At 36.6% G+C, this 72089-nt stretch overlaps 2 protein-coding genes across 2 annotated transcripts; one reads left to right on the top strand and one right to left on the bottom strand.

The window, feature by feature from the left end:
• Positions 1-10374: 10374 nt before the first annotated feature.
• LOC140163577 (uncharacterized) lies at positions 10375-13931 on the bottom strand. Its single transcript, XM_072186891.1, has 3 exons — positions 12939-13931; positions 12164-12404; positions 10375-11174 (listed from the first exon to the last, which is right to left on the bottom strand). The coding sequence occupies exons 1-3, from the start codon at positions 13929-13931 to the stop codon at positions 10375-10377; spliced, it is 2034 nt and encodes a 677-aa protein (XP_072042992.1).
• A 5901-nt stretch (positions 13932-19832) lies between these two features.
• Positions 19833-58165, top strand: LOC140163576 (synaptic vesicle 2-related protein-like). Its single transcript, XM_072186890.1, has 15 exons — positions 19833-20322; positions 25627-25712; positions 33187-33357; positions 34674-34798; positions 37982-38045; positions 40967-41092; positions 43425-43556; positions 45094-45161; positions 45596-45672; positions 46909-47010; positions 50785-50896; positions 53939-54023; positions 54499-54588; positions 55115-55228; positions 57966-58165. Exons 1-15 carry the CDS (start codon positions 19950-19952, stop codon positions 58023-58025), a joined length of 1785 nt encoding a protein of 594 aa, XP_072042991.1. The 5' UTR covers positions 19833-19949; the 3' UTR covers positions 58026-58165.
• The last annotated feature ends 13924 nt before the right edge of the window (positions 58166-72089 follow it).

Raw genomic sequence — 72089 nt, 5'->3', positions numbered from 1 at the left:
GAATTCGTACGGCTGTTCGAATTCGTACGGCTGTTCGAATTCGTACGGCTGTTCGAATTCGTACGGCTGTTCGAATTCGTACGGCTGTTCGAATTCGTACGGCTGTTCATTTAAATATGCATATCATTAAAATATGCATATCATTAAAATATGCATATCATTAAAATATGCATATCATTAAAATATGCATATCATTAAAATATGCATATCATTAAAATATGCATATCATTAAAATATGCATATCATTTAAATATGCATATCATTTAAATATGCATATCATTTAAATATGCATATCATTTAAATATGCATATCATTTAAATATGCATATCATTTAAATATGCATATCATTTAAATATGCATATCATTTAAATATGCATATCATTTAAATATGCATATCATTTAAATATGCATATCATTTAAATATGCATATCATTTAAATATGCATATCATTTAAATATGCATATCATTTAAATATGCATATCATTTAAATATGCATATCATTTAAATATGCATATCATTTAAATATGCATATCATTTAAATATGCATATCATTTAAATATGCATATCATTTAAATATGCATATCATTTAAATATGCATATCATTTAAATATGCATATCATTTAAATATGCATATCATTTAAATATGCATATCATTTAAATATGCATATCATTTAAATATGCATATCATTTAAATATGCATATCATTTAAATATGCATATCATTTAAATATGCATATCATTTAAATATGCATATCATTTAAATATGCATATCATTTAAATATGCATATCATTTAAATATGCATATCATTTAAATATGCATATCATTTAAATATGCATATCATTTAAATATGCATATCATTTAAATATGCATATCATTTAAATATGCATATCATTTAAATATGCATATCATTTAAATATGCATATCATTTAAATATGCATATCATTTAAATATGCATATCATTTAAATATGCATATCATTTAAATATGCATATCATTTAAATATGCATATCATTTAAATATGCATATCATTTAAATATGCATATCATTTAAATATGCATATCATTTAAATATGCATATCATTTAAATATGCATATCATTTAAATATGCATATCATTTAAATATGCATATCATTTAAATATGCATATCATTTAAATATGCATATCATTTAAATATGCATATCATTTAAATATGCATATCATTTAAATATGCATATCATTTAAATATGCATATCATTTAAATATGCATATCATTTAAATATGCATATCATTTAAATATGCATATCATTTAAATATGCATATCATTTAAATATGCATATCATTTAAATATGCATATCATTTAAATATGCATATCATTTAAATATGCATATCATTTAAATATGCATATCATTTAAATATGCATATCATTTAAATATGCATATCATTTAAATATGCATATCATTTAAATATGCATATCATTTAAATATGCATATCATTTAAATATGCATATCATTTAAATATGCATATCATTTAAATATGCATATCATTTAAATATGCATATCATTTAAATATGCATATCATTTAAATATGCATATCATTTAAATATGCATATCATTTAAATATGCATATCATTTAAATATATATCATTTAAATATGCATATCATTTAAATATGCATATCATTTAAATATGCATATCATTTAAATATGCATATCATTTAAATATGCATATCATTTAAATATGCATATCATTTAAATATGCATATCATTTAAATATGCATATCATTTAAATTAAAAATATGCATATCATTAAAATTAAAAATATGCATATCATTAAAATTAAAAATATGCATGTCATTAAAATTAAAAATATGCATATCATTAAAATTAAAAATATGCATATCATTAAAATATGCATATCATTAAAATTAGAAATATGCATATCATTAAAATATGCATATCATTAAAATTAAAAATATGCATGTCATTAAAATTAAAAATATGCATATCATTAAAATTAAAAATATGCATATCATTAAAATATGCATATCATTAAAATATGCATATCATTAAAATTAACAATATTCATATCATTAAAATATGCATATCATTAAAATTAAAAATATTCATATCATTAAAATATGCATATCATTAAAATTAAAAATATGCATATCATTAAAATTAAAAATATGCATATCATTAAAATATGCATATCATTAAAATTAAAAATATTCATATCATTAAAATATGCATATCATTAAAATATGCATATCATTAAAATTAGAAATATGCATATCATTAAAATTAAAAAAAAAGGGAAATTAAAAAAAGGGGAAATTAAAAAAGGGAAATTGGCGGAGATGGTACACCGTACATTAGCCATGTATTGCTATCATTTCCGTGAGATATCCGTTAGAATGAGACTCATTATGATTATAATTATAAACAGAAATAGATGATATCAACATGATCAAAAGCTGACGATGATGAACCCTCGCATAAAATTTGTCACACTAAAGGTGACACACATTCCATTAGTCGTTATTGCTAGTATATCCCACTGATATCCAATGCACTAATCTTGTTGTAATCGTGGTATCTCATTTTTCGCTATATTTCAAAACAAATGGAATAATATTACACCACGGGCCGACCTTTGGTCCTGAGTGCAAAGTAACACTCAAATACGGAATCACTAGTGATATGTACTTTTTAGGTAGTAATAAAAAGAATATCCTTCAAAAAGAAATAAAAGTAAAATTTGGCAACAATTTTAGCATATCGTCAATATGTGACGCCCAATGTCAAAAGCAGACACTTTTGGGCAGGATCATAAATGGAGAAATAACCAAAATTCTGCCCGGGGTGATTTTTTTTACAATTTGGGTTTGTTGCGAATTTGTGATGTTATTAATGTTTAAAATATTGTCTGATAGTTTCAGATCGGAATATAACTGGCATCTTGTATTTTTTGAGACATTTTTCAAGGTAACTCAACATTGTCAATAATATTTTTAAAGGCCGATATCTCAATTTTCAATTTTATAATACCATAACCTGCGCTGCTGATGAGGGTATTGATGAAGTAACTACCTGCGCTGCTGATGAGGGTATTAATGAAACAGCTACCTACTGCCGATAAGGGTATTGATGAAGTAGCTATCTGCTGCTGATACGGGTATTGATGAAGTAGCTATCTGCTGCTGATACGGGTATTGATGAAGTAGCTATCTACTGCTGATAAGGGTATCGATGAAGTAGCTACCTGCTGCTGATAAGGGTATTGATGAAGTAGTTATCTGCTGTTGATAAGGTATGATGAAGTAGCTATCTGCTGCTGATACGGGTGTTGATGAAGTAGCTATCTACTGCTGATAAGGGTATCGATGAAGTAGCTACCTGCTGCTGATAAGGGTATTGATGAAGTAGTTATCTATTGCTGATAAGGGTATCGATGAAGTAGCTATCTGCTGCTGATACGGGTGTTGATGAAGTAGCTATCTACTGCTGATAAGGGTATCGATGAAGTAGCTACCTGCTGCTGATAAGGGTATTGATGAAGTAGTTATCTGCTGTTGATAAGGTATGATGAAGTAGCTACCTGCTGCTAATGAGGGTATTGATGAAATAGCTACCTACTGCTGATAAGGGTATTGATGAAGTAGCTACCTACCGCTGATAAGGGTATTGATGAAGTAGCTACCTGCTGCTGATAAGGGTATTGATGACGTAGCTACCTGCGCGGCTGATGAGGGTATTAATGAAATAGCTACCTACTGCCGATAAGGGTAGTGATGAAGTAGCTACCTACCGCTGATAAGGGTATTGATGAAGTAGTTATCTGCTGCTGATAAGGGTATTGATTAAGTAGCTGCCTACTGCTAATAAGGGTATTGATGAAGTAGCCATCTGCTGCTGATAAGGGTATTGATGAAGTATATAGTTATCTGCTGCTGATAAGGGTATTGATGAAGTAGCTACATACTGCTGATAAGGGTATTGATTTAGTAGTTACCTACCGCTAATGAGGGTATTGATGAAGTAGTTATCTGCTGCTGATAAGGGTATGATGAAGTAGCTACCTGCTGCTGATAAGGGTATTGATGAAGCAACTATCTACTGCTGATAAGGGAATTGACGAAGTAGCTACCTGCTGCTGATAAGGGTATGCTGAAGTAGCTACCTACCGCTAATGAGGGTATTGATGAAGTAGTTATCTGCTGCTGATAAGGGTATGATGAAGTAGCTACCTCCTGTTGATGAGGGTATTGATGAAATAGCTACCTACTGCTGATAAGGGTATTGATTAAGTAGCTGCCTACTGCTAATAACGGTATTGATGAAGTAGCTATCTGCTGATGATAAGGGTATTGATGAAGTAGCCATCTGCTGCTGATAAGGGTATTGATGAAGTAGCTGCCTACTGCTAATAACGGTATTGATGAAGTAGCTATCTGCTGATGATAAGGGTATTGATGAAGTAGCCATCTGCTGCTGATAAGGGTATTGATGAAGTAGCCATCTGCTGCTGATAAGGGTATTGATGAAGTAGCCATCTGCTGCTGATCCTTTTCTTTCCTTTCCTTTCTTATACTTCCTATAGCAGCTCATTTGAGCTAAACTGGAAGTCCTCTGGAACTTAGAGGAAGTGATTATACAGATATCAGAACCGGGATGGTCCCCTTCTCTTTTCGAATAGAAGTAGCTATCTACTGATACTGCTGATAAAGATATTGATGAAGTGGATGTAATGCTACTGCCGATATCAGTATTGATGAAGTAGCTATCTACTGCTGATATCAGTATTGCAGGTCTAGCTTACCAAGATCTTCAAAAAGCTGATCATGTCTCACCTTGTCAAAGGCTTTTGAGTAGTCAATGAAACACATGAAAACATCCTTCTGCATCTCTACCGCTCTCTCTGTTATCATTCTCAAGACATAAATCGCATTCCTGGTACCAGCATCTTCTACAAAGCCGAACTGCTCTTTACCAATCTCAGGTTTTATTCTACTTCTTGCACGGAGTAACAGGATTCTTAGAATTATCTTTGTAACATGGCTCATAAGGCTAATTGTACGGTGTTGCTCACAATCCACAGCGCCAGGTTTCTTGGGAAGAGCAATAAAGATTGATTTGCTCAGGTCTTCCGGAAATATCCCATCATCATACATTCTGTTGATGACTCCTGCGCTGCCAGTTTCTCAATTCCATAATCCTCTAATGCTTCAATCATTTCAACAACTATTCCATCTGGCCCAGCAGCCTTATTTCTGCTCATCATTTTGATAGCTGATCGAACCTCTGACAGCAATATCTTTGGACCCGGTACCCTCAATAGAATCTGACATCGTGAAATAACTCCCCAACATATTCAATCCATCTTTTCATTACATCCTCTTTCCCTACCAGCATATTACCATTCTTTGCCTTGATGCACCCAGAGCTTGAACAGCCCGATTTCCTGCCTGAGATCTCATTTATCCTCTGGTACACATTCCGATTCTCTCCAAATTGACTCTCAATTTTGGCACATTCACTATTCAGCCAGGTCTCTTTGGCCTCCTTACAACGTTTCTTTATTTGCCTGTCCAACTCTCTATATTCTTTCGAATCCCTGTCCATGATCTTTGCCTGTCTCTCATCATTGATAGAATTTCTTCTGTCATCCACTTGCTTTTACTTTCTCTCTTCTTCTTTGGCAGGCATTCCTCTGCTGTTTCAACCAAGATATCCCTCATTGATTCCCATGTCATCTCTTCTCCTTCGTCTGTAAGTTGCTCAAACCTGTTCTCCACTTTGATGGAATACTCCATTCGGATCTCTGGTTTCTTCAGCTGTTCAAAATCTACCTTCTTCGTGATCTTCGCTCTCTTCAACTTTCTCAGCTTACAACGAAGTGTGCATACTACTGGAATATGATCACTTCCGCAGTCTGCCCCTGGATGTGTCTTCGCATGTTTCACTGACTGCTCTTCTAAATCTGTCATTAATGGTTATGAAATCTATCTGGTTCCTTGTGCGATCCCCAGGGCTCTTCCATGTATATATTCTTCTGGGGTGCTCCTTAAACCAAGTGTTTGTGATTACCATGTTGTTTGCTTCACACCACTGCACCCATCTATCACCACGCTCATTTCTTTCTCCAAGTCCAAACTCGCCTACTGTTTTGCCATCTTGTCCTTGCCCCACCCCCGGTCCCCGCACTCCGTGCATCCGCGGGTACTCATGCTCGTCGAAAAATTCGCGAAACACACAAAAGGGGTGTTTTTTCATACCACGTGTTCGCGAAATTAAAAAAAGGGTATTTTCATCCAGCAGCCTACGCGTTTCTGCCAGAAAAGGGTATATTAGAAATATCGTTCGCGTTTTAGCGAAAATAGGGGTATTGTCGAAGGGCAAATAATTCGCGAAATCGCTAAAAAAGGGTGTTTTTCCCTAAAAACTTCGCGAAATGAGATGCAAAAGGGGGTGTTTTTAAAGTTCACCGACAAGCATGAATACCCGCGGATGCACGGAGCGGGGACCGGGGCCCCACCTTCGCATTCAAATCTCCCATGATCAGTTGTATTTCATCTGATTTGCACTGAGACTTTGCTTCCTCCAGTTTATCATAAAAAGCATCAATCTCCTCTTCTGTGCTCTCTGCTGTGGGAGCATATACTACAATAACAGAGATATTGAAAGGTTGTCCTTGTAGTTTGACCAGCAAAACTCTCTCACTTACAGTCCAATAGCCCAGCACACATTTAGCCATATCTGCATCTAGCATTAGCCCAACTCCTTTCTCATGCTTGTCACCACCTGCATAAATCATCTTGAAGTCATCGATTTTGAAGTCTCCATTATTTGTCCACCTGGTTTACATATCCTTCCTAAAACACAAAAGTGCGACTATTTCCAAACACCTAAATTAGCTAAAAATTTAGGACATGTTACAAAACTATATTTTCTAGAATTTCATAGAATAGTTTAAATGTAGCTTGTACCGTTTTTGTGTGGCATCCTTCAGAACGGAGCGGTCCGTTACCAATATAGCTCAATATTTTCGGTCAAATCTCCATTTAATTAACACGGGGAGTTGGCTAGCTATGAGCTATATACTATGCTTTGCCCTCACTCATATTCTACGAAAGTGCGACTATTTCTGAACATCTAACCTATAGCTGTAATTTTAGGTCATGTTAGAGAAATATATTTGCTAGAAGTTTGGAGAATATTTTAAATATTGGCCGGTTATTTTTCACACAGTGATGTTAACTAGGCAAATGCAATATACTTCTAACATACACTATTTGTAAAGGTCGCGCGTCAATGGGGAGAGCACTGTGTATTGTGTATAGGAAAACGGACAGTAGGCCTAACTGCAGTAGGCCTACCTATGAGCTTCATAGTATCGTTTAAGGGTAGACGAGGTATTGTTGGTCGAAGCAAACCTAAAAATCGATTTTCATTATCTGGGTCAATATATTATTGAAAATTAACACCTTGATATTTTGCAAAAGGGCATTCTACAATCATAATACTCTGCAAACTTGCTTAATTTATTGTTGTTAATTAGTTATGTATGTTTTACAAAAGTGTTGTTGTTTCAGCCCTCTTCACAACGTAACTCAAGAACCGCAGCACCTATAAAAGTATATATGTGATATTTTAATTCTTCTACACGCTCGCTATGAATTGAACAATGCAGTTTTTGCCAAAGCTCACTACCATTCGTAAGATGCTGTGAACTACCAAATCACAACAGTTTAAAATAATTAATAACCTTAAGACGCCCCATCCCGCCACGCCCCCTGCTTATCAATGCCCCCCCTTTTTTTTTGGGGGGGGCTAAACATTCTTGCTCCTGCCCAAATTTTACCCCCCACCAGGACTCATAAATTATTGCACAGCCCCCCGGTATTCCCTCAAGTTTATAGTTAGGGGTGGTGCAATAATTATGTGTACCTGGGGTGAATTATAGGGGGGGGCAAAGATTTTTGGCAGGCCAAAGGGGGGGCAAGCGATTTTGGCAGGTCGAAAGGGGGGGCAAGCAATTTTTGGCACAGATATTTTGGGCACCGTTTCTATATTACGCTCTAAAAAGGCGTAGGAAAATGTTACGAACACGTTCAAATATGCAAAATTTCCTGCTCGCTGCGCTCGCATTATATGTTAAGACAATTTAAGGTTTTAAATTCGGGTTCCCCAAAATCTTGCATGTGTAAGGGGGGCAAAGATTTTTTGGCACGTCAAAAGGGGGGGGGCAAAGGATTTTTGGCACGTCGAAAGGGGGGAAAAGGTTTTTGGCACGGCCAAAAGGGGGCAAGCGATTTTGGCAGACCATTTTGAGAATTCACCCCGGGGTACACATAATTATTGCACCACCCCGGGGGCCACTCAAATATGAGAGTGTACGCATGCGTGACCAAATTTTTTTCGAACACCCCTAAACAAGTTTTCCTCTGTGAGCAAAATGACCCCTAAGCAAGTTTTTAGCGCTTTCCCAAATAATTTGACCCCTAAACAAATTGTTGTCTAATTTTGACCCTAAACAAGTTTTTGTCCAATTTTGACCCCCTAAACAAGTTTTTGTCTATATTTGACCCACTTTACAAGTTTTGATGGATTTTAACAAATTGAACAATTTTTGTAGGCCTACTATTTGCCATTGAACACTAGAAGTCTACCGGATATACCCCCCCCCCATCTCCGGTATACCATACCACTTTAAAATATAAATAATGACACAATGAATTCAGAGTGTAGGCCTACCATGAGGTCTTTCAGATTCGTAGCTTGTTACATGAATCTGACTCGTAAAGTTTTGTGAGAATATAAAATACCAATGCACAGCGTTATCCAGAGGCAACGTTACTGGTATTCACATCGTAGCTAGTTGGTTCCGAATTCGGCACCTAAAGTTAATTATCGTGTCCCGGTATTGTATGCCCTTTTCATGCTTTCTACTGCAAATATAATTTCCTAATGTAATCCAGAGAAGGGGAACTCACAAATCTACCAGCAGGAGTAGTAAATAATGTGAGGAATCTATAAAGGTCCTGAAAATCTTTTTGAAATACATGATATTTTCCCGGGGATATTTTCGTTTGTCTCCCCGTTTGTCCACTGAACTATATACCCATCACAATTTTATATGACGTCATTAATTATAATTAATATGCACGTTTTTTTAAAATCTAAATTGTATTTTACATAGAAGTACGAGGCCATGGTTAAATCACATGTAATACGTCATGAAATATATTTGCATAACATAGTGACACTTTAGGTTTGGATACGAACGGGCAATTCCGGCACTGATGGAATAAACTTTTTTCGGAATCGGAGTCTCAGCAGATTTGAAAAGCGGATTAAAATTGTACCCTAAATGCGTTACAAACGATTTTAAAACTACCCCTTTTCATGAAAATCACCGTTTTTTACCCCCTTAACGCGTCACGCGCGTAACGTGCCTAACCAAGAAAAAACACCCCTTTTCACGCGTTTTTTTGGTCACGCATGCTTACATCATTATATTTGAGTGGCCCCCCCGGGGCACCACCCCTTTACCGGTACCAGTCAGCAAATATCTTTTTAAAGACAATTCTTGTTGAACTTTGACACAGGTGCATGTACATGTACATTTTACAATGTAAACAATAAAAACGAGATACGTGGAATCTGAATTGCACTGAAGTTGTAGCTCGTACTTGCACTACTTGTTTGAGGTTCACTGTATTAGCGTTGAACTTGAATTGTTACTTTTAATGAACATCGAGCATTGACAAAACTGTACCTGCCTGTCACCTGTGCCTGTGACGTTGTTCTCGACAGCGCAAATCAGGTGAAAATCAGGTAAGCTTAAAAATTCAATTATACTGCAGTCAATGGTCAACTTACATGTAGTCCTGCCAGCAAGACTTCAGTCTTTATCATAAACATAATGACATATACGGACCTGATCTAGGATCTAGGTACGACGAGTTACAGTTACTGGAACTAACTTACATGTACTGTACTTTTTATAGTCCTGCCAGCAAGACTTCAGTCTTTATCATAATGACTATGGACCTGAATTAGGGTTAAATTAAATGAAGTAAACCATTGATGTGCGCGTATTTAAAGTAAACATCGCGTATTTACTGCGTTGGTCGCACTTGTTTCTGATTGGCTGCTGAGCATGAGGCAATCTGCTGTTGCCGAGTGGAAATTTATACACGTTATTGAATAATTTTTCACTATGGACCCATCAACAACTTCTACTTCTTCTACTTCTATGCTGCTACTCATCAAAGCCTGTTCAGCATCTGGATGAGGACTTTGGTGCGGTGCCTACAACAGTGGACTCTGTCAGGTGCAAAAGTGCTCTCCAAATTTACAGGTGCTGGTTTGGTGCAAGTAAAAACTCTCTGTCATGTCTACTCTCTGCTGATGGCTCCCTTGAACTGCTCTATGGTGGGCAGTTCGATGATGGCTTGGGGGAGCGCATCCCATTCTCTTACGGTCCTAGTGAAGAAACTGTGTTTATATGTGTCGGAGTTGGAGTTGGAGCCGAGTCGCATGAAGCGTTGATGTTGACTGCTTCGTGGTGATCTGGTTCTGGTCTGTATGTAATTTGGTATGGGTATGGCGATTTGTTGGTTAACAACCTTGTAGAACATAGTGAGCCGGGCTTGTCTGCATCTTTCTTCCAGAGTGGGTATGCCGAGGTCTTGTCTCATGGCAGTGACGCTGGCTTCTCTGCTGTAATTTCCACAGATGAAGCGGACGGCCCTCCTCTGGATCATCTCAAGTTGGTCAATCTGATTTTGTTTGTGAGGATCCCAGACGACAGATGCATACTCTAACTGTGATCGTACAAGTGAAGTGTAAGCCTGAGTCTTGATGATTGATGAGTATTTGCCAAGATTCCGTCTTATAAAACCAAGGGTCTTTCCAGCTTTGGATGCCACAGCTTCGATGTGAGGTTTCCAGCTAAGTTGTTCATGAATTTCTACTCCAAGGTAGGCCTGGCTGGAGACTGCACTGAGCTCTTCCTTTCCCATGATGTATTGGTGGGTAATTGGCTTCTTTTTCCTGTGGATTCTCATGGTATAACACTTCTTGGCGTTGAATCTCATCTGCCACTGATGGGACCAATCATCCAGGCTGTTCAGGTCTTCTTGCAGCTGGTTAGCATCTGCAGGTGTTTTGATGGTGCGAAATAATAGGCAGTCATCTGCAAACAGTTTAGGGAACGTTCATAAATACTTTGGTAGGGGGGGCTGGAAAATTTTGATTTCGGTATGTCAAAACTTTTTGACCCCCCCTCTGTCTGTATGTTAAACTTTTAGAACCCCCCCTCTTTATGGACTGAAAACTTTTTGACCCCCCTTTGTATACACCCAAACTTTTTACCCCCCCCCCCCCACACACACACACATCCATCCGCACACATAATGAAGGTATACTTAAAATACTCCGCGCTTGTTTCCACTATAGGTAATGCTTTATTTTACTAGTATAGTGGATTAAACTTACGCAGTTTCAACCTTGTTACAAATTCAAACAAACAGATCTGCAATACACTTATCATTTATCAGTGTCACTCTTAAGGCCTTATGTCTATAATAGGCCTAATTTGTCCATAAGTTCAGGACATCATTAAATAAATTGCTTTCAAATAAGGTCTCAAAAGTTATTGCACGGATGTATCAGGGGCGTAGCCAGCTTTCTTGAGGGGGGGGGCAAATAAATTTTTTTGACACAGACGAAAAACAATTGCAGTTGCTTTACATACATATATACCGGAGCTTCCAAGAAATGTGGGAATGGATATGTGCGCGTAGCGCGAAAAATTTTGTATTTTACACTATTTACGCCCATGATCGGGATGAAAAGGGCTTGATCGTGAAAATGTGCACGCGTAGCGCGCAAAAATTTTGTATTTTACTTTTTTGACCCCCCCTTTATGGGTGTCAAAACTTTCTTGACCCCCTTTTGCCATGTCAAAAACTTTCTTGACCCCCCCTTTTGGAAGGTCAAAACTTTTTGACCCCCCTACAAATTTTCCAGCCCCCCCCCCCACCAAGGTATTTATGAACGTTCCCTTAATGGATGAATTGATGTTGTTTCCAATGTCATTGATGAATAACAAGAACATCAGTGGCCCAAGGACCGTGCCCTGAGGCACTCCAGAATCAACATGCACTGTGGATGAGGCTTCACCTTCGACTACAACTCTCTGGGTTCTGTTGGTCAACCATGTCTTTATCCAACCGTTGGTCTTATCACGTATTCCATAGTAGTCTATCTTCTTGATGAGTCGTTGGTGCGCCACCGTGTCGAATGCTTTGGAGAAGTCGAGTATAAGCACATCTGTTTGTGTGTTGCTGTCAAGTGATCTGGCGATCTCCTCCAGGGTGACGATAAGTTGTGATTCTGTTGAATGTCCTTGTCTAAATCCATGCTGGTACCAGGCAAGTATTTGCTTCTCTTCAAGGTGTTCCATTATTGAGTGGAATATGATGTGTTCCATGAGTTTGGTTGTCACTAGGCCTGGCATTTTCGGGTAATTTTGTACCTGGGTACCCGATGCAATTTTCAGGCTGGTAATCGGGTAGCCGAAATAAAAAAAAAAAAAAAATTTCCAAAGTTTTTTTCGGTTTTGTAGTGTCTCTGGACCTAGACCTAAATGCCAGGATCATTCATGGTTGACCTAAAAAAAAAAAAAAAAAATTTCAAGATATTTTGTTATTTTTATATGAAAATTGATAATTTGTATTCATGTCATAGTCTATTAATGATTTCAAAATGTATTTTTTTTTTTTTGAATTTGGTACCGGGAGGTATTTCCTACCGGGTAATGTAATCTCGGCGGGTACCCGTTTACCCGACCGAAAATGCCAGCCTTAGTTGTCACACAGGTAAGTGATATCGGGCAGTAGTTTGAGGGCATATTTTTGTTTCCTTTCTTAAACACGGCAACGATATTCGCAGATACCCAATCAACCGGGAAAGATCCAGTGTTGTAGGACTGGGTAAAGATGACTTGTAAAATAGGAGCAATTTGTTCAGCTGTCTCTTTAAGGATGCGAATTGGAACAAGATCTGGTCCACATGCTTTCCTTGGGTTGAGCTTACTAAGAAGTTTCTCAATTCCATTGGTGGTGAAATTGATGTCTGGCATAGCAGTGTATGGGCTTGGTCCCATGTCAGGAAATGATGATGTGTCTTCCTGGGTATAAACCGATTGGTACTGTTTGTTTAAAGCTTCAGCTTTAGCTGCACTGTCTGTAGCCAGTCCACGATCAGTTTTCAACGGTGGAATGCCAGTACTGTCCTTTTTCTGGTTGTTGATAAACTGCCAGAACTTCTTATGTGAGTCTTGCATGGTATCTTCCAATATGTTGCCAACATAGTCTTCATAAGCCTTTTTCATGCTGCTCTTTACCTTTTTCCTCATTTCTTTGAATTCATCCCAGTTCTTTTCAGTGTTATTTCTCTTCGCTTTCTTCCATAGTCGCTTCTTCTTTCTGATCTCTCTCTTAATTGTGTTGTTCATCCATGATGATAACTGTTTCTGTGGTATATGTTTATCCATGAGGCTGAATAGTTCATCTTTAAATGAGGTCCAATTGGTTTCCACGTCTCTTTCCATGGGGTTCGACTGAAGAAGGGACTCTTTATAGCTTTCCATTTCATCACGTAAACCATCCATGTCGCCTTTCTTATAAAGGTAAACTTTCCGTGGTTTCCTACGGATGTATTTAACAGTGGTGTCAAGTTGGACTATCACTGCATCATGATCTGATATCCCTGGTACCGTTTCCACTTTTCTTAGCTGGTCTGGGATATTGGTGAACACGAGGTCTAAGATGTTCTCACCACGAGTTGGAATATGCTGCATTTGCACTAGCATGTTATCATTTGCTAGGTCAATTAGAGTCTGGTTTAAGCGTTTACCATACTGTGGTTTATTTGGTCCGGTTTTCATAGTACAATTCTCCCAGTTGATGTCGGGTGTGTTGAAATCACCTGCCAGGATAATATTTGGCAGAGAAGACTTCCTGTTAACTTTTTAACGGATTCATCCAACTTGACAAGGGGCACTGGATCTTCATTAGTTGGGCGATAGAAAGAGCCAACAAATAGTGGTTGCTTTCCCGCAAATAATATCTTGATCCAAATTGCTTCACAGTCACAATCAGTGTCCAGGCTCTCTTCTTGAACAGCTAACAGATCTTTTTTAACACCTAGGAAGACTCCCCCACCATGTTTGTTGCGATCTTTCCTACAGATGTCGTAAGAATCTGGAAAGAGTTCTGATGTTGAGTAATCAGCATCTATATGCGATTCTGTGCCACATATGATGTCCGGATCTTCTTGTTCAAGGAGAGCCCGAAAGTCACATTGTTTTCGTTTGCTCTTCAGGCTACGACAATTTACATTTAACAGTTTAAGCTTTCTAAACTTCGGTTTACTTTTTGTCTTGTTTGGTGGTATGTTGCTCTGAGTACTACTAGCAGAAGAAGCAGAACTGTACCGTTAGTTATTGATTATTCCCAAATTCTGACCCATCTAAAGCTGCCCTCGCGAAGTAAATCATGCAGACGACGCGGACGCATCGTTGTTAATCGGTGATGAACAACGGTGAAACATGATTGAATCTCTAAATCAAGTTCTTCAAACTGGGTATGGTGATAGGATTGGTGGCCTGCTTGTGCTGTATAGTTTTGTGTCATGTTATTTGTATATACATACATTTGGTACTTGGTAGTGTAATCCTTTACAGCTTCATCTTGAGCTAAACTAGGATGTAACGGTGCAAAGTGATGTCAACAGCCATGGTGTGGTGCGTAGTGAAGAAGGTGAAGAAAAACAAAGCTACAGCAAAAAATCATCCAACGATGAACTGAGGGTGCACTATATACAGGAACTGGAAACTGGTTTGAACAGGAGTTTGCTGCCTGGTGGTGGAAGCATCCCCCTGATTGACATAAGGGCAGCTTCTTTGAAGGCAGCTGGAGTTGCTTGGATCACAACTGATGGAGGAAGATGATTCCAAACACGTATGGAGCGTGGATAAAAGGAAAACTTGAAACCCTCGGTAGATGGAGTTGGTACCTAGCATGCAGGGGTAACACATGGAGGGAACTGGATATTGACAAACTGGTTGTGGATTTTGTAAAACATCACACTCTGGTCTACCAGGCGTCTTACATGTAGGGAGTCCCAACCAAGACTGATAATCATAGGTGTAACTGAGGTCGTCCGACGAAAATCAGCATAAACAAAGCGTGCAGCAGCTCTCTGAACTTGCTCGAGCTTGTTCACCAGGGATATTGTAGGGGAGATTGGGGTTAGTTGGAACGCGGGGTAAGTTGAAACATTGTATTTTTTTCTGACACAAAATATTAATTTGGTAAAATACTGGCACCTAGTAATAGATATTAGTAAGGGTCATCCACCAAATTAGCAACAGCACTGATGCCCCACCAGTGTTGGCTTGGGAAAGGAATATCTGTTTTTTGACTTACTGACTAATTTTTATGCCCCTCAGAAAAGATGCGTTATCTCCATGTTGTTTAAAGATTCAGGGGATTATTTTTTGAGTATCATAAGCACTAGTAGTAAGTCCCAGAATAATGTTAAATAAAAGTTTTATTGTATTTCTTATTTTGTGTAATGAGCTTTGAAATGTAAAAATAGGCATCGGGGTTAGTTGAAACTTTTGAGGTGGGGTTAGTTGAAGCGTGAAAATCATAGAAAAATATGGTTAAAAATTTGACTTTTTAAAAATTTGTAACATGTTTACCATTTCTTCAACATTGCTTTAATATGGTTAAAAAGCAATAATACAAGCAAAAAATGCACACAGAAAGTACATTTTATAATATTTTAGGCTTCTCATATTTTGGTCCATGGTGACACTCGTCACCTTGTGTCCAAAGTATTGACCCGCACTCCCACATATTTATTTATTCATTTTTCACACTGATTGTATGTTAAAGGGTGCCTTCAAGGGAAGTATAATCCTAACAACACAATAATAATTATTTTGAAATTTTTTTACAAGCCGTGTTTCAACCTTCTCACCCTATGTTTCAACTAACCCCAGGGGTGGGGTTAGTTGAAACACTTTTTTTCAAATTTTCAAATTGGATTATATGAATAATCATAAGCAGGTCCAATAAAGTTTAAGGCTGTATTTGTAGCATGTATGTATATGTTTATACTGATATGGTTAGTGTTTCTTGAAAGTAATCGGTTTGCGTTAAAAAGACGATTTTGTGAAAAATGTTTCAACTAACCCCAATCTCCCCTATATATGGATTCCAAGCTGCTGCAGCATACTCTAAACGTGGACGAACCAGGGCCTCATAAGCTTTCTTCTTAACATATCTGGAACAGGGTGATAATGTCCTCCGCAACAGGCCCAGAGTCTTGTTAGACTTCTTGATGATGTTGTTACAGTGGGAGTTCCATCAAAGATCATTGGAGATGGAGATACCTAGGTAATCATGTTGCTCTACACTGGTGAGTGGCTGCCCAAGAATGGAATATTGGAAATGACTGGGTTTTCTTTTGCGAGATATAGCAAGAACCGCACACTTCTTGACGTTAAAGTCCATCAGCCAATCAGTAGAATATGAGCTGATTTTCATATTTTGCCTGCATTTTCATTAATCCACTCTGCAACCTAAATGCAAAAACCGATCAACTTCAAACTTACATGTAGTTTGGTTATTGGATATGCTGGCGTGATGTGCTGTATAGTTTTGTGTCATAGTTTTGAAATTAAATCTAATACTGGAACTTAGTTTTTTGCAACTATTGCTACGTTGCGTCTGGAACCAACCCATCCCAGTGGTCAGTTCATTGCCTGATCATGAAGTCTGGTTGTTCCAGATGCAACGTAGCATTTAACAATAGTTGCAAAAAAGTAAGTTCCAGTATATTAGATTTAATTCCTAAACTCTGTTTGAAATTTCTGGATGACTAAGAACATTCACTCATTAGTTTTGTATCATGTTATTTGCATATTTGAATAATAATGAGCTGATTTGCATATTTGCCTACATTTTCATTAATCCATTCGGCAGCGTGAATGCAATAACCAAGAAAATGTACAAACATTTGCATTTGGGATTTTGCATGGGTAATATCTCAGCTAAAAGTATTCTAATAGGCTCAATATGGGATAATAGGAATGTCCCACCAAAGGGCTCTGACTGATGACAAAAAAATGGACAAAAAAATTATGTTTACTTTTGGAGCTCTGACTCCCTGAAGTTGTTCCTGGTTGGACGAAGTTGCATTTTGAGGGCTCTGTAAATAAAGGACTAAACGGTACATGTTTTTGATGGCAGATTTTAATTCTAGTTTCCACACAAAAAAGTACCCCAGGATTATCCAGGATACATATTTTTTCATTATAGGGTTCCCTTTATACAGTTATGGCCCTCCAAACATTTTACCATTCATTTCTGTGTAAAATTGCAATGTATTTTTCAACACATCATAAAATCGTGGAGCCCTGTAATGAGAGTCAGAAGTTTTCCGGTTTACGGAAAACGGAAGAAAATCACGGAATCGGAGGTACAACACGGAAAGTGACATTTTGTATGATGTGACAAAAATTGTTAAAAAATAAGAGAAATAAATGTTAAAAACAATCATGTCTGAGTTGTGTATGTCAATTTGTATGATAAAAATACTGAAATAATACCGAAATAAAGGTATATTACCAATACATGAACCCCCTATATCTCTCCAAACATCGTAATAGTCGGCATATTATCGTGAGAATATTCCAATCGAAGCATATTGATCGCGATATTGAACACTTTATTGTGATATTAATATCGTTGTTTATACATTTTTTAAAGCTTTATTCATGGCACGGATTACAACACGGAAAATGGATTTTAGAAAACGGTAAACTTCGGACTCTACCTGTAATGTTATTTTCCCAAAGCCTGTATTTCTTTGAAGAAAGTGTTACAATGTGTTCATAAATGATAACCAAGAACTTCTACACGTATGTCTTTTCATCACAAGAAACATAGCAAGGGAGCAAATAGGAAAAATAACAAAAATATTTGAAAATCTCCAAAAAATCGGTGAGGGCGGGGACGATATATACATGTTATTTATTTTACTTGGCCTATACATGTACTTCATTACATAGAAATACATGACATGTAGGCCTATAGAAGTGAATTTCTTATAATAATCAAGTGGAACATGAACAATTTTATAGTCAACAACAATGTAAATAATATACAGTGTGCATTGTGCAACATTAATCACAAACATGTACAGGGTATTTAGAATGCCATTATTTGTTCATTTTGACTTCCCACTATACACAACGTATTACAGCTCTTCTTTTAAAATATTTAGATTTTTAAAGCCTCGTATTTTAAAGATATGGTAAAACAATGTAATAATACAAATATACATGTGGGAACATATATTGGTTCTTCATGAATCCCCAAACAAGTTTATTTGCATGCATAACTAGAAAAATTCACTCTCATGCTAATTTAAAATATACCAGTCATTAAATTATGAATAATTGATTTTATTATGAAACAAACAGTTTTACATTTACAGCCCTCTTTTCATTCCTGTTAAACTTTAAATCCCATTGGATTGCATGACACACATTCCACCACTGCATTAAGGGTACATGAGGTATTGTTGGTCGAAGCAGTCAAATCAATTTTCATTATATCTAAGGCAATATATTATTGAAAAATAACACTTTGATGTTTTGCAAAAGTTCATTCTACAAATCATATACTTTGAAAACTTGCTTGATTTATTGTTGTGAATGAGTTACGTACGTTTTACAAAAGTGTTGTTATTTCAGCCCTCTTTACAACACAACTCTAGAACTACAGGACCTACAAAAGTATATCTGTGATATTTTAATTTTTCTACACACTCTTTATGAAGTGATCAATGCAATTTTTCCATAGCTTACTACCATTCGCAAGATGCTGTGAACTACCAAATCGCAACAGTTAAAATAGTTGCTAACCTTAATTTTAAAAAGCTTGTTAAATCCTTAAATTTGGTATTTTTTGGTTGCTTTCTGCACTCGCAAATGGGCATATTTAATTGAACCCTTTTTGACCGAAAAAGTATTTACTTTTTTTCTCCCACAATACTCGCAAAAATATGTTTTTAGCATTTGGCATATTATTCATTCACCCCTGAGAAAACACCAGTTTGACTGTCAATTATGCACAAATTATTGGTTTCATAGTACCAGCAGGTGGGTAAAAATTGAAAAGGCTACTTTTGCATAAAATTACCATATTATTGCCACCCAATATACATTGTATTTATATAAATTTTGTGACAATCAAAATGCCAATTTTTGAATATTTTATTACCGTACTGGATAATAAAAGTATATATAGCTGAACAGCATTGGATCTGGTAATAAAACATATGGGTTATCAGAGCCTATAATTTGCGGACTGTGCTACTGAAAGTCTTATCAGTGATTCACTATCAGTAAATTTAAAATAATCATCGAAAATCAGATTTGTGAATTTTTTGCAATTTCTGTGTACAAGTGTGCAAACATAAATTGCAAGTGATACGACCGAACACAAAATAATAGGTATATGGAAACATTCTATCATCAATGATGGAGGTGTTTGTCTGCGTGAACACTTGTTGGTACACACAACTGAATAGAGCTTTGTATGCAACACTGCTGTTTTCTTCCTTCTTAATAATATTTTTGTAATGAAAAAGTAGCTACATGTATAATGGCATTAAAATAATGGTAGTTTTTAAAATACATTTTAAGATGAAGCTGTGTGATGCAATTTAATGTAAGACTTATCATTTATTTTTTCTTCTGTTACAGAATGATCATGTGCACATCTTAAAAATTCTGATTAGAGCTGCTATAATCATCCGATTACCATGGTATTGAGAACTATTTTGCCAAAACCCCACTAGCTGTGTCTTCAATATTTCCATCACAATGTCTACCACAAGTTATCGTCGAACAAGGACGGACCCCGACAACTACGACGACATCAACTTAGGCAGTGATTCGGAGCTGGGGACAAATGACGACCAGAGTGAAGTGGTTGTTGACAGCTTAGGAGTGGTACACTATAAGGACAGCCCTGATAACGGCACGGATAGTAGTGTCAATGGTGGGCAAAACAAGATGGATCTGAACTTATCACAACATACGTATCTAGCGGGAGGAGATGTGTCTGGGAAGAGTGCCCTGGAGGAGGAGATTGATGCGTTGCTTAGCGATGAGTCAGATGAGTTGTTAAGAGCAGGAGGAGGGGGAGATGTAAGACTGAAGACGTTTGGAGGTGAAGTTGGTGATGAAAATGATGGTATGTGAATGTGTATAAAATCAGATTGAGATTGAATTTTAAGTATCATATACGATGTACATTACAAGTAACTCACAATGTACAATTCCTTTTTGTATTTTCAGAGATTGTCAACTTTATGTGACATACATGTTACATCAGGTTGGATTTCGCAGTGGCAGATTCAAATCTTGGTGCATGTACACATGCATTGAAATACGATTTGTCCATACGCTGGCGATGCAACTGTGTGACCGCACTAATTCAAATCTGCCAGTGCAAAAACAACATGGTGTTAGTCTCAACTTGAGACGAGACACAGTACAGTTAACTGCAGTATGGATGGTATGAACAAAAGTTCTGTACCATGTATGGCAGTGTGATACACATCTTGGTACTCTAGTAGCACCTGTGATGTCATACATGCACAATCACTTAGTCTTCATGTACAAAATGTATATAATCTACCTCTAGTCACCGGCACTAGCTTTGAAGTTCAGCGTGTGCTGCTGCATTGGTTTAGCGTGGTTTCATGTGTGTACATATGTGGCAGTGGCACATTGATTGTGCACGTAAAAGTATGTACACGCACCAAGAAACACTAAGCTAATGCAGAATACGCTGAACTTCAAAGCTAGTGCCAGTGACTGGAGGTAGATATATAGACTATAGTAAAGGTGTATACTTTCATAACAGCTGTTTATTCTATAAGCTTGATTTGATTTGATTTGATTTTATTCGGTACTCAGAAATTACAATGTTTACATATAAATAGACAATCAACAATAATATAAGATGTACACATTTTTAAAAACAACACATTAAGATGATAAAACATTATAAAAACATTATAAAACAGCAGAGTACCAAGGATAGCCCAAAAAGCTTTTCAAAAGAAAAGCTTATTTCCATTGGGGTCCTTAAACATATGAGGGGAGGGGGAAAGCAAAGAACACTGAAGACAAAAAATATGAAACACCAACACAAAATATTGCACATGTAGTGAGACCAGCTCACATTAATTAGCTTGACCAGCAAGGTGTTTTTTGACTAAAATTTTGAAAGTGTTGATTTTATTAACTTGCTTGATTCCCTTTGGCAAAGCATTCCAATGATGAATAGTGGTGTTATAGAATGTGTGACTAGCTTGACCTTTACAAAGAGGAACAACAAAGTTGTATGGGCTACCCTGGTACTGTGCCTATGAGCTGCAGATATACTGAGTAAAATACAATTTTAAATATTCAGGGCAAGATTATGAAAAATCTTAAAAGCATGATTTAGTTTAAGCTGAATAACCCTATCATTGACTGAAAGCATCCCAACCTTATTCAACTCGTTTTGACCAATGTGGGAACGGGCCCCCAAACCCAAAATATATCTGACAGTCTTATTTTGCATGACTTGAAGTTTATTTTGTAATGTTGAGAAATTGACGAATACCACGAAGAGCAAGCGTAATCAAAATGACATAAAATTAAGGCCGATGACAGTATCTTGCGGGTTTTCATATTAAGGAAGCCAGCCTGTCTATATAAAAATTTGAGTCTACCGCTGGTCTTCTGAATGACGTTTGCAGCAATAGAATCACCAGACAATGTGTTATCAAGTGTGACACCCAAATACTTGACAGACGTAGAGTTTTCAATAGTCTCACCATTGCATTTGACAGAGAAGTTATCAATAGTATTGAGCTTCCTTTTAGTTCCAAACAGAATGCACTCAGTCTTACCGAGATGAAGCGAAAGTTTGTTATCGATCAACCATTGTCGGCAAGACTCCAATTCTTGACTTAACTTATCAGCAACAATTTTTGGATCTTTATGTGAAACCAGCAAGGCACTGTCATCGGCGTATAAAAGAAGTTTGCAATTGACACTGATCGCCATGTCATTCACGTAACAGAGAAATAAAAGAGGACCAAGTATACTGCCTTGGGGAACTCCGCATGAAATTTCCAGTGGACCAGAATCAACCTGATTGGCATTAACAATTTGACTCCTACCACTCAAATAAGATCTAAACCAATCCACTGAAGAAACACCCATGGCCTCAAGTTTGTTTTAAGTAGAATGACATGGTTCACAGTGTCGAATGCTTTTTGAAGGTCAATTAAAACCATACCAGTAAAATTGCCCCTTGAAGTTTGGTTATGAACATGGTCAGTAAGATGAGTTAAGCAGGTCTCTGTTGAGAAGGCTCCTCTAAATCCAGACTGAAAACTATAAAGAATATTTTTCTCTCTCAAATAGTTCTCAAGCTGGACATACATTTTTTGTAGACGGCCCTCTCAAGCAGCTTGGAAGCAACACTAAGAATACTTACTGGCCTATAATTACCAACTTCAGAACGATCTTTCTTTTTAAACAGAGGCTTAACACGGGCAGTTTTAAAGTCATTTGGAACAGAACCAGAACTAAAAGACAAATTGATAATATGAGCAAGGTGATCTTTAAGAACTTCAGCACCATCCCTGAGGAATCTAGCTGAGATTCCATCCAGCCCAGTACTTTTGGATGGATTTAAAGCACACAACTCTTTATACACAAAATCGGTAGTAACAGGTGAGAGCTGGAAAGAATTAGGAGAAACACCTTTGTCAGTATAGTAATTTGCAAAAACATCTGAATCTGTACAAAAATTTCCCTCTGATGGAGGAAGATTATTGACCAAATTATCAGCAACATTTGTATAGAATTCATTAATATAGTTAGCCACCTTGCTTGAATTAAAGCACATTTCACCATTAATATTCAACACAATTTGAGACTGATCTTTGTTCTTCGTGCTGTACCCCAAGGATTTGAGTTCTTTCCAAAGAGCTTTGGTGTTGTTTTTGTTTTCCTCGATCTTATTAGCAAAATGAGTAGCTTTTGCCTTCTTGATATCTCTTTGCACTTTATTTCTGAGTTTACAGTAACTGGAATACAGCTCAGGGTCTTTCTTATTTTTAAACATGTGCAAAAACTTGTCCCGAGCTCTTATGTCAGAAAGAATTTCACTGGACATCCAAGGCTCAGTTCTGTTTTTTATTCTTTTTTCCTTAATGGGAGCAATGGTGTTTAAAATACTCAAGAAGGTTTCTTTAAAAAATTCCAAGCTATATCTACATTACTACAATACACATGTGACCAGTCGGCCACGGTCAGTGCATCCAGCAGGACATCTTTATTATAATTTTTAAGAGATCGCACCTTGATCACATTATGCTTATTGAATTGCACCTTACTGATCTTCCTGGTGCAATAAATGAGGAAATGATCGCTGAGGCCTACACTGACCGTGCCCGACTGGCAGATATTATTCCAATTATTACAGACAACATGATCAATAATTGTAGAACTAGTCTCAGTAACTCTGGTATATGAATCAATCAACTGCTTACAATCAAATGATTGTAAAACTTGTTTCATTTTCTTGAAGATGGGTTTATTTTGTGAGGCATAATCAACATTAAAGTCGCCGAGAATAATGAGTTCTAATTCGGGTTTGATCTTAGATAAAATATCTTCAAAGTGCTCGAAGAAATCATTATCATCAGGAGGTCGGTAACACGCACCCACGACAATTGCTTTTGTTTTTGGAAATAGCAATTCTACCCAAACTGATTCAATTTGATCATTGTAAATATCAGATCTTACATTAAATGCAATACTTTCTTTAATATAAAGACATACTCCTCCACCATTTCTTGCTCTATCATTACGAACGATGTTAAAACCTTCAATCTTTATTTCAGAGTCTGATACAGAGTCTTCTAACCATGTTTCTGAAATGGCAAAAACAGCAGCTCTTGTTTTAATGACTAGAATTTTCAGTTCAGAGAGCTTTGGTATTGAGGAGCGTGCATTAAGATGGATAAAATTAAGTCCCTTTGAGTTAAAACAGTCAAAAAAGATCTTCACCAGAATCTTGTTGGTTCAAACAGTCATGCTCTTCTGTCTTGTTAGGAATCGCCGGGGTATCACCTGATGATCTTGGTTCGTTGATCCAGAAATATTTGTTACCGCCGAGAGGGGTAATCAGCATTTCTACCCCACGGAACCCTCGATGGGTGGATGTTTTCCCTTGAATCGTAGGCCCTTAAGAGAGGCCCACACATCAGGGGAAACGGACAGTTTAGTGCATTTGGAACCGATATTGAGTAATTCTTGTCTACTGTAAGATATGTTCTTTATAACAGTGTTGGAAGAATGTTCATCTTGTGTGGAGGGTCCAGGGTTAAGTTCTATATCGCCACAGGTTAAAAGTTCTATTTGGAATGAAGCACTGGTATTTGAGTACAGATGGATGTGGTTGGTCAGGAACTTTTGATGAAAGAAAGTTTTTCCCCTTACATTGTAGCTATAACAGTATTGGGGTTGAGTTTCTGAAAAAGTTTGTAAATCAGCAGCTTGTACTAGGCATGATGTACACATGAAAAGCAGCCATAGATGCTTAATGGGGCTTATTGATTGAATACCCATTGAAGCAGACTACATACAACAATAGCAAGTACAGGTAGAACATGCAGTGATCAAGTCAATGAGTTATTGATTTCTCCGTAGGTAGCATGCATTGGTATGATGAGTTATCCATACACACAAATCTCTCAGTGCCAATGTATAGGATGACCCCAAAAATTTAACATCAAAATGTCATACAAATGAAGACAGATACATACATAAAATCATGTCCAGGTGAAGCAGCAATGTTATTTCAGCATACAGTTCAAATTTCAGGAACATACAAACATTAAAAATGGTAAAAATTTACCTGTCACAGTTACATGTAGTAGGCCTATACAAAATGTATTGCCCACATCTTGTGCTTCGAAGATCCAGATGAAAGTAACAGTTTAACCAATAAATTTAATTTAAAACCATCACTTAAAAAACAGATGTGGAAGTGAGCGACTAACTGACCAGTTGTAGTCATAATGTTTAGGGCGTATTGGGTGGCCTAGGGGAAAATCAGTAAGACTATCTCTGTGCTCAAGGCGAAATTTACATTTACTCATGTTACTAATATGCCATTTTCCTCTTTAAACAATGATTCTCATTGTGTAGCTTTTACTTAAGAATGTTTTGGTGATGGGACTCCACGCAAGATAGAAAACGTCATGTGATAATATCGGACCACCACCTAAAAACGATACCATAACTTATTATATTGGACAATATTTTTTGATTTCACAGATGAATTTACTGTAGAGCAAGCTATAGAACAAATTGGGTTTGGAAAATTTCAACTCAAGATGTCAGCCATCATTTCTGTCCTCCATGTAAGTTGAAGTATCTTAGTACAATTAAAATACTTTCTTTGTCTTTCATAATTAACTTCTAGATGAGTTTTCTGTGGAGCAGGCCATTGAGCAAATAGGCTTTGGATGGTTCCAGATCAAAATGGCTCTTTTAGTGTCTGTGCTGTCGGTAAGCAGGAAGTTTAGACAAGTGTAGTAGCTGTGTTGCATGGCTGTTTGATGTGATCATTTACTAATTTTTCTAACAAAACATAATGTTTAATTCTAGACCTGAATAATACCAACAGCTAGCACACTAATAATAAATTGAATACACATATATTTTGTAGCAATTTTTAACATAGATTTTCATTCCTATATCAAGTTTGTTTGTGGTAATTTTAATTCTATTAACTGTACATTTGTGTGTAAAGTGAAGGTGCTATTTACATATATTTTTAATTTGAATTTTGAGTTATACCTTAAAGTTTTTGGAAAATTCCCTTGTCATTTGTTAGTCTGTTTGCTGATGTTATTTTAGATAAATGTGATTCGATCAAGCAAAATCAGTCCGAACTCGGAAACATTAAATTTTCAGTTTCTTATAGGATAGTAAAAAGCATCGGCAAAGCTGCATTTTGCAGAAAACCCCATTGAAATTGAACAATCAGTTCCAAAGATATGAGCAAAACAACAGGAAACAAAAGGAAACATATCCTTTGTTTGGCTATATCTCAAAATCAATATTTCCGAGTTCCGACTGTTTTGGCTTGATCGCATCACAAATAGTGCCATCATTGTTCAACCTTAAAAATGACTCAGTTTTACATGCCATCAAACAACCGTGGTTGTACTTGCAAGGTGCTTAAGTGTTCATTAAACTTTAAAGGTGCAATCAGTGATTTGCTAATATTTAAAAAAAAAAGGAATATATATGTGTGTGTGTGTGTGTGGGGGGGGTCCATATGGGTGTGGGTATATTATGTGGTTGTCTAATAAATGTATATGTATAATAATATGATACCTGCTTCTACGAAACAAGGACAAAGTCACCGAGGTTTTATTTGAGATACAAATTTATAAACATGCCAAATATTCAATAGAAAACATTGAATTTTGAAGCTCAAGATGTATTTTTGAAAGACAGAAGTTTATGTAATCATAACATTTTAAGCTGACAATCTTGAGCATTTTAAATTTGGGCATATCTCCAAATCATAATTCCCAGACTTTATCCTTGTTTTGTGGGAGCAGGTCACATATTTGTCTGACCCTAGCTAGTGTAAGTCAAATCAAAGCTTGGTAGATGGCTATATGTGACATGATCAAGGGGATTGAGTCACATGTCGACCCTGGTCGAAAATGAGTTTTACATACCGTATTGTTTGTAATAAACGCTCCCCCTCTAATAAATGCCCCCCTCCAATTTTTCTGTGAAAAATTGACAAAAATGCGAACATTTCCATGACATATCATGTAGGTAAGCTTAAAACTTGCATCAGTCATGTCAGTCACGATCACTAAATTGCATGGACAAAACCTATTATGACTCAACTCCCATCCATTTCATTGCCTAATTATGGTAGAATTTCACTAATTCCATGCACTTACAGGTGTAATTTTGTTGTATTTCCACGAAAATATCATTTTCCGTGGGCGCCATCATGTATAGTCGTAAATCCTTCTTTTAACAGGAGCACCATCGGGAAATTGAACCCAATTTGTAAGCATTTTTCACTGACAATTCACTTCCAATAAACGCCCCCCTTTTGGAAAAATGCAACGTCCCCGGGGCGTTTATTACAAACAATACGGTATATGTTTCTAAAGAAGACATAGAGCTTTCAGAAACTGAAAACCCCATATTGATACGACTTTTCTTTGCGAAGTTACGTCAATTTATCAATCGCTGAAAACAATATAACAAAAGAATTTTAACACTTTCTTTGCCAATATCTCAAAATCAATTGGCGACATCCGACTCATTTTCCTTGATCGTGTCACATATAGCATAATGAGTATTGAGTTTTGCTGCTTTTGATGGTTTGTCTCTTATAAGGCTATTCCAGTTGAATTTCACACCCCGTATGGAAGACATGACCTTAATCTTCCCCACAAGGAGTATGAATTTGAAATTGAATTACCTGAATATGGGTGATTCCACTTCAAACCTACACTCCCTGTCTGGAAGATTAAGGTTATTTCTTCCATAGGGGGTGGGGAATTCAACTGGAATAGCCCATAGAGGCCTACATATGGTGCATATGTTGTAGTTAGGTGCAATAATGCCTGAATGTTCAACTCTGTTCTATAGAAGCATACTAATATCTCTAACATACACACCAGTTTAAACATAATACTTGATCAGTTTTGAAACATATATTTGGTTGATAATATTGGTTTGTTTATTTGTTAGTTTTGTTTTGTTTTGTTGTTGTTATTATGTTGTTTTATTTTTTGGTCACCTTAAGGTGGTACTACACCCTTGATAAATTTGTGACTATTTTTGCATTTTTCTCAAAAATAATAACACACTGGTAACAAAAGTTATGTATATTATAGGGGCAAGGAATCCAGTTATTACACTGGAATTTCAGTGACTCAAGACAAGCGATGCACGGTATTTGTGATAAGAAAAGAGGTACTGTTAGAATGTACCTCATTTCTTAACATGAACCACTTGTCTTAAATCACTGAAATTTCAGTGAAGTAATTGGATTCCTTGCCCCTATACATAACTTTCGTTACCAGTGTGTAGTTTATATTTTGAGAAAAATGCATAATTAGTCACAAAATTTATCAGGAGGTGTAGTACCACCTTAAGAGCCTTATCTTGCTTACACAAATAATAGACTAGCTACATGTAGCCAGGTGGAAAGGCTGGATTGACAAATGACCATTTATTTTGATTTTAATAGATTTTGATAATTTAATGTGATTTTGACTTCTAATTTAGATTTCTGAATGAACTCACAGAAATTTGAGTTGTGACCATTATCACCTCCATTGCAAATTGTGAACTTATGTGAATAATGAATTAATAGTAATCAGGGTTATAGTCACGCCGGTCTGGGGTAACCGGCACGGACCGGCGCCGACCAGCACTAAAAAATAAAAAGTAAAAATTAAATTATTTTTTTATATAATTTTTTATAAATTTTTTTCCCACAAATGTTTTATTCATCATAAAAAGAGTAATACCCCTAGCCTATTCCCGATCCCTTGTGTTCGCTAAAAAGATTGTGCCCCGAGCCAGCCCTCTATAAATTGGATAGTAAAATTAGCCGGCACTCAACTTGGGCTAGCTATAACCCTGATAGTAATACATGGATCCTGAGTGTTACTACCGGAAGTCAGTTTGACCGAAATGCCTTCCCACAAAGTAATAGGCATATTTATAATTGCATAACAGAGGAGATGGATTTACCTCCCAGCTGTATCTATTGTTATCAGCAAAGATGCAGTATTACCTTGTGTGAAAGAATTTCGGTTAAACTGACGTCCAGTAGAGAAACACAGGGTCCATGTATTTCTCCTATAGATGCAGAATTGGGTTTGGTTTGGTTTGAATTTGGTTATATCTTGATTTGATTTTGATTTGATTTGATTTGATTTGATTTGATTTGATTTGATCCTAGTGCAGACTTGAGTTTGGTTTGGTTTGATTTTGGTTTGATTTTGGTTATATCTTGATAGGATTTTGATTTGATTTGCTCCTAGTTATGCAGACTTGAGTTTGGTTTGGTTTGATTGATTGGTTATATCTTGATTTGATTTGATTTGACTTGCTCTTATTTATGTAGACTTAGGTTTGATTTGATTTGACCTATTTGGTTATATCTTGATTTGATTTGATTTGATTTGATTTGATTTGATTTGATCCTATTCATGCAGACTTGGGTTTGGTATGATTTGATTGGTTATATCTTTATTTGATATGATTTGATTTGATCCTAGTGCAGACTTGAGTTTGGTTTGATTTTGGTTATATCTTGATAGGATTTTGATTTGATTTGCTCCTAGTTATGCAGACTTGAGTTTGGTTTGGTTTGATTGATTGGTTATACCGTAAACGTTCGCCTAATGGCGGTATGGAGTTCATGGAAATGAGAGAGCGCCATCCCTGTAAAAGCCGACTATTATCACTGATCATTAAGGATACGTGTAGTTAAAGGATGAAACCTATCGACACATACAATTATGAGCAAGATCGAACAAACTTGTTCATGATAATGCGGTAATCATTCACCTGATATGTTGTGGCCCAGTGAGCAGAGCATTAGACTATAGTGCGAGGATGTGGAGAAGTTTGATGGTTCGAATCTCATGCAGTAATTTCTGATAGATTATGATGTCTGTCAATGTTTTTTTTCTGATTTGAGGACATTTTATTCTCTATTTTCATGATTTTATCTTTAACATTGTTTATATAATTTTATTATTTTATCTTGTATGTGTCTTTTTTCATGATTCTTTGTTTTTTCGTTTCATTTTAGAGTAACTCAGTCCATTCAATCAAATGTTGTAATGAACCTATTTGATTGTATAAGGCATTTGTTATGTGTGTGAGACGAACTGTCGCGTCGACAAGTCTTTCAATTCAGCATGAGTGTCCTTGCCTATGCATCAGTGGTCATAAGAGGTATATCATTTTATTGAAAAGGGGGGGTGGGGTCCCAAATATACGGGTGTCATAAAGTCTTGGAAAGAATAATAGCAGGGGTCATAAAATGTTTTATGACCAAAATGTAGGAGTCACACGATGACCATAGAAAGTGTGTTATTTTATTCAAAAAGACTGATTTCAATACAATTTTGGGGTTTGGGATCAAAAAATTTTTGTTGCCGAAATAGGGTGTGCGCAATTTTATTGATGCAGACTTTTTGTAAATTTGGGACCCCTCTTCCGAAAAAAAAATGATAGCCCTCTAAGAGGATTCAAAAGATAACCTCTGCCCTAATAATCCCTAGCTATATTTGTTTGAAACTGTTCCACGGAGGATGTATCATAAATGACCTATAGTCTTCAAATGATATAAATAAAATTTGAATGAGTGGACGAACAAAATCATACAACGACCAACTGAATAGAGGCTGTACATATGACGTATCATCCCGTAAATCTAGTCGCGGACTACTCAAATGCATTCAATAAAAGCATGATTGCATCTACCGCGACAGTTCGTCTCACACACATAACAAAATGTACTACGATCAAATAGGTTGATGACAACATTTGATTGAATGGACTGCACTGCGCCATGATTATGGGGAAGAAACCGGTTCAAATCTTTTGTTTGGAGCCAATCGATAAACGCAAGGCCTCTATATAGCTATCATTGAATACTGGCTAGGATTCCACAACACAATGAGAACATGTTATAAGGCGCTTTGGAAGGCACACAATACCCCAATAGCTTTCCATATTATGTGCACTCAACAACTATTCAGTATGGAAGCCCGGTATCGAAGTTACGTAATGTTACTATGTCAACGGGATCACGCGCTTAAGTAATGAACCACGATCGAAACAATCAGTACACAAAAAAGGCATACCAAAATAGCGTGATCGTAATGATCGCCATATAAACAGTGCTTGGTTCCGATACCATCACGGAGTTACGTAACTACTTCGTGGTCTGATAGTTATATGATCAATGGTCTGATCATGAAGGTAGTAGAGAAGGAGTGAGCTCGCGTTAAGCTCATTACGTAAATTCTATTGTAAACACAATAGAGACAGATATACCTTTGATCTAATGATCATCGCCGATAATTTTCTGGAATGACTCCGTCTCATGGGGGTTCATATTTAGTAACAAGTAAATCACGTATGCGCAAAACATGTATTATGGATGCGCATACATTTACTTAGCTGTTGAACTTGAATATTCATATTTCATTTAATATAATAATGATTTTTACTATTAATATGTTGAAACATGTTGTTCCAGAATGTTTCTAAATAGGTTATTATGGAATGGTGCAGTTCACACACATTTTAAGGACGGGTAAAATTGTTTTAACCACTGTTTTAAATATACGAAGATCTTATTAAAACAAATTGCGCATTTTTAAGTTGAGGAATTCTCCCATCAAACGAGATGTATCTCAGTGTTGCCCAGTACTGCCCAGGTTGGTCCGATTTTATTTGTTTACCCAAAACTTTAACAATTGTTCCTCCCCCGAGGTTTCAAAATAAACCGCGTCCTGAGCCCTCTTTTAAACTAGGCAATGAAAGAGATGTAAAGCATCATTTTCATCAAGTTAGAATGACTTATGCTGTTTCATCATATTTATAGCGAACATAAGTGTGCGACCATGCATGTATACAGCACAAAAGATTATAAGTGATAATCGGTTACATAATCAAAACGTTCATCTGAAAACCTCAAAGGGCGGCAATTATGATTGTACAATAGAATGCGTGCGAGCTTTCTCCTTCTCTACTACCTCCATGGTCTGATCTACTTGGGTTCGATCCTTTTAAGAAAAAAAAAATAGCTGATCATTTATAATGCATAAATGAATAAAGTAATATAGTTACACAATTTGAAACATTGAGGCCGTTCTATTTTTCAAAGGTCATTTAACTGTTAAATGTAGTGGAATATATCACGCATTGATAGGTGGAGCAAAAAAAAAAAAAAAAAATTCACAATATTCTTTCGTAAAATGGGGACAAAATCCAAAACCATTTCTTGACCCTTCTTCACATAAAAGTGGGGGCAGAAATCAAGATTCGAACAAGTACCATTCACCATTCAAGGCGCACCCTCTACCGACTGAGCTAACGGGTCAGACAATAGAAGGGTGTAATTTTGAACTGAAGAATATTAAAAAAATATAAAGAAATTACAATGTTATAAAAAGATTTACCAAATTTGAGTTAGGTATAACGTATGAATCGATTTACAAATTAAGTCCAATGACACTTTGAGAAAGAATACCTGAAGAAACCCCAAAACATTTGCTGCTCTAGCAACTAACCTAGTGACCTTAAGTATTGGGTCATGTCACAATATTTTTCTGAGGCATTATGTCCAGGTTGCTCAATTTAACATACACGTATCCTTAATGCTGTTGAGATTTTACAAGGATGGCGCTCTCACATTTCTAAGAATCCAAAAGCGCCATTAGCTTAACGTTACTGGTATCTTGATTTGATTTGATTTGACTTGCTCTTATTTATGTAGACTTAGGTTTGATTTGATTTGACCTATTTGGTTTGATTTGATTTGATTTGATTTGATTTGATTTGATCCTATTTATGCAGACTTGGGTTTGGTTTGATTTGATTGGTTATATCTTTATTTGATATGATTTGATTTGATTTGATTTGATTTGATAGAGAAACACAGGGTCCACATAGTGCTCCTATGGATGCAGGCTTGGGTTTGATTTGGTTTGATTTGATTGGTTATGTTTTGATTTGATTTGATTTTGATTTGATTTTGGTGAAAGTAAACTTGTTCTGTGATATCCTTCAAATGATAAACATTATTGTAATAAAAAATTTTGAGTTAATTTTGATTTGATTTGATTTGATTTGATTTAAGTAATCTTGTTCTGTGATAATTTTCAAATGATAAACAATTGTAATAAACAATTTTGAGTTAAGTTTGATTTGATTTGATTTGATTTAATCTGATTTCTCATCCTAGATGACAGATGCAGGAGAATTAATGTTGCTTAGTATGCTGAGTCCGGCTTTACACTGTGAATGGCATCTTCATAGATGGCAGCAGGCCCTTATAACTACAGTAGTGTTTTGTGGATACCTGGCTAGCTCCCCTATGTGGGGAAAGTTTGCAGATAAATTTGGCAGGAAAAAGGTAAGGGGAAAAATCTGGGTTGTTATGTACCTGAATTTGAAAGAAAGAGATACAGTTTACCCAAATAGATTTGTTTAACACTCACAGCACCCTCATTCATGTGTAGTGTTTGCTGTTGATCAATAAACAAGCTACAATCTTGGAAAAAAGTATTTGGAACGCTTGGCACACTCTCTCGAAATTCTATGCAGAATTTCGTATGATTATGGAAATGATGTATTGTGCTTGGGAACAAACATGACATCTACAACAATGATTTACCTTTCCCCTTTTCCCATCAAGAAATGTTGGACACATTGGGAAACCACTGAAGACATTGGCATTTCTCGACATTGCACAGGGGAATGGGGGCGACAGTTTACTGTTATTTACACACAAGCGTTCCAAGACTTATGTACAAGATTGTAGGCTTATAGAAACGGGTACTTGATTTTTGGTGTGCAGGTGCACTATTTGTGGACTATTGGGTATATTACCGTATTGGTCCGAGTATAGTCCCACCCGTTTTTTAGGTGAACATTTTTCACAATTGGGGGGTGGGATTATACTCGAATTTAAAAAAAAACCCAAAAAAACCTAGACCTGAATGCTTGGATCATTCATGGTTGACCTAAAAAAAATAAAAAATTTCAAGATATTTTGTATTTTAAATATGAAAATTGATAATTTGTATTCATGTCATACTCTATTGATATCAAAATGCATTTTTTTTTACAATTTCTGGAATTTTCCGAAAAATGGGGGGTGGGACTATACTCGAACGTGGGACTATACTCGGACGAATACGGTATATGCATATTACCTGGTGATTCTTAGATGGATTATCATACGTTTTTATTTTATTTGTAGAGGAGGGAGCCATCATTCACCATATTTATAACCAGGCTTGCATCATATTCTTGACAAATATAATTCCAAGTAGCCTAGGCCTAGGCCTAGCTCTAGGACTATCGTCATACTCTTGATTACAATTACCTGTGACATTGTCCCCATGGCTCCGCATTGAGCATGTTGAATGCCGGAGCACTACATTCAGGTTTTCTGTAACCAAGAGGGGAGGGAGCCTTGCCGTGCGACAAGATCAGCTGTCACTCGGTTGAACTTTTACGGGTGACCTGGCAAAAAATTATTTCCGATAACTCTGGTAGACCTGTATAAGTGGTAATTTTAGAGTGTAATTATTCGGACTTTGCTTATTTTGACTAACTTCATATATAGACCTTTGCATAAAAGAACAAAAACTCATATACATGTATCAACTGGAATAGCCCAAAGATTTTTTTACTGAAACATGCTGTTTTCTTTCATTTCCATAGTGCCTTATAATGGTAGGATTCTGGATGTTTTACTTTGGTATACTTAGCAGTTTCTCACCCAATTATATATGGATGCTGGTACTCAGAGGTATAACAGGAATGGGTATAGGTGGCGCTGCTCAAAAGTAAGTTTGTGTATGTGGGTGTGTGTGTTTGTAAATACCTGCAAACGAGGACCTACATATGGATACACACATCACAAATGAGGACACACCTCCAACCGTGGACATCCTCGGTTGCATGGATGTAACCAGGACATCGCAAATAACATAAAAATGCATTTAAACGTTGAGGGGGTACAGGACGGGTCATGGCTGAATAGTAATTGTCTGGTGTGTGGGGGGTAGGTCCTCATTAAAACAGATGTGTGTGTCCTCGGTTAAATAGGATTAAATCATACAGAATGAGGTCCTTGGTTGCAGGTAATTACAAGTATGGGTGTGTGTGGGGTGCGCTTCTTTTCACAGACAAACATGGACCCACCAATGACATTTCACTCATAAAGTGCGGATCCACAGCAACTGTGGACATCCACAGTTGCAAGAGAGCGGCAAGAGAGTGCTAGATGACGTAATATTGCATAATGGGCATAGGTCCCCCATCGTAGGTGTAATACCAGGTCCACGGTTTGGAGGTTAAATATCATATCTTACCACAAAAGTCTATGCTTTCAATAGTGAAATGTCAGTGCGTAGAGGTCCATGGTTACGCTGTTAACTACATAGGAGGCTATAGGGTCCATGTTTTTTTAGTGAAAACGTATCTAGGGGTGTGTATGTGTTTATTGGTTTTCTAGGCTTTAGGCCTATACTTAAATCGATCTATCTTACCAATTGCTTATTGTAGGACATAAACTGCTCAAATAAAGAAAGTCCGCAGTCATATATCCCGTCCTACACCAAAACCTGATCGTGTTATGAACATTTAATTGATAAAGTCGTGTGCAGAATCTTGTTAGCTCCAACTTGATACCAAATTTGCCACCAAAAACTCTAAATTCAGAGAGATTGAGACCAGTATATGGAATTTGGTGCATTTTCAAAAGTTGCAAATTAAAAATGGACCACGCAGAGCTATAGAGGTGAACGGCACAGCGCGACCATTGATAAAGCCCGAAACAACCGCTAGGTCATATCGATCGCATCGTGCCCTAGTATTCATCAGTAAAGCACTGTAGCAATCCATGCGTTTTAAATTAACAATTGAATAAAGCGCACTTGGGATAGTCGACATGGGTTCATCGTGGGCAAGCAAGCTTGACCACATTGCCACGCTAAGCAATTTCGACCGCGTTATCGTTTTGATTTGCAACTTTTGAAAATGCACCAAATGCCATAAACTGGTATCAATCTTTGTCACTTTTGAATGTTTGGTAGCAAATTTGGTATCAAATTAGAGCTAACAAGATTCTGCATACAACTGTGTCAATCAAATTTTCATAACAAGATCAGGTTTTGGTGTAGGACGGGTTACATGACTGCGGACTTTCTTTATTTGAGCAGTTTATATATAGCAATTGACATGGGTATTCCTTTTTATTGTGGCTTAATTTGGTTTTGTTACTTGTTGTAGTTGCTCCATGATTAATTATTTAAAAAATAATTGTATAAAACAAATGAAAGACACTAAAAAAACCAAAAAAAACACTGAAAATCTGAAGCTTTGAAAACCCAGCAAACCAAAATGACAAACAGACCCCAATATTATTTCGGATTTTATAGCAATCAGAAATGTAAGTAAAAATTACTTGATGTATTAAATATATAGGCCTAATAGCTCATACCTGCATATACTAAAAGCTCTGAGCAATAAAGTTAAATGGTCCTGCATTTTGGTTGTAAAAATCATGCCAAGAGCGTAGACCAGTAGAACATACTGGTGGTACAGGATTTTGAAAGCAATACATTTTTACGCATGATTGCATATTGTGATGTGTAATAATCAGATTGGATATGGAAGTCTTTGATCTAAAGTCTGCACAAAAAGTAACTCAGCTGTTATATATGGCCCATTCCATGTCAACTCCAGGGATGTGCACCGCAGCACCTCTTCAATTTTTTTTTCTTTTTCTGTGTGGTGGTAGATATTGATGAGAAAGTAAAATCCTGAAAATTTGAGCTTCATACTCCATTTCGTTTTCCGTGGCATCAATTTGAAATTTAGGGGGTCAGCGTAAAAATGTGTCATAACGCGAAAAGACGACGTTGGAGGTCCATAAATGTATAAAGGAACCCTTTAAAACTGTGAAAAGTATGTATCCTGGGGTACTTTTTGGTGTAGAATTCAAATCTGCTATCAGAAAACTTGTAACTCCTTTACTTTAAAAGATATAGGGCCCTCAAAATGCAACTTCGTCCAACCAGGACCAACTTTGGGGGGGTCAGAACTCCAAAAGTAAAAATAATTTTAGCGTCAATTTTTTGCCAGTCAGAGCCCTTTGGTAGGACATTACTCTTATCCAATATTGAGCATATTAGAATACATTTAGCTGAGATATTACCCATGGAAAACCACTTTTTTACATTTTGACCCCCTGAAAACCAATGTCAGACAATTTGCCCCACCATCAACTTCAGGTATGTTGAAGATATGTTCTTGGACAACATTTCTGAGAGATATTGGCTTGGGTTTGATGGCTTCAACACATCAGTTAGGTTTGCCTACTCCATAGAGTTGTGCACATTTTTGATTTTGCATGTATAATGATTTCATGTACAACTCTATGGAGAAGGCAAACCTTACTAATGTGTTGAAGCCTATGTACAAGGTATTAGAGGTCAAGAATATATTGTTCAGAGTGATCTTTTACAGATCTTTGACTATTGACTAAATTAGTCAATCGACAACAAGAAGGACATGATTTGCAGAAGTGTTGTCAAAATCAGGGGTGTAATTTGTCTGGAATTTTCCAAAATTTACACAATTTTATTTATTTTCAGCCCGTTTTAAGGTATTTTTACCCAATGTCATGCTGTTTTTCTGGATATTTTACTATTTTCTGGATATTTCACAAGCTTTGAATCACATCCCTGCAAATGTATTTTTAAAATTTTGGGGATACAAAACTTCTTACGTAAAAGCTGCAATGCACATTCAATGGAATTACAAATGGAATTACAAATTACAACCATTTTTGTAATTGACACTGAATCAAACTAACACTATGAGATTCCTATTATGGCTGCCTGCACATGTACACCGTCACCAAGGTATGTGGTGGTACCAGGGGAGTACCAGTGTAGTACCAGTGCAACACCACTGTAGTGAATGTAATGACTCTGATATTGTTTCCTTATGTTTTCTTACAGTGTTGTTTTATATTCAGAATTTCTGCCAGCTAGAGTGAGAGGATTCTGGCTTACACTAGTATCAGTAAGTATACTTTGATTAGTTCGTAATCGGCGGGCCTTATAGATGAGTTGACCTCAATGTTTATCAACAAAGGCAAGGGACTGGTGTATCGATATGCTTGAGGGAACCCCATGTAACCACTACTCTGTTCAATAGCCTTATTGTGATGTGGCGGGAGTTTTAAAAACACGATCCCTGAGCATAATATGATGCGCGCACATACTGCCAGGCAAAACACAATGGAAATTGTGATGATGCGTGCGCATACTGCCAGGCATTGATGTCAGAAGTCAACTCATCTATATAACATCGCGGATTATATCAAAATATTTTAGTATTTTTAGAATTGTCTTGTGGCATCTCGCCAGAAGCATCACGAATTATTAATTCAAGTCCTATATTTTGTCTACATTCTTTAACACACAAAATGTAGACCAGACAGATCAACTAATATCACTCTTAAGGTGGGTCTACTTTTCGGCGTAGTGGTAAAAGCCTAACATTTCCCGCCTATTACGAGCTGATCAAACTATAGAAGAGTGGGGATCAAAAAAGGGACAAATCTAGATGAGCATGAAATATGTAAGAGAATAAGAAACTGATCATTCATAACAAAGTGTATTGTTGGTATTAAATATTGTGGGGTGGTAAACAATCCAATCTCCTGCATAGGCTGCTGTGTGAATGAATATCGACTACAGTATATTCTCTCATAAAAATACCCCTGATAAATCACATCTTTTTTCAAAGAAAAAGTGATGGAAATGCAGAAATTTCTATGCTTTCTATGTAAGCAAGCAAAGATACTCAAATGAGTATCTTTGAATGGACAAAGCACTATTCAAATTTGAATTTCTGTCTAATTCATCAACACATTATGTTCACAAATTTAACTATATCACATTCTTGCATGAAAATGCATGAGTTTCTTCTGAGAACATAACACACCTGGAGCGTGGTCTGGTGAGATTTATCATACTTAACCACACCTTGAGCGTGGTCTTGCGAGATTGCAAAACGGAAGTAAGATTAAAACAGTTTGTCTGGTTTGGGGGAAAGAACCCAGTTCACATCATTATCGTCGCTGCATTCACCTTTTATTTGTTCACAAATTAATAAATTGTCAAAATAAAGAGGGAAAAAGACAAAGAAATAAAATTATTCATCTTCTTAACAAGAACACTTTGAAAGGGTTTCTGTGGTGCATTTAGCTATTCGCCACTTGCACGGTTCCGCCATTATGCACTATATGCGGGGAGAGCCTCGAACTGGCAGCATACATGAAAGGAAGAATTACGTAACCTTACACAGAATGTTAAATGACTGGTTCAATTCCCATTCATGTATGCTGCCAGTTCGAGGCTCTCCCCGCACATAGTGCATAATGGCGGAACCGTGCAAGTGGCGAATTCCATTTACTAATCCACATTACCCATGTGGAAGATTTTGGAAATATCTTCCACAGGGGGAGTATGTTTTTCAAATGTAATTGATCAGAGTTAATTATTTTGAAATCCATACTCCCTCTGTACCTATATGTTCCACAACTCAAGTGAGTATTTCAAATGGAAGGAACCCAATTGAATACCTGAGTGGAAGAAGGGCCCAACTCCAATTTTTTACAAAAATGAGTTAGACCCAGCATTTTATTGCCAGCAGATTGTTCTTCCTTGTGTGTGAAAGATGAGGCAAAATCCACTCTCTAAATAGTCTTCCACGTACACTTAATCATGGTTTTCATGGAAGAAAGGCCCAACTCCATGGAGTTGGGCCCTTCTTCCACAAATATTGGGTTAAAGAGGAATTTTGCTCATCCATTAAATCTGCTTTTCACTACAATAAACTTTCTTGTTAATATATTACATGCTTCAATTTGTGTAATTAATGGATAATTACCAAATTTTCTTAGCTATTTATAACACATCTGCTTACGGAAGTGGTACTTGCAGTATATAAGTGGAAGAAGGGCCCAACTCCAGCTCGTATTAAGACCTGTACCGTTGCCATGGAAACATCTTTTATAATTTCGAATTCATGTAATATTGTACGTTCATGTATTAAAGGTCCCCTGAAGATGAAAAAATTCTGCCTATAAAACTTTTCCAAATATTAAGTTTTTTCTTAATATCTCGAAAACAGTTTTGATGGAGTTGGGCCCTTCTTCCACTCAGGTATTCAATTGTCTATTCTGTTTGAAAGTTATACTCCCTGGATTTTAAATGGAATAGCCCATTGGTACAGATGACAAGCAGCACATATAATTTTAGAATTCTTAAATATCAATTGCTGCCTCCACATTTTCCTGCAGTGTAATAAAAAATTGGAATTCTATAAATCACTTTAAATGGGCAAACAATAACCATCTGGCAAAATGCATTGATTTTGGAAACTACATCAATCATTTTCTGTTAGCGTCTAATACACGTACAATTCAACAGTAGAGCAATATTTAATTTAATTTTTATGATGTTAAATGTTTATTTTTCTTCAAATATGTGTCTGCCTTATTCAATTTTAGCCCCTTTTCAAGGACTCCATAGTAAGGAAATAAGTTTTTATTTTAAATGACTTTCATGGGTGATCCTGTTTTAACAAAATCAATGTTTGGAACTGTTATTATTATTTATTTAAAAAAACAATGTTCAAAGCATTTTTTGCAAGTGTGAAGCTCATCCCATTATAATTATAATAATGAGGGATTCGATAGAGCGCCCAACATAAAATTAAAATTCATTTCATGCAAAACACTATATTTAATAGTTGAAAATAATTGAAAAATGCTTCAATATTTTGAAATATTTTGTGTATCCATATGTAGGTCCTCGTTTGCAGGTATTTACAAACACACACCCCCACATACACAAACTTACTTTTGAGCAGCGCCACCTATACCCATAACACTTACTATAACATTTCTTCTTCTTTTTTTCTTCATTTCACAGTTTTCATGGATCATGGGCGTGGTTTGGGTGGTAGCTGTTGCCTATTTCATCATGCCAGCCTATGGATGGAGGTGGCTTCTAGTTGTGGCTGCATTGCCTTTGCTTATTTTTATAACTTGTTGCTATGTAAGTACATACATAATATGACATGATCTGATCCAATCAGACTGAAGGTGGCAATTATGAAATTGAGATATTGACAAATCCAATTTCACACATTCCTACACCTCAATCTCACCTAAAATGTGAAATGATGCGGCCTTGAAGGGTATTTTAAACTGCATTCTATCACCCGTGTTACACGTAGACAAAAGAATGATGACAGTTTACAACACAAAAGAAACTAACATCAAATTTTAAGCGGGTTTAATCCACCCAATTGGGCACTCACAACACCTGTTTGGTGCATGCGGGGACCCAAAATGGCCGACCAAATCCTGACCATGACTTGGATCGTTGGATTCGTCTATAGGTAAATAAAAAGTTGGGAGTGAAAAACAATACAAAATATAAGAAATTAGACATAAAACATTTTAAGTATTTACAGTCCGATACATTGTCTTTGCATCTGCATCAGCCAAAACATTTCTTTCTTAGATTGAACAATCATGTTATTTTCAACTTTATTTTGTTCAGGAGATCAGAGTCGCTTGCACTTGCGTTCCGGCATTCCCCTCTCATGAAATCTCATGTTATCATCAAACCATTTGAAATTGAGTCTGTTCCAGACATTGTTTGTCAAGAATGTTGCGCACTCTGATGTCATTCTATAGCCTGTTTGTTAGGATCCTCAAGCATTACTAGATCGCAAAGTTCATGATTCAAAGCAGTCTTGAAATCTTCCATGTCAAGATCTTTCTTCTCATGACCGCTCTTCTTTCTGGAACTTGTTTTAGCTTATTGATGGGTGATCTGAACCATGTTGGTTTGGGGGACACACTGCATTTAGTCAACAGATTGTCTTCAACACGACAGATCACATGGTCTGTGATATGACCCGACTTTTGAGTATAGGGCTGCCAACAAATTGATGTAAATCAATTTGAGACAGCGTTGCGAGATAATGTGAAACATCATGCTTTATAGATGGATCATGCATCCACTTGAATGTTCAAGTCTCCCAAAATTAAAGGGTTTCCAAGTAGATTTACTATGTAACACAAAAACATTCAAATTCTTTCAAAAATTTAGCTATATATTAAAACCATGATCCTTGGACGGTGGAGGAGGGTAAATAGCTGTAAGCAAAATATCTTAGCAATATCTGTCACACATGCATGCTCTAAAGTGGTGTCTGTGTTATTAATGAGAGCAGTCAGAGAAATACTCGAGTTAAGATTGGATTTATAAATTTTGCAATACTGCCATGTTTGTCACTGATTCTGGAGAAACTAAGAAGGGAATATCCAGATGGTGTGCATTCCCCTATAACGACCCGGGATGACGACTGGGTCCTATTCACCAAGCCATGACTCTGTGATTACAAAAATGTCCACATCTGAATCAAGTATCTAGTCATAAAGTGTTATAGTTTTATTGCGCATTGATGGAGCGTTCCAGACATTTTTATACAGGAATTTCTTGAATCCAAGTGGAATATTGGTAACATTTGTTCAGATTAATGCCATCATGGTTTGGAAGAATGATGAGAAGGGATGATTTTGTTAATTCTATGTTTTGTCCTCCTCGTTTACCACATTTGCGCCACAGTAAGTGTGTTTGGCTTGCTGTGTTTTGTTTACAATATGAGGGATGAAGTTTCATGCCCATGGCAAGAGTTTGACAGGATGTTCAATGTTTGTAATCTGTTCAATGATTATGAAGAAAATTGCAACATGAATCTTGCACTCAGGCAGATCTATGTAATAAAATATCGTCTACCGATGATTAAATATTTTAATTGTTGTGTGCAATCATGATAGCTGTGATTAGTGAAAATACAAAAGTGACAATTGATTAATCACAAAATCCTGTGATTGCCATTTGCTTTTTATAAGCTATGCATCACATTAGCTTCCGCTGTTGAGTATCAATTCAGCTGTAAGATTAAAAGTCTTTCTGAAATGGGATCTGGAGCTTTTCCCTTTTCCCCACCAATACTACATGTATCCTTGGAACAGCAGGGAAGTGGAATCACAAAACACTGTGAGAGCTGCAAAGCCATGGAAATGTCTTTTTTTCTCAGGTGGGGCTTTATTGGATATTTTGTGGTGTCATTCTTTGCCTGTTCTAGAAGTAATTATGCAATATATGATGATGGATTACCAAGAGATAAATTATGACCCTTGTCCGTAGAAAAGCTTGAGACATTCTTCGGCTAACATTTATTGGTTTGAAGATTCGAAATGTGATGATGAGTACCAAGCAGTCGCTCAATAAAAACCCAAGACCCAATTAACTGCAATTGTCATTTTCATTTATTCTATTATTTTCAATGTTACCATTTTTCTTACTGCAGTTTTTACCAGAGAGTGCCTATTACCATGTGGCCTGCGGTAACAGAGAAGCAGCCTTGGAAATACTACAACAAGTAGCCAAAACCAATGGTAAACCTATGCCTTTAGGAACACTCAAATGCGGATCTGGTTCTGTGAGTAAATCTTTTTCATACGGTTGTCTATTGAAAGTTATTATACTTAGTTCTCTGGGTTAATGGGATGAACAAATTGGTTGGGAAAAAAACCAGAAAACAAACCAGTGCATCTGGCCGGATTCAAACCGGCGACCTTTGTAATACTAGCACGACGCTCTAACCAACTGAGCCACAGAGGCACGCTGGAGAAGAGCAGAAGATATAAATCTATAAGTATTAGGTTCCAATGATGTTTGTCACAATCCTATCAGAAGACATCAGAGCTGCATATTTATAACAAATGTATACACACATTCACATAGGTATGAAAGTTATTATACTTAGTTATCTGAGTTAATAGGATGAACAAATTTAAATCTTTCCCGAGTAGCCAGTGAACATAAGCATTGGAAAAAAAGGTTGTCTATTCTTCCCTCAATTTGCTAATAAAGGGCAGGGAATAATTTTTCACTTTTGGGTAAAGCTCAATGATCTTTATATGTACTTGCAGCAGGCTTCCCGTTAGTGTGCGTCATTGCGTCCAGACGCGTATTTTACAAATTTGGACGCAAGTTCACATGGCTAATCAAGTATTTTGCGTCCATGTGGCCGCAGACAAAACTTCGCAATTTAATCATTAATTGATGATAAAAATAAGAAATTGTTTTATTTTTACGATAATAAAAGCCCCAAAATTTTGACCAACCTGCTAAGAATTGAAGTAAATTCTGCAATATTTGTAAATGCAACGTCAGGAAATCGTGCACTTTTTGCATGCTTTCCGTCGCGATCGCTGTTTGATGGGGAAAGTCCCAATTGATGCAATTGTTTGTTTACAAAGCATGCTGAACTGACGACGTGCAGTTAATGTTCATTTAGTTATTTATCACAACCTGACAATATTCAGTTTTTAATATTTTAAGTTTATTTTTTCATAAATAATCTATGTTTCCTTTATTAGTATTATTGTTACGATGAATCAAAGCAATTTTGAAGACAAAATCCAAATGATAACCATTTTTTGTATTATTTGTGGCAGCGCATGTTTTAGCTTTTATAGCATCATCAACAACACGTGGATCAAAGTAAAAGTAAAACCCGGAAGTAAAAGTACGAAAATTTGCTAAAGATTGACAGACTTTGCGCATGTTTTTGCAGCTGTTTCTGACCATGTTTCGGACAAAAACTGATGCAGAAATGAGAAAAATTATCATTGCGACTGGAGGTGGAATATCACGGCGAAAATTTTATTTCAACAATCAACATTTGATGAGGTAGACCCGGGGTACGTGTGTTAGCAACGAGGGGTTGCCGTTGCGTTTCCCGGTATGATTAATCGTGAATTTCAGATGGACGCACAAAAATCTGTCTGGACGCAAGTTTTTTCAATCTTGTCAGCAAACTTGCATCACACATGACGCACATTTTAAAACCCTTAACGGGAACCCTGACTTGCAGTATATACATCTGTGCATTGTATATTTTTAAAGTTCTGTTTTAAGCATCTGTTATATTAATTCCTTTTTGCTTTGTTTTCTCCATTGCAGAATGAAAGGGGAAATTTCAGGATCTTTTTATTGATAAGAAAACTGGCATAACTACTTCATTGCTCTTGTTTATTTGGTAAGTTATGTATTATTAGTAAAATATTTTTAAACAAAAATGTTGGCATAACACTGGAGACAGGTAACTCATTACAATTGAAATGCAAGACAAGCAAAGTAAGTGAGTCCCATTGCAAACTTTGAAGAATACACTGGCATGGCAATCAAACCGGAGACCTGTGTACTATATGACCACTAGATTACCAGATCTCCCTGAGGAACAAGGCCAAGGCTGAAACCAGTACCTAGTTAGGTATACAACACATGCACAACATATAACACAGTAGGGCACTGGAACACAATATCAATTTTGATCACTACTCTAGCATTTACTTGTTTTAATAACTTGACAAAGTAAAAGTATTGTTTCACTTTAATTTTACTTTGACACTCTTTAGACAGTTTGAAATGTTTTGTATAATTACTATAACCATTACATATTATATTTTACAGGTTTACAATGGCTTTTGTTTATTATGGTATAGTTTTACTCACAACAGAGCTGTTTGCAAAAGGACACTCATGTGCAGGTAAGCACAGCATTAATTAAAAGCTTTTGAAAACATCCATGGAGGTCACACAGGAATCGTAGTCAGCTAAGCTTTCTGGACACAATGTTTGTATATCGAAAATGGCATAGGGTTATAGTTTGTACTTAGTGTTAAAAACTTGCCTGTGGTTACACGCATGGGTGTGTGGGGGATTATATATATACCTGGTGGAACATTTGTAAGATGTGTACTAACCTTATATGGACGACTTCAATCCTGTTTTTTATTTGATATCACCAAATGGTACTTATGCAAATTATTGTGGAAAATAAAGGTTATCTACTTACATAACTTTATGCCGTAAAATTAAATATTAAAAAAAAAATGATCTGACAAGATCTGATCCACTCATATCAATGTATGACATTTTGAAAACTGTAATGCCATTTCTTATAAATACCTAAAGTTTACTGATGTTGAAATCCCCACATGACTGGCATACTTGGTTGCAAAATTATGACCATTTCATTATGATTTTATTTAAAAAAAACCCATTTTCTTGCTCCTTTTCCCCCTATATTATCTCAATTTCATTATTGCCAACTTTGGCCTGATTGGATCAGATCCTGTCACATATAGTGAACCAAAATAACATAAAACCTTGATAAAATAAAGTTATTTAATGACGTAGTGTGTCATTTGATTTACTCAATAGTGACCCCTCAATTTTTGTGAATTTCTACTTTTTGCATGATTGTAATGCCCAATGGTGTACTAAAATACCACATGTAAGATTAAGCTTGAAGTACTTCAAGAGTTTTATATTAAACCCAGGAAGAATTTTTATAGTAAACCTGGGATCCTGTTTTTTTCTCACTGTGTTCACCGATCAAAATGATTGGCGATGGCTGAAATATGTTGTGCATGCGTGAATCATTGATGTATAAACTGTGTATATCCTTTATAGTTATACATCATTTTTATACATCCCTGTCTGAAGCAACGCTCACTAACGATCTGCGAGCTGGTACACATGTTGACAATAATTATAAGCGGTAGAATGAAATTCTTTTTTTCAGCTCAAAAGCTCAAAATTAAAGGTGGCATAAAAAATGTGATAGTGAAAACTAACATTTTGTGGCAAACAAAATAAGAATCAATTCTTTATGGAAATTGCACATTATTGCTTTAAAATTTTTTTTTATTGGTAACATCATATATAAATAAATATTTCTTAAACACTTAAATTATATTACTGTTTTGATTTTCCTACAGCTTCTGCAGTAGATTCAAGTGCAAATTGTTATGACAGCTGTGTTGTGTTAACTAAACAGGACTATGCAAATTTAATGTATACTACATTAGCTGAATTCCCTGGTATGTATACACATTTGATATTATCAGATCAGTGAATATGTCACCCATGTACATCAATCCCAGGGGGACAGGGGGACATGTCCCCCACCTTTTGGCAAAATCTTTTCAGCCACTTTTTAACAATTTTGGCCGGGTGTCCCCCCCACATTTTAAGCCGGATTGGCGCCAATGATGTCACCTGTCCTCGGGGAGGGGAGAGGGGAGTCATACTTAAGGCACGTAAGGCTTGGAAATAAGTGGCCTGTTTCTTGGGGCTTATGTTATAGTTTAGGGTTAGGGTAAGGGTTATGGTTTATAACTATGTTATTGGGTTTATGGACTAATGACCTTTGGAACTATCTACCTGTAACCATTTCTCGACTAACATTGATGACCGGTAATATGTCACTTGGTTCAAAAAGATGGAATTAAAAAGACTAGTTTGCGTCTGACGTCATCTGTCAATCCAACTCGAGCACAGTTTGTTTACAAGTGTCGTTATGATTTTCTGAAGGCACTATGTCAACAATACCTAGAAAAGTGGCTTTTTGCCTTGTAAAAGTATGCCATTTTCTGCGATTCCTTTTCGATCAGTACCAGGTGAATCGACCTTCTTTTTGCGTGCTATTAACCAATCAAGAGTCGTGAGGGAATTGAATTGACAGTGTCGACAAACACGAACTCTGTCTTTATACCCGCATGCGAAGCATGGACGGGTATCTTCCCATCCTGTGGTTTCTTCTCCTCCTTTTCCTCCTTCTCCATCAAACACAACATTCTGTCAAGGCTAGCGCTAAAACTACAAAGGCCCTGGAGCCCATATGTGGTACACGTATGGGCCCTACCAATAGAAGTGCCTTTTGCCCATCTTGGCCCCAGAGGTCAAGGTCACGGGCCCCAGGGGCCCAAATGTGAAAATACAAAGCACGCCATTTCTCATCAAATGAAGCAGCCTCAGGGCCCTGAGTTGGTACACTGATAGCCCTAGGGGTACTCTATATTTACAAATATACAAGAGCCCCATATGTTATATATTATGGGCCCCAGGGGCCCAAATGTTAAAATATGGTGCAACAGATTGACAAGCCTAGCTCTAAAAGTACAAAATCACTAGGGCTCATAAGTGGCATATGTATGGGCCCTAAGTTGTAGATGTGCCTTTTGCCCATTTTGGCCCCAGATGTACAAGGCTAGGGGCCCCAGGGGCCCAAATGTTAAAACAAAGGGCCGGCCGTTTCTCAGCAAATAAAGTAGCTACAGGGTTCAGATTTGGTATACAGATAGGTCTTCAGTATTATATTTTCATATGTATATATGAACCCCATATGTCACATAATATGGGCCCCTGGGCCCCAAAGCAGCTAAAACATAGGGCCGGCCGTTACTCTGTAAATAAAGCAGCTTTAGGTCTCAGAGTTAGTACACATATTGCATCTTAAAATCACATTGTTATATGTACATGTGAGCCCCATATATCACATTATATGGGCCCCAGGGCTCCAAATCGCTAAAACATAGGGCCGGCCGTTACTCAGTAAAGGTCCGTTCATACTACCACCGCATTTGCGATGCGGTGCTTTGCAATGCGATGCCTTGCCGCACTGCATCGTACTGCAAACTACTGCGTTGCGATATCGCAATAAGGTTAAATACATTTTAACCCGAAATGCGGCGACTTGCGTTGAGTTGCGGCAAAAAGTAATCGATATATCGGCATCGCAAAGCAACGCATCGCAAATGCGGTGGTAGTATGAACGGACCTTAAATAAAGCAGCTACAGTGCCCAGCTTGAGTATACTGATAGCACTAGAGAATTAAACTTCAACATATATGTCCATGGACCTCATAAGTCAAAAATTATGGGCCCCAGGGCCCCACATGTTAAAACAAAGGGCCGGCCGTTTCTCATCAAATAAAGCAGCTTCCGGGCTCAGAATTTGTACACAGTAGCACCTGAGAATTATATTGTTACTAACACCCCAATACCCCCTCCCACACACGTGGGACTAAACAGACATATCCGTATTATAATTATTAATATAATAATTGGAAATACCAGCGTGAAGCCTTAAGGCTGTTCCAGTTAAATTACATACCCATTGGCTGTTCCATTTAATTTACATACTCCCTCTGAAATGGTCTCAAAATAGGCTGTTCCGTTTAATTTACATACTCCCTCTGAAATGGCTGTTCCATTTAATTTACATACTCCCTCTGGAATAGTTTTCCCCTAATCATATTGTATAGCCTCACTGTGAATAAGAGAGACTGACAACGGCAATCTATGGAGAGACAACTCCCCTGGGAGGGACTTTTACAAGTTCTTTATTTGCGAGAGTGCAGCAAATAAGGACTGTAAGTTTGGGTACACCGATAACATGCGGGTATAGCCGTATTTGTGTACAAATATATAGCCTTCTAGTTAATTCTTCTTCTTCTTCTTCCTTATAAGTGCCTCCCTCATATGTATGAGTATTATCGCACTGCGTACAGACAAGCTGTACTTATTTTTACTCTGGAACCTAGAGTAGATGAGTGTATTTTTGAAGTACAGTCAACAGTACTGGGATGATCCCCTGCTCTTTTCGAATAGCCTCAGACGTTCTTTAGCGTGCACACTGCATTAATGTGAGAAAATATGCATGTACAGGACCGACAGCTTAAAGTGCCCTCCGAAGCACTAAGCAAGTAGAGTGAAGTGTCTTGCTCAAGGACACAAAGAGCCAGCCGAGCTCAGGCGGACCAGGGATTCAAACCCTTGACCCTTGGATTCACAGTCCAATGCCTTAACCGCTAGGCCACACTCTCCTCATAGTCCATAACTGATCATAAAATGAGTGGCTCCTTAAATCTTTCTTTATTTATAGACCCAAATGTTTTTTTGCAAAGCGCATCGCACAAGTAATAACACAATGATTTTTTAGTCATATAAAATCAATTTAAATTTTGTTATCTAACATTGGGCTATTCCAGTTGAAATCTATACACCCTATGGAAGACATGACCTTAATCTCCAATACAGGGAGTGTAGAATTCAAATGGAGTCACACATTCAGATAATCCCATTTGAAATTCCCACTCCATGTGTGGAAGATTATTATTATTATTTCAACTGGAATAGCCCATTTTGCTCATTATACAGGCTGTATGTTATTACCACAGAATTAAAGACAGAGAATCGGGACTCGACCGCCATCTTGATACAGGCATGGAGCAAAAATTGGGGGTATTCGGTTTCCCTTGGAATGCACTTGGGACATTCGTTGTCATGCAAGCGCAACATGGATGAAGGGCGCATTTGAGAGATGCACTTGATGCGACCTGCACGCGAGTACCAAGACGCTTCAGATGAGATGCAGAATTGTTTTTGTCTCCGCGCACCGTCGGCAGGGATCCGAATACCCCCAATTTTCTCCCCATAGCTGACGGCGCGATTGTACGTGGCGGTATAGGGAGTCCCTGTTCTCCTTATCTAAATCTGTGGCTATTACTGATATCATTGAAATACAATTCCGTTTACAATCCACACTCCCCCTGTGGAAGATTTTGGAAATATCTTCAACAATAATGGGAGCATGAATTTCAAATGGAATTAACCAACTCTTTTTGAAACTCATCCTCTCTCAGTTGAAGATTCATGTTGAATCTTTCTCATAGGGTGTATGAAATTCACATAGAGCTGCCTAATGTGTTCATTCCATTTGAAATTCATACTCCCCATGTTGAAGATATTTGTTACTTTTATGTTCCTAATATCAGTCTTTTAATTCACTATATCTGTCACTTTCATTTTAGGTACATTGTTAACGCTAAGCATCATAGATTACGTAGGACGTAAAAAGACCATGTCCATACAGTATGTCTTCTGTGGAGGATCAATCTTTCTTCTATTTATCTGTACAGAAAAGTAAGACATTAGGCTATTCCAATTGAAATCCCTACACCCCTATGGAAGATCTGACCTTAATCTTCTGTAAAGGGAGTGTGAATATCAAATGGGGTTACCTGAATGGGTGACTCCATTTGAAATCTACACCCCATGTGTGGGAGATTAAGGTCATGTCTTCCCTAGGGGGTGTATGAACTTCAACTGGAATAGCACATTAAGGAGGTTGATTTTCAACTTTTTTTAGATATTTGATTTGAAACAAATGGAGATATCTGTGACTTGCCATAACATTAACTACCATGCAAAGAAAAAAATTCTACCATGAAGCATTTTTTGAGGAAATCCATTTTGATTTTCAAAAATAAGCCTGTCGAATTCGGCAGCTTTGCACCTCATTTACTATGGGAAGTTTGTATGTGATATTAAGTTCCTATGTTTTTGGAACTTTTTTTGGTATCAATATTTTACATATGAAAACTGTTTCATTCCACTGATGTGAAAAATAACCATTATGTATCAGATGCCAGAAAGTCATTCAAATTTAACCCCTTATCACACCTGGGAGTGCTGTATTTTTGTACTCTTCAACCCCAAGATATGCCACTTTCTTGCTCATTATGTTTAACTTAAAAATTGTTCCAATGTTATCCACACAAGATATAGGAGTCGATCATTCTAATATCAACAATAACATAATATAGTTCTCACTTTCAATGACCCCACTTCTGCTTAGATTCCAAGGTCATCATAATGTTGAGTGTAAGATCCCTTAGAAGCAAAGGAAGGTCTCATCTGACGACTCACAGTTTTTGCTATGATGTGATTCTGCCTTGCTTCCAGACCATACACAGTGTGGGCAGCTTCAGATGTCAGCTTCACAGCTCTTTCAACACTCTGGGAATGTGAAGGCAGGTCAGGCAGCTCTAATTTGGAACCATTCAGCAATACTTCTAAGCTTCTTGAAGCACCTGGTCAGGAATGTTTTCTGTCAGCTCAGATCCCACTTTGAGACAGGCTGATAAGTTCCAACCAATGGGTGGCTTCAGTATTAATTTGTGTGATCTTCTTTAAGCGCTTCTTTGCTGGCTCTTCACTTCTAATAGATAGAGTGCAGTTTCTCTCACTTCTAAATCATCAGACTTCACCATGGAGTACAGTATAGTCTCAGAAAGCAATGCAAATGCATTGTACTTGAGGTTCCTGAAAGCGATAAATTGGATCTCTTCAGACTGCAGCTTGATCTTCTATATAGATCATGTTGAAAATGTACAGCTGCTGGTTATGGAACTTGCTGTCCCTTTTGATCTCAAACCAACTTGCTGCATACACTTCAACAATGAACTTGATAGCATGGTGAAGCATTTCTTGTAATTCTGCAGGATAAGCACCTCTGGTCCACAGGCCCATCAGTCTTATTGCTAATGTCAACCAACGTGCATGATTCAATGGTCCTATCTTCCAGGCTGCAAATCTTGGGCTGACCTTTCCATGGGAAATGCCATTAACATACTCTAACAGAAGCCTCTGGTCACTACTGAGATCATCCAGTGACTCTCCATCCAATTCCATCTGGCCAAGGGGGCCGTTCACCTTTGTGAAATTCACCTGTGCTGTGGCAAATCCTGATGATCAGTTTCACACAATTTTCCCAGGGGGCCAGTGAAAGTGGATGGACTTTCAGTAATGTCATCAAGGTGCTTAAATACTGTTCTGAAAAGAAGCTCATTCTGGTGAAGTGAACAGCCAATGGTGTGTAGTTTCCAACAGAGTAGGCCTATGAGATCTCCATGTGATTGTGGGAAAAATTAGGCCTATATGAAAATTATATTCTACTAAATTATATAGGTTGGTTGTTTCATTATCATATTTATCTTAAAAACAAACTACCCTCAACATCTTCACATCCTGCTTTATTACTGACGGTTTTTCATTTGACCTCTGTACCATTCCTAAAAATTGACATAGGCCTAAATAGCAATCAATTAAGACAATTGATGGTGACATCATAATCATTAGATTTTGGTACTTATACTGATGATATTGTGCCAGCAATAGAGAAAAGAAACCGTTGCCTTCAATGTTAAAATACACTGATACCAAATAATGAGCTGGGCTGTGTTTATAATTCCTATAATACAAGTACTTATAAATCAGTCCATAATCTCCCATAGTATAACACTGTGCAAGGTTGCCGAATTCGACAGGTTTATTTTCCAAAATATATTTTGGATTTCCTCAAAAATTGCAGCGATTTCCACGAAAATGACTTGTTGCAATGGTGTTTCTACATGGATTCACAGATATCTCCACTTGTTTCAAACCCCAGTTCCAAAATCAACCTCCCTTAATAGCACATTGCTAGTCAGATCTCAACACAAATTCCGGGCATTTTAAATAAGACTGAATCAGAATATTTAATGGAATTTGAAAGTTTCATTCTGGATTTAAAACATACATGTAACTATCTCTTGTTTTAGCACATGTTACCAAATTTGGGGTAACACATTATGTCCTTGTATTCTTTGCATGTTATATATAGTGGGTGATGGAGCATTTTTAGGGGGCTTGGAATGTTTGTTTTATATATCCCAACTGTCGATACATCATTGTCCAGGCTAAGGCTCAACTGATAATCGGATCAGATATCTTATCGGCCAGAAAAAGTCTTCAAGGTGCGGGAACCCTGTAAAAATCAAAATCAGATAGGTGGACAAAAGTCTGATGGTACATTGTAAGCAGGGATGCAAGTTTTCTGCAAATTTCTAAATTTCCAGAAATTTGGCCTTATGAAATAAAATTCTGGAAATATGAAAAGAAAAAAAAAGATTTACATTTCCAGAATTGGATGATGATATTTCATCATAAAAAGAGCAAAAGTATTTTTAGGGAGGGGGTGATACCCATAGGCTATTCCCTGGACAAGCTTCCATATATGTTCCAAAAATTAAGCTATTACCCACTTGCATCATTATGTAAGTAATTGTGAACTATGAGTCAGGGTCATGTCAATATGTTCTCTCTTTCATCAGTTTCCACAATGTCTTTTCCTTCTCTTTTCAGAAAGTGGTTACTGACACTATTTCTATTCATTGCAAGGGGACTTATATCTGGAGCATTCCAAGGCATTTATGTCTACACACCTGAGGTAAGTTACGGACATATCATACTAGGCAGACACTAGGAACATATATTTTTGTGACATAACCTCAGAAAAGCGATTGTCGATATCTGATTGATAAGTCCCTAACATGCCCTAGTATCAAATTGCAACCACTTGACTTGAAGGCAACGTTGTCGCTACATCGCTGGCCATGACTGGACGCTGGTAATGATAGTGAAAATGCTACCAGTGTGTGATTACCAGCGATTTTTAAAGCACACATGATTTTTAAATCACACACTGCGACTGCTAGTATGTTTTAGGTGTAACTAAGCCATTTGTTATGATTCACATTGGTTACGGCGGTACAGTGAGCATGAAAAAGAATGCACAAGAGCTGACAGCGATGGTCCATTGTGAACAATGGATAATGGTCAAAGAGCTGGTGCACTAGAAGAATATGGTAAAATAAGTGTCTTCTTTTAACCTCAAGTCGTGATTTTGTCTTCTTATCATGTAGGTATACCCCACACATGTAAGAGGCATTGGTCTTGGAACCTGTGGGTCTATAGCTAGGATTGGCTGTATAGTAACTCCTTTTGTAGCTCAGGTAGGTAATTATGACACAATACAGAGGTCAGGTCATAATTTTGACCTCAGTCTCATTGTGTTGATACTACGCTTTACTCTGTACAGTACGTGTATTGTTATAGAAGGCCCCACTATGGGCTGTGTGCATTGTAATGTACAAAAAGTAGGCTAGGTTTGGAGCAGTCACCTCAGATTGCGCTCTGTCTACATTTTAGATATTCATCTTGGATTATCATCAGGCACACCTTTTTTTAAACGGAAAATTGTCATTTCACCTCAAGTATAGATCGAGATAGTGGGTAGCTATGGGATCATGTCATAAATAACTGGTATATTATGGATGCTGTGAGGGAGCATGAGTTATTAGAGAGTATCCCTGAAATTAGAGAATTAAATTTTATCGTCAGGAGTATGTCAAAACTATGCTGAATGATGTTTGATGATTATGTCAGCAGGACTGCATTTTCATTCAATTATTTTTAGTTCAATGCCATTTGATCAATATTCAAATTATTTTTTCTTTGACATCTGCCCTGATGTTACAGGTATTACTAGGCTACTCTCCTCATGGCGTCATTGGCCTGTATGGAGGGATATGTTTTGCTGCAGCTTTAGCAATAACATTACTACCGATTGAGACTAAAGGAAGAAAAATGATTGTGAGTATGATAATTGTGTAATATTGAATGACTTTGAGGGTGATACAAGAATAAATTTCATAGACTATAAAAATATTGTACAAGTTGAAGATGAATACATGTACTATTAGTTATTAGGTGAAGCGGAGGTATGGTACGGGAAATTATTGTGCACAAAGTGTTCGGCTTCACCCAGTATGACACCAAGCGCACAATAATTTTCCGTGCCAGACTGACGCTGAATGTAATAACAAATTTATCATACCACTAAGTCATACTAAATATTGAAATTATTAATTTAAGCGTTTTAATTGTTGCCAAAAATTGGATGACTGTTCCGTGTATTACGTCTCGTATGCATTTTGTGCGCCTGGTATATGCAAATTGTGCCGTATCTCGCCATAAATGCGTATTGTGCTTATGCAATACGCTCTCACTTTTATTTGTCACTTTGTTTTTATTTTGTTATTTCTGCCAAAATACTTTTAAAAAATGATGTTCTACTTTTTCAAATATGCCAGAAACTTGCTAACATGCATTTGGAGGTTCTAAACTCAGTGCATGGAAAAAATTCAATACCAAATTCCATATATCAGTTTTGTCTGAACAATAAAAAACTTGGAAAAATATTTTTGTTCAGTTTCATTTTTATAAGTGAATTAAATTTCTATTTATTTATTTCTATTAATCTTGATTAACCATTTTATGTACCAAAAGAGCACAAGAGCTGGACTTGAGGGTTATGATAGCTTTGAAACAGAACTGGAACCCTTTTTCACAACTATTTACCGTATAATACTTGCATATATTAAGAGGTAAAAATTTGGTTGTAACAAGTTAAAATGGACAGTCATCATAGGTTTTGGAATGTGGCCACTAACTCCAGTAACACTTAATTTTTTTTCATTATTGAAGAGATTCATCAGGATTACAATAATCAGATTTCAAAGTTTTCATAGTATAATTCTAAGAAAAAACTAATGTTTTCCATACAGGACTCTCAGTCAATTGAAATGAAATCTTGAATTATACTATTAAAATTTTGTAATCAATTTTTTTTTTCAGTTTGAAATTACATCAAGTTCCAGGAATAAAATTTGCAACTCTCTTTGCTATTGCGCTATTCTATGAGATGAAATCCATACAGCCCCTATGAAAGACATGACCCTAACCTCACACGCAGGGGGTGTAGATTTCAAATGGAGTCACCCATTCAGGTAACCCCATTGGAAATTCACACTCTCTGTGTGTGAGATTGAGGTCATGTCTTCCATAGGGGTGTATGGTTTTCAATTATTGCGTTTGACTAGCCATTAGTATAGGATAAGGCCTAATATCGAAATGTTATAATATAGTAATAATCAATTTAAGGGCACTATTTCTTGTTCTGGTGAATTCTGATATGCTGAAAATCTGTATTATACTATAAGCATTGAGGGCCTTCTTCAATGTTCATGAAGAGAATGAAATTGCACTTATTTTCTGAGGAAGGAAGGTAATTATCCATTTGATGCTTAAAACCTCAAAAAGAAATTAATAGGGTCTGATCAGTGGCGTGCCGTCATAGGGGCACGGGTGGGGGGCACATGCTCCCACATCGATTTGAATCTTTAGAAAATCCCATAGAAAAATGGCCAAGAAAACGGCCTGTGCCCCCCAATCATGGTCGGTGCCCCCCACTTGCTCTACGCCACTGGGTCTGATTCACTGTAACTTAGCATAGATTGTGAGTTGCAGAATTTACTTCTAGTATTTTGGTTCATAGATTTTTCAAGTATTATACAAATACAACATGTTTTTCGGGGAAGTAGTCAAAACTACTGGTCCCTCGGTGTTGGATGATTTGACTACTTCCCGGCCAGCGTCAGCGGAAGTAGTCAAATCATCAACACCGAGGACCAGTAGTTTTGACTACTTCCCCGAAATGAAACAATGTTGTATTTGTTTTACTATACCTCATAAATATTTTCACTATCACGGTAAAATCGTAAACAAAAGTCACCACTTTCCATCATCTCTAACTGATTGCCAGTCTCCTGATGAAGGTTGGCGTTGTGAGGGGAAATTTCATAGTACGTCTTAATTTTGTGTTGAGATCACAGTTTAAAATAATGAATTATAACTCTTTGTTTACCTTCAGTAGTTTTATGTGTTTGAATGTGTACATTACTGTTTGATGCATGCAATTTGGCTTGTAATTGCATTATAAGGGATGAAACCATGGGAAATATTTATTGATCTTGGTGTTTTTATTTATAAGTTGGTATATACCATATTGTCTGTAATAAATGCCCCGAGGGCGTGGCGTTGCATTTTTTCCAAAAGGGGGCTTTTCTTGAAGGTGAATTGTCAGTGAAAAAAACTTCAAAATCGGGTTAAATTTTCCAATGGTGTTCCTGTAGAAAGGCGGGATTTACAACTATAATAACGCTAACTACCATGGCGGCGCTCACAGAAATCAAGTGGAAAGTGATATGTTGGTGGTAAATACAACAAAATTACACCCGTAAGTGCATCATCAAGCAAGAATCTGGTGAAATTCTACCATAATTAGGCAATGGAATGGATGGAAGTGGATAGAGTGGAGCGTTTATTACAGACTATACGTTATGATACATAATAATATTTGTGATATTTTGTGCTTTTGTGTTTTACACACCATACTATTTCTGTTATGTTTCCAAGATGGGTGTTTGGTTTTGACCTAAATCAATGCAATATATTTACACGTTTATTTTTCTTTTTTCTTCGTTTTCAGTCACAATTAAAAGAGGCCAAGGCTACCGTTGATAAGGCTCTTCACCACGATATCACGTAATAAAAACACAACAGAACAGTGGCAACAGGTATCTCAGTTATTTGTTGCTTTCCATATGTTTGTTCCATCATCTAATATATCAGTTGGTCTTCCTGATGACGAGGTGAAATGTTTGCAGCGTATTTTTTGGAGTAAACGGATAGAATCTCATTTTTGTGACTAACAAGTTACTATTTGGATGTCTTGGATTTTAATTAACCATCTCATACTGTGACTAATAATTTTGTTTGAGATATTTGACTAACAATTGACCAGTTGGTCATATTATATTTAACACTGAAAGTCACGCTGAAAATAGCAGAGAACACTGAAATTTCACGTCATACCGTAAACGTTTGCGTAATGGCGCACCTGGGATCCTTTCCTTATGGAGTAAATTTCATGTACAAATAGAGAACTCCCTCCTCTAAAAATTTCAATTAGCTGGTGGGATTTTTATGAGAGGGCACTTTAAGTTTGTGTCAAAGATCCAGTTATGTCAAAGGAGCCCATGGCCCCATTAGGCAAATGTTTATGGTTTTGCAGTACAGTGCTATTCTCAATTGTGTAATTTTTCAGTGTTACTCTAAATTTCAGTGCAGTTTTCAGTGTCAGAGTTTCACAGTGTTGTTTTCATATGTGACACGATGTGGTCCATGGCGGCCAAAGGAGGCATTTTTGAAAATTGAGTTACTGTAATTATTACATTATACATACAATAGGCTATCATTTACTGAAAACACCAAAGTTCTAGCACACTTGGTTCTAAAGTTATGAAGTTTTGTGATGTCTATTTTCTTATGTATTTTATTGTTTTTTTGCTCCATGTTTTTGCCTATATCTCAGTTTCAAATTTGCCGCCTTTGGCCCCCATGGACCAGATCGTGTCACATATTTTGTTGAATATGCAAGAATATGTGATGACAGAAGCAAAATGATTCCAGGGACCAAAATACACAAAGGCGATTTGTCCCCAAATTTCACAATTTTCCCCAAAACAGCCCCTGTGAAAAATATTTATAGATGGCCAAAAGTACATAATTGATTTGGAATCAGAGGTCACATGTAACTTTTTAATATCAACTTGCCCACAAGTTGCAGTGTTTATACAACTTCAATTTTCAACTAACCTATGTTTTGTAAAATATTGCTACTTCATAACTAACGCAAGTTGTTTGTCCACATCATGTATCACATATATATTGGGCTATTCCATTTAAAACCCACACTGCCCCTGTGGAAGATTTAGCTAAAGTCTGTCACAGAGGGAGTATTAATTTTGAATAAAATGGGTAACTTCCATTTGAAATACTCACTCCAGTTGTGGAAGATATAGGCAAAGTCATAATACAGGGGAGTATGGGTTTCAAAATGAATAACTCTGACTAATTACATTTGAAAAACATACTCCCCCTGTGGAAGATATTTCCTAAATCTTCCACAGGGGTAGTGTGGATTTCAACTGGAATAGTCCATCTCGAGTCATATATTGTGCAATATCAGTTTGCAATTTCTTACGGTAAAGCTTACTTCTGCATGCAAACCAAGATGATGAATTGAAAACCTGTGACAGTAAAGTAATATTGAATTGGTTTAACTAAGCCAAGTAAAAAAAGTGATGTATGACCAATTTGTGATGCCGCAAGAATTTTTTTGTTATTTGTTATTTTCAAAAATACTGTAAACATTTCGGGAAAAAGTTAAGTAAATATATCATACCTATTTTTTGTTTGTGTATCCATCATTTTCAACTATATCTCAAAGAAAATGCACTATGCACTACACTATGAAATATAAATACTAGATAATACATGAATACGATCAATAACCTGTCTTAGCGGCCATTTTATACATGGCGGCCATCTTGACAAAAATAACAAAAAATAAGGGATTTATAAAAAAAAATTCGGACAAGAAACAGATAAATTTTTTACTTGGTGTTATGCGTAGATGTTAGCCTTGGGGTAAGAAATCACAATCACGAAATTTGTATAATTACACCATAGGCCTGTTTTTGAAGGCCTATGATTACACTGATTGCCTACTGTGCATGGCATCAGTGTAATATCAGTTGTTTTGACTGAAGAGTTGCTGCTGATCAACTTTTTTGTGATAATTTGCTGACATGCAGGCTATGTAAGGAGATCGGTAACTTGTTGTTTTTAGATATTTTATCGCACAAACAAATATGTGTCTTACTGATGGATAAATGCGGAATGAGTCTTTACACATTATGTATGCTGAGTGCTGATCATCTCATCAGTGTTTCTAGTACATAATTTGTAAGAGAACCTGCTATTGGTTTAAAATTAAATCTTTGGGTATTCACTGACATAGAGGCTATGTAATATTAAGTCAGGTATCTGAAATGTTTGTTTTCTGAAATGTTTGTTTTCATATTGCATAATATCTACCAAACTGATGAACTGATGGGTATAAATATTTATCCTTTAGTTAATAAGAATTCTGTAATCTTGGACAAAAATCCATATGTGTACATCCATATCAAAACGATGCACTTGTCGGATGCTACATGTGTCTCATTTCACATAATAGCTAGGAATACAGAACAGACTCAATTGAAGTTGAGATTACTTCAAATCATCTCCAAGTGACATGGTTAAGGAATGTTCTCTGTATTCCTAAACCATGTGACTTTGGGATGATTTGAAGTGACCTCCACTTGAAATGAGTCTGGTATTTATTCCTCACTATTATGTGAAATGAGACACATGTAGCAGCCGACAAGTGCATCCTTTCACATGATATGGATGTACACATATTACCTGTGTCCTCCTCATTAATATATACAGGCAGGTAATATTTCTTGTATTACCTGCGTAGTCCTAACACATGTGCGTCTGCGTAATATGACTCGCGCGATATCCGAAGACTCATGTGTATACTTCACATGCGGCATGTCTACACTGTTTAAAAGCAAGCAAGAAACTGGCCTGCTTTTCAGTAAGATTATCAAACTGAATTTATTCAGCAAACCAACAAATCGGAAGATATTAGAATTCATGTTCACTAAAGGATAAAATCATTACCTGCTGTTTGTTATCACAAAATACGGGAAATATATACGGTCTGGTGCTGTATTCGGCACCAGACTGTAGATATTTTGTGAACAAACGGAGTAACTATAATAGTTAGTATCTTGATTGAATAATTGCATGTTACTATTCGGAGTACATATTTGATATTGCAATTTCTATCTCCCTAAGTGCCAGTCAATTCCTCAGTACTTGTATATTATTTTGTCTGATGCTGCTATTGATCAAGTCTTTAGGAGATTTTACTGACACAGGCTACGCAAGTACATGTATCTCAACTGAATGTTTGTCAAATTGATAGGTACATATCAAGGGCTTTGTTGCAGAACATGCTATATCCAAAATTGATGTTCTGAGTTTAAAAGTTTGATTCTTTAATTCTTCTTGATTTAATTTTTTGAAACCTATGATGACATAAACACATCTGGCAGGTTAGCACAGCCATGTACAGTAACCATGTCAAAGTTCATGCTTAATGCTGTGCATCCTGGCCATTGGCTTCAAAATACAAAGTCCCAAATTTTGAGATATTATCTCAAAAACCACTGAACCAATACTAGGCTTGCTTGTACTCATTTTAATGTATTTTTCATTCTGGTACCAAATATGGTCATGACAATTTACAATTCTGATATTTTTTATTAAAAAAAAAATCGAAACTTGTCATCTGTAGTCAACACACAAGTGGAAAGAGCTAAATATCAGACCAAATCCAAATTTACATCCGTAAAAAAACAAGTTCTGGCTCTAAGCCTCGATATGTAGTATTAGGAGTAAATATAACATAATCTCAGTAACTACCGTATTTCGTCAAATAGTCGCCCCCCCCTCAAATAAACGCCCCCACCACTTTTTTCAACCAAGATGTTTCAAAAATGCCGATATTTCCATGCTATCTTATGTAGTAAGCTTACCAAGTTGCCCACATGGTAGATAACAGCGTCAATAATTGGCCGGAAATGAACCAGAAGTCAGTGTTTCTAGTTCATATTTCGTCATTTGAGCGTTTTTTATCGTTCTAAAATTGACCTTGAATAAACGCCCCCCCTTGGGAAAATGTAACGCCACCGGGGGCGTTTATTTGACGAAATACGGTATGCTGAGAGATAAACTCATCTGTGTATGTATTCAATTTCATCCGGAATTTAACCAGCTGAAAAAAATCATTGCTGACACAGAAGCTTGCAAAAAAATTTCAGGTATCACAAGTGTTTCTTGTTTTCATATATTAACATATCGTCACTTGATAATTACACAGCTCATTTAGTCCAATTTAGCTTTTATCCTGTTTTTGTGTTTTAGGTAATATCCTTAAAACATTGAGTTATGCAGTTACTAGTATCATAGATCATAGAGTGACGGTATGTTAAAGTATAGACCACTTGACATCATTGTTTATCAACAAAGGCGAGGGACTGGTCTATCGATATGTTTGAACAAATGTACCACTACATTGTTCAATGGCTTTCTTGTACTATATGAAATGTGGTGGGCGATTTAAAATGCCTGTTCCCTGAGCAAACTACGATGCGTACGTACACTGCAGGGCAAAGAACAATGGAAATTGCCATAATTTGAGTGCATACTGCCGGGCAATGATGTCACATGTCAAGTGGTCTATATCTTTTTCAGATTTAGCTACCATTGTATTAATCAGTTGGTCAGAATGTTACGTGGTATGCCTGTAGCAGTTAGCAACACAACTACATCAGATCTAGGATCTGATCCAGATAGATTCAGAACAATGTCTAAAATGAATCAAAATGGATTACAATATCAGTATGAACAGTTATGCTCAAGCTGCTATCAGTGCAATTCCAGGGTTGCCAAAAAATTTCAGAGCTAATCGTGGGTCAAAAAAATAATCAAAAAGTCACCAAATATTTCTCATAACCATTGGTTTTTATGGGGCAGGACACTATTGGAAGTCGTGGGAGCCAATGTTGAAAATTCACCCAATTTTTTTCTTAACCATTGGTTTCTATGGGACAGGAAATTGTCAAAAGTTGTGGGGAAAATCTTCAAAAGTCGCCCAATTGGGCTACCAAATTGCGGATTTGGCAACCCTGGTGAATTTTTATTAGCATTTACTGACATAAAGAGGCTGCATAGACCATGAAGACATGGACGGTCATCCCCGGCATATCCTTTGAATCTATGCCAATCTCATCTGAACACAAAGATTGTCTTCAAACCTGCCATCGAATTGATGATTTACTGTACAAATGGTCAATATCTCAACCCTCGTCCATGCAATTGCATTATCAGTTGAAAACCAATGGAATGTTGTGTTCTGAGCTTCCATGCAAGCATGATATTGAGACTGGGGCTTAGATAAGACAAGTTAAAGCCTTAATGTACGATTTCCGTCAAATTTTGATTTTGTTATTCATTATTCACAATGTTGAAGTAATATTAGTAATAACTGCCGGGAAGGGTTGCTGTCCATTTTAAGTTGAAATAACAAGGTAAAGTGAAAGAAACCTCACTGGCTATTTTGGCCATTTAACATGCAGTTCTATGGGAGGACATATTGTCATAATTTTTAAATTATGATAATATGTCGAACTTTGCTCTGTTGACCTACAAAGACAACAAATATAGCCGATTCCATTTAGGTGCAAGTTGGGACTTGTGTTAACATTACAAATATGCAAAAAAATCAGGTTTGAAAAAATTAATCAATTTCATATTATAAGATCGTACATTATGGTTCGTTCATTGCCAGAGTCAGAGAATCACAATGGTGAATATATGTATTTATATAATTAACTTTAAACTGAATTGAATAAGCAGGTTTTGCCATGGCATTTCTTGTAAACTACAAAATTTTGTTTTACAATAATTGAGTTTATATTGTCGTTGTAACTGTGTAAGAGATATAGACAAAGGGGCACTTCTATTGAATGCCGGTTCTTTCAAACACACTAATCCAACAGGTGCGAGCGAGACATACATGGTCTCAGCATAATGTGAAATTCCTATAGAATTACGATCCAGATGACCGTCCATGTCTTCACGGTCTATGAATAGAATATGTTTTATAATGACTTGGGGGGAAAAACAATGAAATAATGATCAAGTTAAACATCAGGGGTGACAAATATCATGAAGCTACATCAATGCAATGACAAAAAGGCCACACTTAAAAGCATCTTAATTATTACTTGTTTCATGTTTTGTTTGTTTGTTTGTTTGTTTCATGTGTTTCTTACAGATCAATTATTAAGGCAGTATAATGCAAGGGTTGCACAGTGTGCATGTATTGTTTTTGTTACTGTATCTGTATACAGGGTGTCCCAGAATGATCTGTACCGGGAAAGATGGAATTTTTTAGGTATGAAGGGCATGTTGAATGGTCATATTTTCTTGCATTTTTAGTTCTACATATATTTAGCTTTCTCAGATTTTTAGATTTTAAAAATTGGGCGTTTCTAGTAGAAGTTATAGAAGATTGCGTAAAAATGGTGAATTCTAAGTTTTGACAAGGCAACCTATTTTGAAAATCTGTAACATTACTAACCTTTCAGCACAAAGTTATTTGGAAAAAGTTATGCAGGTATTTTAGTTGTGCCCTGTTCCTATTTCCACTAAATAGCCGATATCTATCTATTATTTATGGCGTTCTGAAGCAATCATTATATGGAATTAAGGATTTGTGGCCTAATCCCATTCTCTCTTTGGCGGTAGTTTTAAATATAGTTAATGTGGTGTGAGGTCCATGTCATTTGAAATGCTTGCAGAGATCGAACTGGTTGTGGTACAGAAAAGACGGCTGCTCAGTTTATTGTACAGTAGCGTGGATTTCTTTCAAAAACTTACTGGCAGCTATGTTGAGGCATAAAGAAGATTCATTAGGCGATAGTGTATAACGTAAAGAAGTTTGACGAGCACGGAACTGTCAGGAATCGGCAGAGTGAAGCTTCAGGTGCTCGTAAGAACTAGAGCGAACATTGCAGCTGTCCGGCAAGCTTTAAGGCGTGACCCCAACAGTAGTTGTCGTCGAAATGCTGTGCCAAACATCTCACGTTCTTCATTTAATCGTATCGTGCCATTTTTCAAAGGTATGCGAGTCGTTTTTCATCGCTTTTACATTATTGCATGCCACGCCAAAACAAATAAAGGTAGCGTGCTGAAATTAACAGAATAAGTAGGAGACATGTCCAACATTATAATGCTGGTATCAAAAATAGATACACTGCCCGTCTTCTATTTTTAGTTATTTTTGCAAACACGGTACAAATCATTCTGGGACACCCTGTATATACCCATATTTAGTCCAGTGAGAATTTACATTAATTGATACAACAGAAATGAACAAAAACAAAGGAATAGGGTATTGAAATAAATGCTGCATACTCAACCAAGTTAACAGCTGAAATAAATTCTAGTGCTGGATCAACTATATATGTATAATGAGCATGTTTACATATTTTTGTCGAAAATGTATTTAATCCAAATTTTAGTTAAAAGTTGCAAGAAAGATCACCCAAGAATCTACACTCTTGTTGTCTCCCCTGGACCAGGGTGACAAACTTATAGGGGAAACCATGTTGGAGCTGGTCTCTATGAGGGCACAGGACTTAGACTCATAATCATGAGGTAGCTCAAGGTTGTGAGTTTGAATCTCCATGGTGTCAATGTGTTGTTCACCTGGACAAGGTTCTTCACCCCTATTGACTCTACCCACCCAGATGTACAAATTGGTACTGGCTTTAATCAATTCCCAGAAGGTAACATACTTGCTGTAGAGGAAGGGTAACCATCCCTTTACCACCCCCAACCCCACAGCAACAATACAAAGAGGAGTTAAGCCCAATCGTTTTGAAAGAGAGATGGGCATTCCAGCCTAGAAACACAGGTTTGACCCCTTTACCTACTGGTCTCTTTATCAAACTGCACAGCAGCAACACTGCTCTGAAGAAAATGTCACCAGAGTCTCTCCTCAACATGCCTGTGGTGAGCACACCCTCTATATTGCCAATATTTGATAGACACTCTTTGCTCCCTTCGCTGGCTGTAACTTAGCCTCTTGAAAGCAGCCAAAATCTGCAACCTGGGTAACAGTAAGCTAATTGAATACATACTAATCAATGTTTGTGATGTGATCACAAGATAGAATTATTATAGGACTAAATAGAATTAATTCCTCACCAGGACTCGCACTTTTTTCAATGTGTTTACCCAATGTTGGACATATTGTTGTGTTTCACAACAGGAGTACTCTGAGACTAAAATTGGTATATTTTGCTATTTGGAGTTGCTGCTCCTGACTGTAGGAAACTGAATCCCCTTTTAGGGGTGCAATTCATTATTCAGGCTTTATTCAGTTCAGTTACTGTATACGTTAAAGTATTATAAAAGAACAAGCTTCAGGTGACTCGAACTATGTGATGTAGTTGTATGGGACTTCGCCTTATAATCAGTAGGTCGGTGGTTCCAGTCTTAGTGGAATTTCTTATTTAATTTAATTTGTTTTCAAAGATAGATAGAATTAGGTTAAAGAAATGAAACATGAAAATTATCAAATTATGAATTGGCATAAAGTATAATATTTTCATTATAATAATAAGTACCTCCTCTAATAGGTATGTCATTGAGTTATAGTCCAGGAGCAGGATAAAGGGCCTGAATCTCCAACATGCATTGGGGCTCATACACCAGTACCAGTATATCAAGGTGCTAGTGCAAATATATGAATGTGAATATTATCTAATTTTTTAAAAATATGTATAAAACAGTAAAATGTCACCCTGCTATGATAATTGCCTAAGTCATTTTGAGAACAAAGTACAAAATGTGGTTCTAGCATGCATCAGTTATGTAATCATCCTAAATATTTCTGATTATTCCCTTTCATTCATCTCATTATCATTTGTTCTTGTGCAAAGATTGGTAAATAAATATGTTTAAATGCATGCTTGAACCATTTTTTTGTACTTGTTCTCAAAAAATGACTTGGGCAATTATCGTAGCATGGTGACAATATAGCAAGTGGTTGGTACAAATATATGAATATAAGGGATCACACCACCAATTCAAGTTCCTATTATTTTATGTGTTAAAAGGCACAGAAAAGTTAATCATATTCTCATGGTTAAAATGTCATTGTGCATACAAAACACCATTTTCCTAAAGGTTTATGATATATTCTACACTAGAACCTGCAATTTTTTGATAGTTGAGCTGCTCGATTTTCTGCGGTGGTGCTTCGAACATCGTGTACACCATCATACCAATCTCTACAGCACAGGCCATCATCTATGTTGTGATGTTATTAGGTGAATTTAACCCCAAAATTTTCCTAAAATTTTAGAATTGTAATATATTTAATTTTATGCTTAGATAGTGAGCAAAACATCCGCAGAGCACAACTTTCACCAAAAACAGGTACATCAGCCTTCATTCTAAACTTACTATTCCATTAAAATCAACCAGGTGTGGTCAGTGAATGGAAACACTGGCCAGTCAACATTAAACATTTTCAAGGGAAAATTTTCTGGACATGTGACCAATGCGTATCAATGTGAGTGTAACCTCGAGCCTGATCTCTGACCCCCGGCGGTGACCTCGCTATTCAAGTCTTAGTAATTTTGAATTGGAATAGTATTTTTGACTGCAATTTTGATAGAAATTTGTGCATTGCAAATTTATTAAATATTATGTTATCTTAATTTCTTCATAATATCATCAAAACGTAATTTCAAAAATATCTATCTACGGAAAAAAATATTTATCTACGGAAACTCTTACCATAATATTATTAACTTGCGACAAGTAACTTATTTTGCATCAAAGGATGAATTCTTCCTATTCAAATACATTGGAAGAACACCCGCTGTGCTCGGGATCACATTCCATAATGCTAATATGTCTGCGCCCATGGGTGTCACGTGTCCAGAAAATTTTCCCGTGAAAATTTACTTATTAATTCTGACTGCTGGCTGTTATTTGGTCAATCCGATAGGCGGAAAACTGATTTAGTGCTGTGATCTCTTAAGATAATTCTTTACAAATATGTATTAACCCTGACTGAACACAAGGGATTTTTGCTATCGGAAGGGAAAGAAACGAAAAAGGAGAGAAGATGAAGAGAGAAGTCACTTTGCACCTCCGGGATTCGAACCTCGGACCCCTCGCATGCCACACAGAAGATCCCCAGCATGTAGCCACACAGGTGACGTTGGCCCGGCCAACGATTCCCTGGGCATATATGACTTAGGCTGATTGCGTCATCAAGTCACATGCAATGCGTGCACGAGCAGTGATTTTCATAGTGAGATTTAGTGTGATCTAGTTCAGTAAGGGTTAACAGTATAAATGACACAAGCTCAGGGTGTAGGAAAAATAACATAAGCAATCATAAGTGGATTAAAATTATTTATTAAAAATATTATTGTTGACATTTTTAGGGATTATACTAATAAAAAATATATATACATTTTATAGCATTCCATGTAAAAAATCATTTTATTATGCTTTTGAAATGGGCCTTCCATCATTTAAAAGGGCATTCCGTGATCCACAGCCTCATTCCCCACTTTTCTCAAAAAAAGTTGAGATTTTTATATCACTGGAAACCTCTGGCTACATAATGTTTATGTACAAAATATTTCTTGCAGATTAATTCGTTTAGCAAAGATATCATGAACGAAATTACAACACATTGTCTGTGGAGCAGTGTAATACACATAATCATGCATAACTCGCAAACGCAAAATCAGAATCAACTGAAATTTTGGGAATAGGTTTTTTTCATGGATATCTAATGAAAAATGACATAAATAGAGGATGCTAGGATCATGAAATACTCCTTTAAATGAGCTCATTCATCCATGAAAGCACTTTGGGTTTCAAATTCGCAGTCAGTGTAAGTATGATCTTCTTGTTGATGTGTGCCAAATATTAGTTATGAGGATATCAGGCTGAATAGTGTTTATGATATTTGAGTTTATACCATCCTCCCCAAAATGCTGCATTACTTTTACTAACCTTTGATAAGTAAATGATAATGTGGTTTTATAGTTTCAGATGTGTGTTGTTATATGTACTGCATGTGTATGTCAGTGGCTTTTATGCTTTTGACAGCAATTGTAATGTAAGCTGTAAAATTATTGTACACACATAATACGCACAAATTGTTAGCTATTAATATTCTTTTAAAAATAATTGTCATCTGGACCAATTCAGTAATATTGACAAGAACAAAAAGAAAGCCTCCCGCATGCATTGTTTTTAAAATGTGCATTTTACCACACTTCACTTCACTTCACTTCAGTGAATGATTTGAAGTTGACATAGAAAAAAAAATAGAAATTTGCTTGCAGAATAAAACAGAGAAAAGTGGGCCAAATTGCTATAAAAAAGAAGCACATATGTGACACGATCAAGGGAAATGAGTCGGATGTCGCTAATATTGATTTTGAGATATTGGCAAAGAAAGTGTTAAACTTCTTTTGTTTTATATTGTTTTCAGCGATTGATATATTTATGTAACTGCGCAAAGAAAAGTTGTATCAACATGGGGTTTTCAGTTTCTGAAAGATCTTAATGTCCTCTTTAGAAACATACATTAACCTCATTTTCGACCAGGGTCGACATGTGACTTATTCCCCTTGATCACGTCACATATTTTGCTAGCTTTTTGCTAGCTTCTTTGAAAAAGTATAAAGTGCTCTTAATAGGGTTCTGGGCAAAGGTCGCTGAGACAAACTTCCTCCCATTAAATGGATGTCTTGCTAGTATACAGCATGGGACATTAAAGAAGGATATGTTTGTCTACATTTGTTTCCTTTATTTTTTTTTCTAGATATTGTTTTTTAACTTTTGCTTACTCTATACTGAAATCTATTAATATGTAAAATTTGACATGTGTTTCTTGAAGAAGTGAAATATATTTACATATTATATTGATTTTTAACCAAATAATGAATTGTGTCTAATTTAAATCATGATTTCAATAAAAGATATTCTTTATATAACATATAATTATACATATTTTTGACTCTTTATTTGTGTTTAAATGATTTGTATGTATGAGCGCTTTTGAAAATATTGTTTATTGAGGATGTGTGCATGAGGAATTACTGTGTAACAAGTAACAGTAGACACAGTAACTGCCATGCTTCCTAAAAGGCCACATGTGATTTTACTACATGTTGAAATATGTGACCATCCAGCACAACTGAGCCCTGAAGTCGCCAATCATCATTTTTGAGATATTCAACCAAAATATTCTGCTTGAAATTAGCTTTAAAATGATGTAAATCATGTCTATGGTACTTGACATTTAAGTAGTGAAAAATCAATAAAGCAGTCAATAAATCCTTTGTTTCCTATTGTTTATTGTTAAGTTCAATGGAGCATATCTCAATAGTGGCACTGGCGACATCCGGGCTCAGTTGTGGATGATGGTCACATATTATAAATACCCCATAAGCCCTTTCGCAATTTCGGAAAATTGCAACTGCGCATGCCCTGAGAAGTTACACTACCAGAATGCTTCAAACAAAAAAAGCCCCAAACTCAATTTGCAAAATTTTAAATGTTACACTGGTCCACCGACACTTTTATAAGATTTGAGACTCGCAATATACTAAATCATGCATGGATGATGCTGAAGTCAGCATTGAATCCATCTTAATACTGACAAAATGTGATGGGTCCTGCAAATCGGCCGGCTCGCAATGATATTTACAGGCTTTTGGCCTTCAAGCGATGCCTATTTTTAGGCATGGGCCACTCAATTACGGCAATTTAACTTTGTCTCTTCTCTTTTGATATTGTGTTCCCCACCCTTCATATTGTGTCCCCACCCATCAGCCCCCCATGATTGACGCCCATATATATGTAGACCAGGGGCCCAAATCAAATTAATCTAATTGATTTATATGGCTCATGTTCAAAAATTGGCTTTTTGTTCCACCTTTTGTAGTGCAAGTAAATTCACCACTGGTATGTACTAGTGTTTGTTATGTTTTAACTTGTAAAAAAAAAAAAAAAAAGATTTGTCTCAAAGCTCACAAGAAATTTAAAACAAATTCGAAATGCGATTTTTTTAAAAATTTTTATTCCGACTTTTTTCAGGGTATTTTGAGAAAAAGTCTGATTTTCGCACGATTTTTTCTGGAAAAAACTAAAAAAATTTTTTTTGAAATAAAAAATTTCCGCATTTGTTTTTTGTCAAATCGTGGGATTTTACAAACGCGCGCACAAGCTTTGAGACAAACTTTTTTTTTTTTGCCTAATAAAAGAAATAAAATAATTTATAGTATCTATAGCTGTTTAGAGTTTATTTGTCAAGACCAAGTGAAAAACTTACGTTTTTATGCTGACAGTTTCGCCAAAAACCTTCTGGCTTTCTCAAAGCATTGATGATGTTATTGATCCATCTGCTTGGAGCGGGAAACTTGACCGGATGTTTTGGTTTTCCCGGAAGTAGTAGGCCTACTCCTGTCTCCAGCGGTGGTCTTGAGCAGAGGATCAAAGATGTGACTTAGAAAGAACGTGCCCTCGTCTCTGTTCATGGTCTTGTCCCCTCTCTTGCGAATCCTAATCGCTTCCTTCACCCATCTTGCTCTGCGATTTTCATCTCTGTCGATGATTGATGAACTGTCCCAGTCTATGATATGGTTTTCTCTTGACACATGATCAGTAATTGCGGATTTCCGTAAGAGATTCCCTTCTTTTGGAGCGTGTGTATTTAAGCTGGCCCGCTTTCTCTGCTTCCCGCTTATGCTCGCTCATACGGACGCGTAAATTGCCTTTTGGTCTCACCGATGTATGTTTGGGGACAACTTTTGCACGGGATCTCATAAACACAATTGGCAGTTCTTTCTTTTTCTTGTTTGTCCTTGGGGTGAACAAGCATCTTTTTGGTGGTAGTATGGGGCTTCATGGCTGTCGAGATGTTGTGCTTTTTCATGATACTGCTTATCTTTTCCGAGACGCAGGCTATGTATGGGATCTATAGTCCGTCAACTCAGAAGTACAAAGTAAATAGACCTCAGAAACTGAAGGTATGAGAATA

The sequence above is a fragment of the Amphiura filiformis genome, chromosome 11 (genome assembly GCF_039555335.1).
Source record: "Amphiura filiformis chromosome 11, Afil_fr2py, whole genome shotgun sequence".
In the NCBI taxonomy this organism is placed as follows: domain Eukaryota; kingdom Metazoa; phylum Echinodermata; class Ophiuroidea; order Amphilepidida; family Amphiuridae; genus Amphiura; species Amphiura filiformis.
This window is presented reverse-complemented; position numbering and strand designations above follow the sequence as displayed.

Bases quoted from the DNA above. Each gene is read 5' to 3' on its own strand.
- LOC140163577 (XM_072186891.1), bottom strand. From the start codon at position 13,931: ATGAAAACCGGACCAAATAAACCACAGTATGGTAAACGCTTAAACCAG. The intron at 12,405-12,938 runs GTATCTGCGAAT...GCCTGGTACCAG, and splicing joins GATCTTTCCCGGTTGATTGG to CATGGATTTAGACAAGGACA. The intron at 11,175-12,163 runs GTGAAGCCTCAT...AACTGTTTGCAG, and splicing joins CCAGAGAGTTGTAGTCGAAG to ATGACTGCCTATTATTTCGC.
- LOC140163576 (XM_072186890.1), top strand. From the start codon at position 19,950: ATGTCTACCACAAGTTATCGTCGAACAAGGACGGACCCCGACAACTAC. The intron at 20,323-25,626 runs GTATGTGAATGT...ATTAACTTCTAG, and splicing joins AGTTGGTGATGAAAATGATG to ATGAGTTTTCTGTGGAGCAG. The intron at 54,589-55,114 runs GTAGGTAATTAT...CTGATGTTACAG, and splicing joins TAACTCCTTTTGTAGCTCAG to GTATTACTAGGCTACTCTCC.